The sequence below is a fragment of the Hyalella azteca genome, unplaced genomic scaffold (assembly GCF_000764305.2).
Source record: "Hyalella azteca isolate HAZT.00-mixed unplaced genomic scaffold, Hazt_2.0.2 contig468, whole genome shotgun sequence".
In the NCBI taxonomy this organism is placed as follows: Eukaryota; Metazoa; Arthropoda; class Malacostraca; order Amphipoda; family Hyalellidae; genus Hyalella; species Hyalella azteca.
In genome coordinates this window covers 171,334-243,422 of record NW_025930816.1, presented here as the reverse complement: position 1 = coordinate 243,422, position 72,089 = coordinate 171,334, and the positions used below count along the sequence as shown (strand labels likewise).

At 36.5% G+C, this 72,089-nt stretch overlaps 3 protein-coding genes across 6 annotated transcripts; all 3 read right to left on the bottom strand.

Annotated features, from left to right (window-relative positions):
• Positions 1 to 7,363: 7,363 nt before the first annotated feature.
• Positions 7,364 to 21,099, bottom strand: LOC108676541 (serine/threonine-protein kinase VRK1). 2 transcript variants are annotated; one of them, XM_018164627.2, is made up of 10 exons: positions 20,710 to 21,099; positions 19,829 to 20,181; positions 19,339 to 19,567; positions 18,759 to 18,938; positions 17,239 to 17,423; positions 14,775 to 14,878; positions 13,626 to 13,904; positions 12,814 to 12,968; positions 11,317 to 11,529; positions 7,364 to 8,240 (listed from the first exon to the last, which is right to left on the bottom strand). In XM_018164627.2, the coding sequence occupies exons 1-10, from the start codon at positions 20,867 to 20,869 to the stop codon at positions 7,966 to 7,968; spliced, it is 2,133 nt and encodes a 710-aa protein (XP_018020116.1). In that variant the 5' UTR covers positions 20,870 to 21,099; the 3' UTR covers positions 7,364 to 7,965. The 2 variants fall into 2 exon arrangements, with proteins under 2 accessions (XP_018020116.1, XP_047736019.1); XM_047880063.1 differs by lacking the exon at positions 7,364 to 8,240 and adding an exon at positions 9,001 to 10,067.
• A 13,180-nt stretch (positions 21,100 to 34,279) lies between these two features.
• LOC108676542 lies at positions 34,280 to 58,019 on the bottom strand. Of its 2 annotated transcripts, none has more exons than XM_018164630.2 (9): positions 57,910 to 58,019; positions 45,785 to 45,879; positions 43,562 to 45,085; positions 43,120 to 43,174; positions 42,243 to 42,408; positions 41,450 to 41,617; positions 39,994 to 40,139; positions 38,284 to 38,436; positions 34,280 to 35,625 (listed from the first exon to the last, which is right to left on the bottom strand). In XM_018164630.2, exons 1-9 carry the CDS (start codon positions 57,919 to 57,921, stop codon positions 35,464 to 35,466), a joined length of 2,481 nt encoding a protein of 826 aa, XP_018020119.1. In that variant the 5' UTR covers positions 57,922 to 58,019; the 3' UTR covers positions 34,280 to 35,463. The 2 variants fall into 2 exon arrangements, with proteins under 2 accessions (XP_018020119.1, XP_018020117.1); XM_018164628.2 differs by lacking the exon at positions 57,910 to 58,019 and adding an exon at positions 46,423 to 46,683.
• Positions 58,020 to 59,132: 1,113 nt separating this feature from the next.
• LOC108676543 (60S ribosomal protein L21) lies at positions 59,133 to 70,912 on the bottom strand. 2 transcript variants are annotated; one of them, XM_047880056.1, is made up of 4 exons: positions 70,836 to 70,912; positions 61,386 to 61,535; positions 60,783 to 60,916; positions 59,133 to 59,392 (listed from the first exon to the last, which is right to left on the bottom strand). In XM_047880056.1, exons 2-4 carry the CDS (start codon positions 61,512 to 61,514, stop codon positions 59,170 to 59,172), a joined length of 486 nt encoding a protein of 161 aa, XP_047736012.1. In that variant the 5' UTR covers positions 61,515 to 61,535; positions 70,836 to 70,912; the 3' UTR covers positions 59,133 to 59,169. The 2 variants fall into 2 exon arrangements, with proteins under 2 accessions (XP_047736012.1, XP_047736014.1); XM_047880058.1 differs by lacking the exon at positions 70,836 to 70,912 and adding an exon at positions 70,549 to 70,574.
• Positions 70,913 to 72,089: the final 1,177 nt, after the last annotated feature.

Sequence of the window (72,089 nt, the reverse complement as noted above, 5' to 3'; positions counted from 1 at the left end):
CTTTAAACGTCAGTTTCCCAAAAGCCTCGATACAAATATAATTTTTTGCCGAAAACATTTCATCCACGTGCAAAATTTGATCACTTGCAACAATAGTGGCATAGCAGTAATATCTATACTTATCTTCTTAGCCTACAGTGCTGACCTTATAATAAACTAAATTTTTTGTTATGAACACGCGCATGTGTTAGAAGTAATATGTAGGTATTAGGTTATGTAACTTGCTTTATGGTCATTCAGGACCTATCACTTCGACTCGACATCGAGGAACGACTGCCAGCAGCTATCCACATCTCACTATGTCATAATAATCGTGATTCGCGTTCAATTCTTTTCCGTTGTTGGTCATTTTGGCTACACCAGTTATTTGTCACGAGTGCAAGTTCACAAAGGTGTGCAGCAAACTATTTTATTTTGTGCCTTCATTCAAATTTTAATGACGTCGTTTTACTAGTTTTCAACTTCGCGATTGGTCAAATTTGAACACCGCAAGCTTGCTAAATAGAAAATAAAAACAAAATTTCTCTACCGTATTTCGAATAACTTCGAACAAACGAAGCGTGCTAGTAAACTGCTGCTAGCTAATATGCCTAATCTTTTTTGAACACTACCACAATGCAATAAACTCACGTTCTAGTTATAATTTCTAAATGTTATGTATATTCTTTGAACAGATGATCAGGAAAGACATTAATGTTTCAATCATAATAGCGTATTACTTGTTGAATATACATGCAGTTCTGCTGATGCTAGAGAGTTCAAGCCGCTAGCAACCCATAGCCCCATCGTATTCATCAGGTATATTCCTTTCGGGAATAGGATAAAATAGCTAAAATAGCGCTTTTTATAATTGAATGCAAATTTTCTATAGTCCCTATAATCTCCCAGCTCGCTATTTTAGGCCAAAAAGATTTACACCTACATGCGATTTACAGATAAGACACACTAGAACCTATCCGCTAGGCTGGTATCAGAGGAACTTAGGTGTTCCTCGATCTTGATAGATCGAATTAAAATCTAGATACAGCAAATCGGTAATCGATTGCAATGCGTATTCACCAATACAGAAATGCTTAGTTAAATTCAAGATTACATGTCGATGCCTCCAATCGTTGCAAACATCAGTTTTCACTAGACATTTTAGTGAGAGCTGTGTAGTACCTATGTATCTGTAACATACAAAAAATGGATGAACTGCACAAAAATAGATAAGAAGAAAAATTAACTACAAGCTATAAAGTGCTAAATAAACTACAATTCATCGAATTTCAGTACGTAGTTTACACGAATGTCTGCTTTAAACCAAGAAGAGTTCTACCAGTGATCCAGCATCATACCGACCAATTTCGCTACTACCATGTATTCCAAAGCTGCTAGAACGCCTTATTAGTTCACGATTGACTTACTTCCTGGAGACCTCTGGGAGTCTGAGCTCCACTCAAAGCGGTTTCAGGCGCCGACTTTGTGCGCTAGATCAGGTTGCTAGACTGGAAATGAGCATCCGCCAAGCCTTAAGCAGGAGGCATCTATGTGCTGCAGTATTTTTTGACCTGTCTAACGCATACGACTGCGTATGGCATCTGGGGCTGTTGTACAAACTGCAGAAGATTGGCATTAGAGGACAGATGCTGTCCTGGATCAACACATATTTGAGTGCACGAACCTTTAAAGTCTTCTTTGAAGGTGCCTATTCTAACGAGCTCACCATTGTGTCAGGGGTACCTCAGGGATCGGTACTTTCTCCAACCCTTTTTTATATCATGATTTCAGACTTACCTCATGTACCAGAAGTTAAAATTTCAGAATATGCCGATGATTTAGCAGTATACTGTAGTGGTGCCCTAGTGACCCACGTCGAGGAAAAACTTCAATCCCAGGTAAGCCAACTCCATCAATGGATGCTTGAGTGGGGTTTCTCCGTTAATCCCGCCAAAACCAAGAGTATGGTTTTTACCAGGAAATCGATAACAAACCCCGTAATTAAGGTTGGGAATGAAGAAATAGAAATTGTCCCACGGCATAAGTTTCTTGGCATGGTACTGGATGCCCCGGGACTGATGTGGCGAGACCATCTACAGTACCTCAGAGATAAGTGCATCTCACGAGTCAATTTGATGCAGTCTATGTCAACGTATAGGTGGGGAGCAGACAGGGAATTGATGTTGAGATTCTACAGATCAGTGATCAGGGGCACAATGGAATATGGGTCGATGTTTTACTGCACTGCGCCTAACGCCCACTTGGAAAAGCTTAACATCATTCAGAACCGTTGCCTCCGCATAGCTATTGGAGCGCGGAAAACATCCCCTATAATGTCCTTGGAAGTTGAAAGCCATGTCCAGCCATTGAAATTGCACAGAATGCTGGTAAGTTTCAGATTCTTTTCACGAATTGCTGAATTACCTCAACATACTGCTGTTGCTAACGAACTCATATATGCTAATCATGCGACAGATGGTTTACCCTGGGCAGGGAACATACTTGTTCCTCCTTTGAGGTGCAGGATCTCACTGTACTCAAACCGGTTGGGAGTGAAGCTGCCCTCAGCCAATGCGGCGCCCCTGGTGTCCCCCATCCCTCCGTGGGTGGACCTAAATGATTTTATTTGTATGAACTTTCTCCCTGTGCCAGTCAAGGAAATAACTGAAAATATGGCGCAAGCAACGTTCAGGGACCTGCAAGCCACCCGCTATAATGGATTTTTGGAGGTGTTCACTGATGGCTCACGGCTGGAACATCCAGAGGTGTCAGCAGCCACATCAGTGGTGGTACGGTACCCTGAGTATGAAAGTATTTTTAACTGGAAGCTGCCAAACCAAACGTGTATTTTGGGATGTGAACTTTTTGCTATTCTCAAAGCCTTGCAATTCCTAATGAGCAATTTTAGACATATGGCAGGTGCAGTCATATATTCAGACTCTATGTCCAGCTTGTCCTTAATAGTTTAGTCTTAAAATGCCTCGTACCCTACGGAACACCTGATATATAGAAGCGATTTTAAATCTGCCGTCCGTAAGGCCAGTCTAGTCAAGAAAAATACAAGAATCGGCGACAGGCCTATCCAGGCCTATTTATTTAATGCCGAAGATACTATACTATACTACTATACTATATGTCGCTAAGAAATTAGATTTCGTCCCATACGCGTTTTTTGTGCTGGAGAGATCCCGGCTCTAACATAGTGAAAACTGGTTCAGTTATTCAATTAAGTTATCGCTCATAAAATATCGATCTGCAATAAAATTAAATACCATGTATATCAAATGTTTCGTTACTTTGGTGTGGATGTGCAGACTGTCTCCTACGCACAACTCGTCTATTTTTGACCTGTTTCCCCCTCTGAGGAAACGATATTAATAGAAAGATACTAAATTGATCTCGAAAGCTGAAAAATGCTTATCGTAAAGTTCAGTGCAACTGAGATACGTTTAGAAGTACCGGCTCGTCTATAATACCTTTTCAGAAAAGGTATGATTAGCATTTCCTAATGGAATGATGCTGTAAATTTTGTCTTTGTCTGCGTATATTATTAGTTAGTTGATCAATCCAAAACTTTATTCTACGCAGTTATAAAAAATTACACAAATAAAATTTTACCAGTGCCTCGGCATGAGCTACGTATATGGCCCGCAAATCGTTCCGATAACGAATTTTTTCAAATTTATAAAAGTTAAACATTATCAATCCATTCAGTTGTAGTATTAATCATCGTCATTCATCATTAATCGTCATCGGACGCTAGTAAGCAAATTAATATTCATCATCTGGTAAAAATGAGTAAAGTTTAGACATCTTGTCACACAGCGAGAGTGCGACATTTTTAATCACTGCATAACTCCACGACTTTCATAAATTTCGTCTGAACTCCGAATGACTGTTTCAATTAGTAAAGAAAATAATGAAAGTTTTCACAGAGAACATTTTCACGTCTTATTTGATGTTGATAGAGATAGTAGAACTAGAGAAATAATACAGAATCCTTTTAAATAAAGGATTATTTATCACATAATGCAGAATCTGCCTCGCGAAGAAATGCTTTTTATTTGATAAATTTGCGATAATTGAGACCTTCAGCCTCATTGTTGAAGTTTTTCCTGACTTAAAGGACGAGATAGATTAATAGCCGAAGCGCTCTACTAGGTAGCTCGATGAAATTAAAAAAAATGCATTTGTCGCCACAGAAACGTCACAGCAAGGTACTTCATACAAATGATTACATTCTTGTCCAAGTCGCACTTATGAGGGTTGAAGTTGAACGATTAAATTTCAAACAGCTTAGTCATTCTTTCAATTTCTTATTCAATTTTCATAAGATATCTATCGCTTCTTTGGAACGCCGATGACCTCATAAAGGTGGAGACTCTGGGGTCTTGTCAAACTCGATTAGGTAAATTTGCTGTTTATAATTTACAATTATAAACTAATGTGGAACCATCCGATATTACGTTGTATGAAACATGGTTTGTACTTGTCCCAACTTGAATGTAATCTCAAGTACTCGAATTTAATCTCAATCTAACAATTTAATCTCAAGTTTGACGCGTGATGAATTGTTAAGTTGATGACCCACAAAGAGTTCACTATGTAGAGAACTTCTAACTACACAGAAACTTTTTTTTCGGACCTCGAAACTTTTTTTTTAAGAATTTCATGTCTGAGTAAACTAGGATCAGGTTAGGGAAGGATCGAAAAAATTACATCGGTCAATTTATTTACGAAGAACTATATTACTAGTGAAGTAGCTTTATTTATACAGGAAGAGGTGGCTACATGCGACAACACCCAATATCAACGAATAGGTGTCAGTCGAACCCATCTAACGTAGTCAACATGACACGTTCCCACCGTGAAGCCTACCAATTAACAAGTGCAAACATAAAAATGGCATGAAAACACACAATAACAGCAATGAGACATAGAATTTAACTTAGCTCATCAGTCGCAGTAGGAACAGGAATACCTGAAGTCGCAGGACAAACACTTTCCTCATAAGCAGAAAGGTATAGACGAGTTGTAGGATATTTACAATTTACTGCCGCTTAATAAGAAGCAGACATGTTCTATGTATTAACAAACAAGTTAGGGTTTCCATTTTTTTACAGTTCTACGGTTAACATCACCAGCCGATAACCGTCCATTCCATTATTCTTCCACGGTTATCGGTAGGTGATGTTAAACAAGTAAACGAAACCTCTATACATTTAACAACAATAGCAGTGAGTGACAGTGAAATGTACATAAAATGTTGGCTAGTGGACAGGAAGATGTGCGCAACTTGGCCGTTACGACCAAATAAAAACCTGACTGGATACAGAGAAATTCAGACGCAGAGCTTCCGCTGCTACGACACTGTCATCTACGCCATGGAAATAACATGCGTGTTTCCGAGCGTCGACACATGTGCTTTTCAGTTCAATGTGGTTCGTCGAATTATGATCCTTGCATGTGATTTACCTTCTTCATTTAAGTAAGTTAGTAGGGAAATGTTTAGTAGCAAGCACAAATACTGACATTTGGTTGATAGTTTAGCTGCGCATGTCTCTAATTCTTGCTTATACATCTGATGACGCACACATTACAATATCAAAAACGTCGCGGGTAAAAACAGACATTCAATTAAATTAAATATTATTGATGAATCTCAGAGCTGGCAAAAATCACATTCCTTATGAAAGACAGTACAAATTTAGTAAATACCGTACAAGTTATGTTTTGAAATGATGACAAAGTTAAAAGTGAAAAAAAATTAGTTAACACAAGCAACGAACATAATTTTTATGTACATTGCATGAAAGGCTGGCGTAATCTATCTCTAACTTGTAAATATTCATAAAACCTCACGGTAAAAGTTCATCCACTGAGTGAGTAAAAAGACTCTCCTCATAAGCAGTCACAGCCTACATAATAATAACAGGTCAGGCTATTTCGAACAAGCCTCTTAGTCATACATTACAAATTAAAGTTAAATGAGACTACTAACAAAATTATTGTAGCTTTGGGGTCATCATTTTAATACTAGCGAAAATATTGAAACCAAATGATTCGTTCAAAGATTACTAATGATTCGGTCAATGATTAGTAATGCTTCGTCCAACGATTAGTAAGGCTAATGCGTGGGTAATGGAATACTGTTAATGATCGCAAGAAATAGAAGACTTCCAAGAACAATATACAATAGGATCGAGGAAGCACGTTGTTATGGTCGACAACGTCTAAAAGTGTCTACCTAATAATTTGAGTGATTACTAAAATGTACATAGTTTTTTTTTCAATTAATGGCACTCATCCAGCGATTAAGGTGAAAGGAATTTTAAAACCAATGTACAGTTAAACCAATGACGGTGTTCGGTACACGGTTTAAGCTGCATTTTCCGTATTTCATTTTTTTGATACCTTAAAAAATTTTCCGAAGTTGCCCAAGTTTCTGAAGAATTTCTCTTGTATCATCGTTAACACACTTCATTTACTAAGAGAATAGCGATCTATTAAAAAATACCTAATGAAATATCTTTCAGAAATATACATGAAGATAAAGCTGGAGGGACTTCCATCCCACGAATCTAGTTTAAACATTAACACTTCAATTCTTTCCGCACGAATTCACGAATATTTCATTCCTAAGCATATACTTGGCGAGTCATTTCGGGAGTTCCTTACATTGACTGGCGAGAATCGCACACTCGCATGCAAAACACGCCATGCTTGTATACATATGTACAAGTGGTACGTATGTACAAGTGGTACACATGTACAAGTGGTACATATGTACAAGTGGTACATATGAAAAAGTGGTACACATGAACAAGTGGTATTCAACGACCTTAAGCATTAAGAAAACCGTGACTTGAGTAACAAATGACAAACGTTACATAGAGAAGGAATGTTACAGGGCCTATAATTTCAAAAAAAGTTAAGAGATTGTAAGTTCATCAGCCAATTATTGACGGCCTTTCAAGCAAAATCCACCAATCATAGATAAGAAAATAGAACGTAAGTACCTACGTTCATTTAGCGAGTTTTGAAAGTATGGCCCCAGGTCATCACTGCATAAGAAACGACACGCTTGCTCAAGAAATACTGCACTCAACAACTGCTCTTTAGTTAACAAACCAATGCGCTATCATAAACACGATATTATCTAATTAGCATAGTTTAAAAACGAGTATTGTTGTTGTTTTCCATAACTGGTTTTAATATTCCTTCATTTCCGTCTGTGCCGAGCTAGAAAACTACTACTAAATCTAATGACTCAATGAGAACCACGGATGCTGCAATTCACGATTGATTTTCCGATTGCATCTCTTAAGAGACCTTACAATGAAAAACAATCAACAGATCACACGTCAATATCCTAATTGAAAGCAAAAAAAAAAAAAAGTTTCATGCAGAAGAAAACATTCAGTTTTTTACTTTAAGGTGAAATTCAAGAGTATGGGATTAACAATATATTCCCGTTCACATGGCTGGACACTTGGTTATTGATGTTTAATATAAACAAGAATCTAAAGTGTTTCCAGACTGATATCCAAAATTTAAGTTCACACAATACCAGTGACCGTTTCTTAGATCAGTTGTCAGAAATACATCGAAGAAATTGAAGCGAGTTTTTGGACCCATTCCCTGATAGGTAATAGGATAACAATAAATCGTGTCTTTCAAAAATAAAAAGGTTTATGATGTGCTATCTACTAAGACCGGTTAGTCCGAAAAGTATATAGCAACACGTTTACATACATTATAGGCTTCTTAAAGAGAATCGAATATGTTGACAGCATAATTCCAATTCCTCAGAATTGGGTTGGGAGCTGGAAGCTAACCTTACGTTGTCAGGATATCCTTTGCTTTTGCGAATTAAATAAACAGTTCTTTTTTCTTCTGTCCGCTTACAAATAACGGTCGACTTCAAAATTATCATGAAACGAGCTCGACGTATTGAACGTGAACTGCAAAACGCATTCGAGCTGACTAACGTGATCCTCGCTTGAATTTAGATTTAGCAGCACGCGCAGAGCAAACTCTCCTGTTTACTTTAACCGGAGAATGCTCAATGGAATATTCTTTGTAAGATTTATGACTATATTCAGAGAAAATTTCATCGATGAACTCATAGGGATCCAGTTTGGAATAGGAGAACTGGTGATGAGCTTGCTTTTGCGAATATTGCGTATTGCGTTTCTTTGTATTGCTGCGATTGTTGTCAGAAGATTCCACTGCCTTACGTCGACCGTTAGGGCGAGGACCTGAAATTAAGAAGAGCATGAAAATAACAGGTTAGGAGATCGGAGTAAATGCAATATAAGTCATGAAGTGGAATTAAAGTCTAGTAATTAATGACTCCCTTAATATATAACAGTTTAGCGGGAAAGCTTTGAGATTGAAAGCTCACAGGTGTTTATAGAAATTTAAAACCAGAAGCTAAATTATACCCTTGAGGAAAAAGCAGTCAATGACACAATTTGCACGCACCAGTGACAAACACCTCATGCAGTGGGGAGATTAAACAGAGAATGGGGGAACAAATTATAAGCAGATTAATACTCACTTAAGCTTGAATCCTAAAATTACAGTCGAAACGAGGATTTTTCCTGGATTCTTCAACAGCAAACTCGATGAAATCAGGAGCAAATTTTCCAAAGCAAGCGTTTCGGGAAAAATTTTCAAGTAGAGCAAAATGTTCTCTCCCATTATGAAGCTGTGCATTGGGAAATGCCTTCTTAACAAATTCCTACCACGAAACCCTGTATAGGAAAACGCTCTTTGTCAACCTGTACAAAACCAAACCCAAGACAGCAAGATCGTGAGATCAACCTAAGCTCACTCGCGTACCATCTAGTGCTGAAGCGTCACTACATAAAATCATGACGCAGATGTTGTGCATGATTCAAGTATGCTCGACAAGGGTTTCCAGCAATTTTTCCGGCTAATAAAACAGGTTTAATTCTAAGCTTAGAAAGGCATCCATTTGCATTTGAGGAATCGTTCAACTTGAAAACGTAAGCAAAAGTTTTAATTATTTATTCGTAAAATTTCTTCTCTTTTACATTAAATGCACAGACATCCTCAACTACTTTCGACGTCATTATCATAATTTCAATGTCGCAGTACAGGCTTCAGCTTCATGTGCTCGTCAGTGAAAAAATAGCGATATAAAATCCCTATTTCACATTAACAATAGTGGGATATCAATAAATAATTCACATAAATAACGTCATCATCTCACCAGTTGTATCGCTGGTCTACCCATCCCTAATTAACTGTAACCATAACCGCTCAGTTCAACTAGGTCGAACAAAGTTATTAAATCTTGTCCATTGATAAAAAGCCTCGAGACGAAATATGAATCACATAAGAACTTGACGCTTCTAGCGCTATAAAAGTCTTCCAACCCTGTGTCTACAGATACATTAACTACCGTCAGTGCTATTTTCGTCTTAATGCTTGGTAACTTAGTCACTCTCTGTAGGCAAAGGGTTTAGGTCCGCACTTAAAATAAAATATCAGTTTGGATGCTGCCAAATTTAAACAAACTTTGATTCTAGCACCGTAAACGCGCGGTGCTAGCGGTTCAACTTAAAATTTTGATAAATTTGAATCTCTGAAGTCAAATGTCTAAAAAAACATTGGTTAAGAATCAACCATTCCATTCACTTCTCTTTAAAAATATTAACGAGGGAAGATGAATTTAGAGATGAGATCTCGAGCAAAGATAGCTGATTTTCTCTTAGCCCTCTTAGATGTGGAATCAGCACAAGCCCGAGTGCCCCCAAAGGTTAAGTTTGGTTCCACTAAATCGTTTCGCACGCTCGATTTCCGTCCCAATCTCCGGCGCTTGCTAGACAAATCTGTCAAGGCAGGACTTGATTCAGAATCATTCAAGACCGATTGCCTATTTCTCTTTTTAGACTCTGTCTTTGAAACGCTACTTCTTCTCTCTGGTGTGTTATTGGCGGATTTCTTCGTAGAATTTATGAACTTTTTCTTCACAACTTCAATATTTTCAAGAACCTTTGAGCATACACGACGTTCAACACTTTGACTTTCTTCTTCGTTGTCAGTGCTGGATTTTGCTGTAGTGATAACGATGAAACAAATGAGTTAGTGAGAGAACAAAATGAAAAATATAATTAAATGAACAGGATTAGAATGCGTAAAAATCAAATTCTGGTTAATAGATCAGACGATGCAAACAAATAAAGAAAAATTGAAAAACTTTGCGAATGAAAAAAACACAAGCATAGCAGATAAACCGAGTTAGCAGATCTGAGCAGGTTTCAAGCATCAAGGAATGATGAAATCATGAGTAAAGCAGAGTACCAGAGTTGTCAGTGCGGGATTGGTGCTAAAAACAATAATTGTGAACTGTGATAAGTGAACAAAAAGAGAGTTACGGGCTAAAGTTTAGGGGGGAGTTAATTAAAATATATGAGACAACCGCCAAAAAATTATTTTGTGCGTGGAATTAGTGTTATAATGAACAGTGTGAACAAATGTCGAAGCTGTACATTTCCTCTGATTGAAATATTCACAAGATATGTTTTGTTCTGTTATTGGTTGGCTATGCATGCATCACGACAATAATCATGATTATTAGGCAGGGCAGCATAACAAACTATACGTTAGTAAGCTTGACTTCCTCGGGACCAACAAACCACACAGCAATCGTTGTCATATCATGACTTGCATCCACTATAAAACTTGTTATCGTAAATTCAGTACATCATCAAAACTGAGATTAGAGTAGTCTTGCTAAGAAAAATATTGATTTTATATATTTTTTAGTTCAGTTAAGTTCTTCCATTTCAGGAAAAACTTGACATTTCATTGGTAATTACCGGACAGAAAGTGGGCAAAATTAAGGGACTTTTATAAACAAGTAGCAATCTGATAACGACCAGTGCCTTCCTCTAATGAATGGTTAAGTGAGCATGTGAATTAAATGATTCCACTCATTGAATAACCGGAACTATGTTTCTAACATGAAATTAACCAATGAACAAATTAATAAAAATAAAATTAAGCAACAATGAAATAATGAAGAGAAGTAAAATGATTGTAAAACAAAAAACACATCAACAATAAAATCAATCAACTTCCACATCAACAAGAACTGAAATGAAACAAAAAATATAACTCAGTACTCACTGCATTGAGTGACAGAGAGCGCATTTTCTCGTCAACGAAAACGTGCAGTCACGAACGGACAGACAGACAGACGGACGGACATGGCGAGCATGATAGCGCCTTTTTTCATAAATGAGGAAATGCGATAAAAAGACCAAAATTAGCAACATCACGGTAAGATTGCAGGCAACCCACATTGTTTAAGAGAGTTGTTATTATGGTTGGTGACAGCAGAAGGTTTTGGCGTATCACAGCACGGCGGGGAAGCAAGGAAGCCGTCGTTGGAGTTCTCGAGATCGTCGACAGCGATGACGGGAGGCGAGGGCTCCTGTAACCGAGCCTGATACCTCCGGTCCCGGGCACTCACTTCTGACACGCACAGCACCGACACGTCCAGGTTGGCGGTGTCTGAAAATCAGCGTGTGTCATTTTGTGGTTCATGGAAAGAGAAACATTCGAGAGAAACGAGGAGGCATTTGTCAAGTCAGGAACATTATACAAGAACTGGATAACATTTTCGGTTGAAACGGTTCATCTGAACATCGGCGTATGTCATTTTGGGTTCACGGAAGGAGAAACATTCTAGAGAAACGAGGAGACATTTGTGAAATTAGGAATATTATACGAGAACTGGAGAACATTATCTGTTAAAACGATTCATTTGAAAGTCAGCGTGTGTCATTTTGGATGAAAGAAAATAGAGCCACATTTGTGAAATCGGAAACATTATACAAAAGCTAGATCACATTTTCAGTTAAAACAGTTTATTTATAAATCAGGGTGTGTCACTTTGGCTTCAGGGAAATAAGAGCTACGTTTGTGAAATCAGGAACATGATTAGAGAACTGGATAACATTTTCAATTACAACAGTTCATGTGTTTGTATGGCTTGTCATTTTGGCTTCATGGAATTGGAAACATCATTGAGAAGAGATGATTTAAATATGAAGAGTTGAATAAATATTTTATCCGGCATTAATTATATTGGGCAATAAAAATATATTCATCAGCTGTTTTAGAGGGTTAGAAAGTAAGTTTTGGTCAACAAAGATTAAGTCACGTTAATGAACTAACCATGGTTCCTTTAAGTTACTGGGCACTTAACCTTCTACCGCCGTATGTCACTCTGCAGGAACATAACTTTCTACTTGAATTATACGTAAACTATTGAGTGTAGCAACCTGAGGACGTTTGTACGCAACANAACTTGAATTAGACGTAAACTATAGAGTGCATCAACCTGAGGACGTTTGTACGCAACAGAGAACATTTTAACCCTCTACCGCCGTATGTCACTCTCCGGGAACATAACTTTCAACTTGAATTATATGTATACTATTGAGTGTAGCAACCTGAGGACGTTTGTAAGCAACAGAGAACATTTTATAGTTGTACGTGGCGGCAACCATCAGTGCAAGTCATTTTGCGCTCACTAGAACCTATCCTTTTTGGGAAGAAGGCTTGTGACAATATTGCTCCGGTTACTCATGTCAGGCGGTAGAGGGTTAAGATTGACATTGACAGGAATTTAAATCTAGTACATTGACAATTCCAACATCAAAATCAACGTAATTAGATTTAGATAAACGAGTCGAGCCTTGTGTGAATTACAGTACTTAAGTTATTACATAGATGCTGTGTACAAGTTACAATGAAGATATAGTGCATAATTCACAATAAAAATGTATTCACCGTTTAGAGACCGACGAGCTTCAATGTCGACGAGGCGTTCCCTGTGTTTGGCTGCTCGCTCGGCAGCTTCACGTTCCTCACGTCGCCGTATAATAGACTCCATTTCTGGCGTCAAGTCCGTGGGTGTGTCATCGAAAGTTGGAGTAGTTTTGCCTCTGTTGGAAAACAAATATAATTTTAAAACTATAATATATAAATATATATATAGCGGTTTCAGCGTTTATTAGGCCGTAGGTCTATCGCCGATTCTTATCATCGCAGAACATTCACAGCTTGTTGCGGGCTCGAACTTGCAACTCACTGCATCAAATTTTCATTGCTTAACCGCCCGGCCTCCTCGCCGATTCTGACCAGAAACTGGCGCACAGAGCTGGGATCGAACCCGCGCCTCTCTGCTCCAATCCTGATACTCTGAACTTCAACTACTGGACCAGTTTACATAGAAAGTACGAGACGCTAAGAGTAATATCGAAATCTCTCTAAAATTATTTATAGTGAGCATCAAAGTTTTGAGTATTTTTTTGCAAGGGTCAGTTAAAAATATCCCTTGCAAAAAAAGAAAAATACACAAAAATACATTTAATTCAATACATATCACGGAAACTGTCAACTATATACAGTCTGGTTCAAAAGGAAACAATAAAATCACCTAATAATCTCGAAAAAAAAAATTGCAAAAAATAGAACAATTTACGCAAAAATCCATTCAATTCCAAGCATCTCGTGAAAACTGCCATCTATATACAGTCTGGTTCAAAAGGAACCCATAAAATCATCTAATAACATCCAGAAATCCAATTAAAGTTACTTACAATTTATGCTTATGTCTTTTATTACACATGGGGGGCGAAAGACTCTTTTCTCGACGTTTAGCCATGAGCGCCAACATCTGAGGTGTTGGGTTATCCAGCGACGTGTCTTTCTTCAGAACCATTCTCTTGGGCCTCATTTGTTTCTGGCGCTCCAGCATCTTCTCGTTCTCTTTCTCAATGATTATATCCTCGGGGTCAGTGAAGTGCAGGGCTGGTAAAGCCACCGTGCTCAGGCTCAGGCCTAAGTACGACTTGCGAGGGCACAATCTTGTATTGATTCTGTAGAACAGACGCATAATTATTAGAGATATTATTATATTATTACAATCTTTTGTTGATTCTGTAGGACAAACGCACAATTATTACAGCTATTATTATATTATTACAATCTTGTATTGATTCTGTAGGACAAATATAAGGTAGGGTATTAGTGTTATTCACTGACATAATATCTTAGGCATAGTTTTGCTGAAATAGATACATAAAAACACAAGGTTTTTCAATTTCAGGAAGTACAGTCACCGGACTGTAATGTAAAATATGACGCTACTACAGGCTCAATAAAAGACGAAATGGGTAAAAAATCTCTAGACTGAGAGAACAAAAAAATGAGATGTTATTTGTGGTAATATGGCAAAAAAGTTAACATGACGTTTGACAGTCGCACAATAATAATAACTTACACATAATTTGTGAACTGTGGCGATTGACAAAGCTCCAAGTGAAAACACACCCCAAAAAATAAATGGGTAATATTTTCAAAGTATTACTTATTCACAGCACAAGCAGAGAGCAGACGTATAAACGATACGCGCTTGTGCCGAGCCAAACTGGGTCAGTATAAACCATAAAAGTTTATTGATATTATGACAATATTTAGCTCATTTCTCTTAAGTGTGCGTTGACTGCCCATACAGAAGTAAAAAAAAGCATCACTACTTGGACAATATTGAGCTCATTTCTCCCAGTGCGCGTTGACTGCCCATACAGAGGCATTAAGTGCATCACTAATATAGACAATATTTCGCTTATTTATTTTAGTGCATCACTATATAAAGTGCATCACTATATAGACAATATTTAGCTCATATTATATTAAAAATATTAACTATTTTTAGCTCATTTAGACAATATTTAGCGTTGACTGACCTGTTAGTAGATGACTTGCACGGAGACCGAGGTGACGTGCGGACAATCTTGTTGGGGGAGAGCCCGATATTCTCTTCTTCGTCAGACCGCCGTCGCTTCACGCCCTTCAAGAAAATTTCCATGGGTTAACTTCCATTAGGAATAAGTTTACTGCAGGAATAAAAGCTCAAATATTGCATTTGAAGCTTTTTAACAGCACAAGTTCTTTTATTAATATTACGATGATAAAATTAATATCCAGTGAGTGAATCAAGTTTGGCTTTCCTTGGAAGACGTAAAGCTAAACGTGAATTTCAATCAAGCTTTCAAGGAATAATGATAAATGAGAATGATTTTAAATCTGATTGAAATTTAGCGAATGAAAAGAAAAATTCTGAACCAAATAAAAATGAAATGTTAAACCCATGAAAATTTTCCAGTTCCTAGCAAAATCGAGCTGATTCATGTATGTGTGACGAAATAATACCAATATTTCTGAATCATTTTATTGAAAGTACAATGTTAACGAAAACTGGGAACATTCAAATTCTAAGATCTTCAGGATGAGCTGAAATCAACGTCACACAGCAAAAACAAAATGTACTGAACTTAATAAAAGAAATAAAAACAAATTATAATGTGTACACCCAAATACACAACTAGAGCAACCATAGCGAGGTTGAAAGTCAATGAGGTAAAGAATGATGAATATTCGCTAATAAAATTTGTTTCCGTGCTTGTTGGTAGCTTCTGAATGAATAGAAACATTAGTGTTAACCGAGCCTCAAATTAATTCATTCCATAATACCGTTCAAGATAAATGATTATAACCCTCCCAGGCAATGAGAACAGATATTCATCGCTAATTAAAGAAGATATTATCCTGAATACGTGATTCAAAACAAAGATTTATCCCTTGTTTTCCATGCACTATTTTCGATATGATTTTTTCGGGTGTTGTTTGTTTGTAGCCTATTAAAATTATTAGAAGCACGAGTGGTTACCCAAAACACTAATAAATTCATTCCAAGACGAATGAAATCAACACCAGGCGGAAATCACAAATCGAACTTTGCAGAAAATTCGAAACTAAAACAACTTTTATTCTTCAGATCCTGCGCATTTGTTCCGTGACATCACTTTTGTCATAGTCCTGACCTGTTATATCTCTAATATGTTCATTCAACATATTCTTGCATAACTTACATGCCACATTTACATGTTCAATTTTGTATGACCATAAGGGTGATATTTTTCAAACGAGCGTGCATGAATTGTGAACAAATTGTAGCACGATGAATAAATGCATTTCAGTATGAATAAATTTCAATATTCAGCTAACTTATAAGAAAACTAAGCAGAAAAAAGACGCATGACATTGATTGACACTAAACAAGTATTTCTTAAACAATTAGAGTATCAAGTAGAAAAAAAAGCTACCTCGATAATATGGAGTCAACATGGAATGTTTACTCATTCGTTAGGTAATTCGCAGCAATGATTCCAATTAACTGATCAAGGCATAAGAAATGGATACTAGGAATGATCCATTAGGATTAGAAAGAAATAACAGGAAGAAAATGCGTCATGAAGATTCAACTAATCATTTAATGCTCATTAATCAGCAATTAGAATCTCATAGCAATAGAAATTTCATCTTTCTATAGTGATTAATCAGGTGCTTCAAGAACTTGACTAAATGAAGGTATTAGCTGCATGCATCTAATTTACGCTGAGTATACCTGCTGCAAGTAATAAAAGTTTCGATAATAATTAATTTTTCCTCAATATTATTTTTTAATAACGTACCTACGCACGTATTAAATACCCAATTCTCTAAGTTAAAGATCCACATACAAAAAAATTTTGAGGTTTGATTTGAAATTTCAAAAAAGTTTTACTTTTTGGCAGACGCTTTAGCTTGTTTCTTTGCGATGAGTTCAAGCATAGCAGGGGTAGGGTTATTGTAGATACTGGACACAATAGAGCTTTTCATGGTTGCTGATGAAGAGCTATCAACAGCAGACTTTTCGCCCTTGTTTTTGCGAACAGCAACAACTCTTTTCTTGGTCTTGGCTTTGATTGTCTTAGCTTCAGGAGAAGCGACGGTCGGCACAACGGGCTTCTTTGATCGAGGACGCGAGTTTGCCTTGCGGGCGTTGTTTTCTTTTTCAACTTCATCACTATTGAAAGACTCCAAATCTGAGATAGTGTCATCTTCCTCATTGCTTTTTACAACTAATGCAGCACCGCGGGATTTTTTAGCTCGGGTAGGCGTATGCTCGGCGCTCGCACTTCTCTTAACCGCGACAGTTTTCGGGGTGCGCACAGGCCCGCGTCTCCCTGATAAACCTGAGCTCTTAGGACTCAAAACGGGGGGAGTGATGGCTTTATCAGCCTCATCCTGGCTCTCAGCAAAGAGATCAGGGCTGCCAGGCTGATATTCTACTCGTTCATTCCGACGTGATCGAGGTGTTGTACTCACCTTGTTCACCCTCGATTTGGGTTTCTTCGAGACTGGCTTGGGAGTCGCAGCCATGAACACTAATTTGCCATCATCCTTGTAGCCGCGGTCTACTAAGCCAGCCCTGAGAATGTCGCGGCACTTCTCATAGTCAGGCAGCTCGTCGAACGTCAGACTTGCTACGTAGGACAGGTACTCAAACAAACCTGTGGAAAATAACATTTTTAATTTCAGCATATTAATATTTTGAAAAACTCAGCAGCACATTAAAACAATCAACGTTGGAGGATTTGTAAAACTCAGCAGCACTGAGTTCGGACACTGAAATTAAATTTTCTATATAAGGGAGCGTCTGTAATTAAAATCTTCTTAACCTGATAATAACCATAAACAAAAAGTGATACCCTTAGTTTGTGTGAACCCGTTTCAACAGATGCAGGTTAACAGTTTCTATGGCCTGGTAACAGCATAAATAACATCCCAGATATTTAAATCACAAAACCATAATCAGAAAAAAATAACGAGACGCCAGAGAAAAGAAATAATCATAAATTTTGAATTGAGTGAAGAAATTTCAATACGCTAGGGGAATACAAATGAATGACATTGCACATCCTAGAGAGGTTAAGAACAAAAAAAAAAAAAATCCACTGAATACAATGCCCCTGTAATCCTCAACAACATACGTACGTTTAGAAGAAGCATCAGGTTCTGGCGCTTGGAGGCAGTAGTGGCAGACAGTGGAATTTTAAAATACCGACAGCTACTTTTAACATTTCTTTTGGTCGTTTTTAAACCTCTACCGCCTGACACGAGTAACCGGAGCAATATTGTCACAAACCTACTTCCCAAAAAGGATAGGTTCTAGTGAGCGCAAAATGACTTGCACTGATGGTTACCGCCACGTACGACAACTTTAAAATGTTCTCTGTTGCGTACAAACGTCCTCAGGTTGCTACACTCAATGGTTTATGTTTAATTTAAATTGAAAGTCATGTTCTCAGAGAGTGACATACGGTGGTAGAGGGATAAAGGCACCACTGACCACGGAAGGATCACGAGTCTCTTAACACAAGGTCAGTAGCATGTAAATTAATCCTAATTTTTTTCCTAAAGTTTGTGCTGACGGCCACTATTGTCCTAGTGTACACACGAGCAGTCAACACCAACAAAACAGGTTTAGAAGAAGCGTGATGAGTTATCACCAACTGATGATGATGGAATAAATGCAATGAATAAATACCAACTGAATACTTTAGAAAAAGCATGAAGATTTATCACCAACTGGGCAGGTGGCCCAGTGGTTACAGTACAGAGTACCAAGATTGGAGCAGAGAGGCGCGGGTTCGATCCCAGCACTGTGCGCCAGTTTCTGGTCAGAATCGGCGAGGAGGCCGGACGGTTAAGCACAGCAGAATTGTAGCAGGCAAGTTTTGAGTTTGAGACCGCAAAAAGCTGTGAATGTTCTGCGATGTTAAGAATCAGAGACAGGCCTATGGCCCAATAAACGCGGAAACCACTATATTATATTATCAACTGACCAGGCGGCACACCATCAGGGAAGCACTTGTCCATAAGCTTGTCCACGTTGTCCATGTACCATCGTTTGCTCTTGGCCACATAGTCGCAGTCAGTGAGGTTGTCTTCCCAAGGCAGGCGTGAGCACAGCCACTGCGTCATGTTGTAGCCTAGAATTTCCAGGTCTCCTCTTCGCGAGTGCGCTGTCGAGATATTTTTTTAAGATTAAACTGCAAATGAAAGCATTACCATACACATTATAAACTTAAAAAAAAATTTAGATATTTTAAAATTATTTTTACAACTTTCCAAACTATCTTTCAGTGGATAACTCTGAAATCTATTAAAATAATGTTGGAGACTTTCTCAAAGGCAAAGAAATTTTTGGAAACATTTTACCAGAATGAAAATACTTGTGTAAATTGAGCTCAAACCAAAATAAATGATAACTGAACTAAATTCAATGAAATGACAAATCCTTGAATTCATAAATTAACATAATTCTCATTCTATTTTCAATCTTAACAATGGTTGTTTAAATGGTTGATAAATTCACACAATTCTCATCCTCATCTCAAAGATAAGCCATGGCTGGATACTCACCTCCAATATGGGCGTCTCGAGAAGTGAACTCAATGGTGCCATCATGCGCCTTCCTTGCATCATACTTGTACTCTTTGTGTTGACCATTGATGGCATAGCGACATGCGAGGCCATAGTCAACAAGAAACACTTGGTTTTCCGTTCCTCTTTGAAATCCAACCAGCAAATTGGAAGCTTTGATGTCAGCATGGATGTAGCCCTTGTCATGGATGTACTCAAGCACATCAAGCTACAACGAGAAACAATGAGACATTATTATAAAATTCTTAACTTTTTGATGGGATCATTTCCGAAATAATAAAAATATTATACCATTTCAATGAATAAGCAAGCACATAATGTTTAGACAAATAGAAATGTATAAATAATAGAAACATGCTTTCAATTGATAATTGAGTCTTATGAATACTTCAATCAGTATGATGTAAAAAATTTTTAGACAGACTATTCTGCTACAGGGAGAATAAAGTCTTGAGAATTACATACTTACAATTTCGAGTCCAATTTGGAAGACAGTCTTGAAAGAGAACTTCTTATTGAGCTTCTCCAAAATTTTCTGCAGATCAGAGCCAAACCTCTCCATGACCATGAAACGGTACTTCTGCGACTTGTATATGAAGGAGCCGGATCCAAGGTACTTGGGCATACCAAGCCGCTTGAGCTTCCTTTCCTTCTTCCAGGCATCAATGAGCTCAGGTTTAGCAATCCGCATGTAGCAATGCATCTCAGCAAACAGCGGCCCATTACTGTGAGGTTCAACCTTCACCACAAACTTGTCACCATCAGTCACAACACGGGATGAATCGTTTGATGCTAGGTATATCTCGCCAAACCCACCCTGGCCTGAAATTAAACCATAGTTAATGCAACTGAACAAATCATTTAAACTTAATGAAGACTTAGCAAGTTGATGAAATAAGTACATCATTAATATAGTTCAGGAACCACTTACTAGGCAGGGGTTCATGAATGAACACACAAAATTCTCCCATATGCCTACAAGTTGGTTTTTCTGAATTCATTTTCATAAAACTTTCAATCAACAACTTATATTACAAGTTGTTATGTTAAGAGTAAATTTTCACAGATTCTGCTCCTCACTAGAAAGTTGAAAAAATAATAAATCTATGGACCATTACAAACTTCAACATTTCATGGTGTCCAACTCCTAAGAACATTAGAATAATAATGACTCAAGATAGAGTAAGAACCTGATACAAAGATAGCAATGCTTATCATATAGAGACCCATCTCAGATATATTTAATAAATGATCAGATATATTTATTTAGAGACCCATCTCAGATATATTTATTTAGAGACCCATCTCAGATATATTTAGATAGTCTAACCAACAATTGAGACAACTCACCTATGCTCTTTCCAAGAACCCAGACATTTTTTGCAATGTCAGTGATAACCTGGCCTTCAGGTATTGGATCAGGGAGCTTGTATCCACTGGCAGCCACTCTCTTCTTAGGAGTCTCGTTGGATTTAGATGCGGCTCCTTTACTGACTTTTCGAGGCGCCATCGTGAACTTGCGTACTAAATTTAGTTGACCAATGATCTTCTTTAGATTAATTTCTCAAGTATCTAAAAAAATTAAATGAAATGACTTCTCTCATTCACATTTAACAATTTTTAGCTGCTGCAACTACTGAACTTAAGATACTGTACTGAAAAAATTATTCATGCATATTGACTAGGTTAGGCTGAATTCAGTCTGAAAATTAGATAAATTTTCAAATATATGGGCATTTTTCAAAGATTGAGAATTTGTGGAGAATACTAATTAATCTAGGACTTTTCTGACAAGCATTAATGTAAATGGGGAAAAAAACATTTTTAGCTAAAAACATGTCTAGAAAACTAACTTAGCATAGGTCAAAGGTCACACAGCAAATTATAAAATTATTTTTGATATATACAGTGGGGGGAAATAAATATTCGTACACTTGAAAAATCGTATTTTAATGTATGTAAGTACACAAACTGAACAGGAGAAGTGATTTATATTATGTATAGAGGTGCATTATATTCAAAAATAGCATCAATAGAAATTAAATCTCAATGCAACAAAAATTAATGCAACATGTTAACTTCTTTGGGTCAAAAAAGTATTCGTACAAAACAACTTTTGTATTTATTGTTTTGTACGAATACTTTTTTCACCCGAAAAGTGAACATGTTGCATTGTTTTTTGTTGCATTGAGATTTAATTTCTTTTGATAGTATTTTTGAATAGTACTATGTGTCTCTATACATAATTTAAATCACTTTTCCTGTTAAGTTTGTGTACTTACATACATTAAAATATGATTTTTCAAGTGTATGAATATTTATTTTCCCCCACTGTATATTTATATAAAATATTGATTTTGTAAATATTAGTACCAATATGAACATCCCATCATTTGAAATGCCACAAATAATTCTAAATTGATTCCCTCAAAGCGGTGGACAGAAATGTTCCTTACTCAGGCCACACTTAACAATACCTTTATCTTGCATATCAGAATTCAACACAAAACAGTGGGACTTCTGATGTGCATATGAATCCATTATAAATATGAGTGTTCACAATTGAAATGGTTGTCTTCTAAATCAATTTTTCCCCATTGGAAATGATATTAAATTAAGTCAGTCTCAACTGGCAGGCATCCTTTAAGGTCATCTTGGTCAAAAATCATTAATTTTGGCTTTTCCGTTTTCTTGACTCATTTTATAGCTGCTGAAAAGGCACGTCTAACGCAGTACACCTCATGTATGAGCTTGCTCTAGTTTTGGCATAAATCAATTTCAAAACAGTATATATAGTCAGATGGGGTAAGACAGGACCGAAATCACTAATAAGCCTGTAGCATCTATACCATGAATAACTAAAAGCCCTAAACCTATCACAAGGTGTAGTTATGCAATGGGCTTCTAAGCTACAACTCAGACGTTTTGCATCTAACATAGTTTTCTGTACAGATTTAAAAAAGTTAGCCGGTCCCATCTTACCCCATTGGGGTAAGATGGGACCAGGCTGGGGTAAGAAAGGACCAACAGGTAATTCTTATGTTACAAGGTTTTTAATAAAAGTACAAACTCGATATTCAATATTGTACATCTAGAAACACATTATTTGATTAAACAATCACTGGTTACTGTTTTATGTTGTGGGAAGTCAACTCTAATATCAGTCACATTGGGGTTTTTTCACGAGAAAACTTTGTTAAGCATAGTAATAGTGGGTTGGCTTTGGTTCATTGTAGAGCACTGTTAAATGCTTCATGTATATTCCATTAGTGTCATTATCTGAAAAATTTATCAAATTGGTAATAAAAATAAAGTGTCAGATGTCAGTAATAAAGTGTCAGTAATAAAAAGTGTCAGATGTCATGTGTTTTCTTGCTAACTGCATTTGTGGTGCACTTCTTCAAATATAGCTCATGCCCTCTCACAGAGTTGTGATCATAATTATTTTTCATGTTTCACACAGTGGTTCTTCCCCCAGCCAATCTTGCACATAGTTCTGCAGCTCACTAATGGGAATAGACATCCCTATTTTCTATATACTTTTGATGCAATTTAAAATAGTGCACTAAATTTCTCTAATTAAAAAAGCTAACAAGTTATTACGAAGTTTGAGCAATCGATAAAAATTTTGACCAAAATACTCCATATACTATACAATAATATATTCATTTAAAAACTATTTTTGATAAACTGTAGGGTAATAGAGGACCATTTGTGGGGTAAGACAGGACCATTTGTGGGGTAAGACAGAACCATTTGTGTGGTAAAACAGGATCATTTAGCGGTCCCGTCTTACCCCATGTCCGGTCCTTTTTTACCCCATTTTGGAATACATGTCAGGCAGTGATGGTAGCAGGTAGGAATGCCTAGTATGTCTAAAAAGTTGCCTATTACTTGAGGTTACCTGCCTACATNGCAGAAGAGGGTTGCCACAAACACAGAAATGACAGGCAATGATTGTACTAACATATTCTTTTGTCAAATTGAATTCAGTGCAATTAGAATGCACGCCATGGGCTGGTCCTTTCTTACCCCATGAAGGCTGCGATCCTGTCTTACCCCATTTGACTATATACAATGAACATTTTTTAACAATATATTCAAAGATTTATTTAAATTAAATCTGTATTTATAGATCAATATTCATGTTAATTGCAAAGTGTTTGCACTCATATGAAAGCTAAAAACAAGATGCATTCAACTAATAATACCATGGATGTCGATGCTATAATTTTTGTAAAAGGCAGTTTTGAAATTTTATAAAATGACCATTTTTCTAATATTTAAAAATTTTCATTAAAAAATATATTTATAGATCATTATTTGTGGTTTATTGCAAAGTGTTTGCACTTGTTTGAGAGCTTCAAACAATGAGCCTTTGATAAAGCAAATATCACTGATGTACACGTAATGTTTTTGCATTTGGCCGTTTTGAATTTATATACAATGAACATTTTATATACATATATATATATATATATTTATATATAAAAATATCACAAAAGTCACATAAATAACTTATTATTCACATTAAATTGACAAGAATAAGTCTAATGATGCCTGCTGGAACTCTAAGTGCAACTAATTGGCAATGGGAAAACTTGGGCTAAAATATCGAGCAATTTTTTTGGCATATCCTCCTTTTTAAACAAATTTTACTTATTTAGCTCCTCTGAACAAATAAAATTTCCATAATGTGCCATCTTAAAAATCTATTTCCTATGATTTTCAAGCTACAGCATTGAGAGGTATACTATTTGATTTGTTTGGGCAAAACCCAACAAATCAAATACCATTTGGGCAAAATCCAATAATGGACAAAAAATCCCCCCTACCCACAGAAATGAGTATTCTGAAAAAAGCTATGATGAATAGCTAGATATGGTCTTTATGCATCAAATGATATAGGTGTCTCGATGACAAAGAAAAAGAAAATACTAGGAGGAGATAGATTTCTACACTACCCCTCTTTTGCCATAATCTTTGAATTTCACATTTTCTTTAATTTTTTAGAAAAACTTACATGAACAAAAAGTATCAGATTTCTGTTTTACACATGTGTACCAAGTTGCAATGTGATCAATCTGTAAATAGAAAAGTTTTTTTTACCGAGACACTCCCTTTAAACAGATACTGTGATTTGAATATCCAGCTATACAAAAGTCCAGAATTAACATTTTCCCACATGTTACCAAAATCTCACAGCTCCATAGTGGCAAATTTCCAATACTGTACATTTTGAATCTTGTGGTCAAATCTGGCACTTTATTGAACAATTGGATATGGGCTAATTTATCTAGCCAGAATCTTGTAGTTACACAAATAATGGAAAAGCTCTATTTATGGCTCATAATGTAGAGGTTTTCCACACATGTACCAGTAAATGAACAGAAATGCAAGGCAGATGTTAATGATGGTAGGATACATCTTATTCACCCTACACACGGCATGTTAGATTTGGAGTCATGAAAATAGTCTGCATGAACTAATGAAGAAAATGAGCTCTGATAATATATCTTAGCCATATTGTTGAATCTCACTTGATCCAAAACAAAAGGCAGATTTTTCAACAAAATTATGGATGAAACGGAATGTTTCAGAATATATCTATCTTGCAAGCTGCATTAGGGCTTCTCCCATTTTTTGTAACCACAAAATTCCCATTGGATGAATTACCTCCCATCTAATTGTTAATAAAAGTGCACAATCAGACCACAAAATTTAAGATATAGTGAAAATTCATCACTTTGGAGTTGCAATATTTTTGTAGGAAGTAGGAAAATTCTAATCCTAGTTTCAAAAACAGACTTTTCAAAATTGTCTGCAAAAAATGTAAAGATTTCATCTATTTTCACTACAGAAAAAGAAGCACTCATGAAATTTTCCACATTGATAAGCATGGTGGAATTCTAGGAAGTAGACAGTCACACAGCTGCACCACAATGACTGGAGCGCTCCACACTCAAGGATGGGAGGGGGAGGTAGTATTCGGCAAGGCTGTGTAATGAGGAACTGGGGAACATGATTCTGGTGCTGAGGCATTCTCATCCACTTGCCCAGGGTGTGCATTCAAAATCTTAAATTCCAGGGCATGCGCTCCAACTCAAGGGCATGCGCTCCAATTCCAGGGTGTGTGCTCCAATTCCAGGGTGTGTGCTCCAATTCTCCAATTCCAGGGCATGCACTCCAATTCCTGGGCATGCACTCCAATTCCAGGGTGTGTGTGCTCCAATTCCAGGGCATGCACACCAATTCCATGGCATGCGCTCCAATTCCAGGGTGTGTGTGCTCCAATTCCAGGGCATGCACACCAATTCCAGGGCAGCAACACCAATTTCAGGGCGAGCCGGCCAATTCCAGGGCATGCGCACCAATTTCAGGACATGCGCATCAATTCCAGGGCATGTGCGCCAATTCCAGGGCATGCACACCAATTCCAGGGCATGCACACCAATTCCAGGGCATGCACACCAATTCCAGGGCATGCACACCAATTCCAGGGCATGCACACCAATTCCTGGGCATGCACGCCAATTCCAGGGCATGCGCACCAGTTCCAACGCGTGCGCACCAATTCCAGGGCGTGTGCTCCAAAATTCTCTAGGTACATGGTGATTAAGAATGCATCATCAAAGAATTAAGAATTAAATCAATATATAATACAAGACAATGCTATTAAATAATTGTTGATGTCTAATATCTGAGCTTCAGACAGAGGACTAATTTCTCTACATTACATTAAGGCTGGTAGTCAGAATGCAGCAAAGTCTGAGAGCAAGGTTTTTGCGACCATCGTACAAAATTCTTTATCCACCCAAAGATTGGCCAGTCGCTACCCTTTAGCTTGTACTCTTTTTAATATGATATCCTAGCCAGCCCCTTTCTTGCAGCAACTGGCCAAGGAATGGCAACTTTCAGGTGGCCAAGGAATGGCAACACTCAGCTATAACTAATTGGACTCCAGCCTCCAGGACTAGGCCAACCACGGGCCACATATTATTCCTTGCCCCTTCACCATGCCACTTGTCGTGAACTGACAGTTCAGTAATTTACAATGTCTCTTTCCCCTCATGCCTTCCACAACGTCTGCATTTGAGCAGTTAGGATGCAGGATTTTCCCTCCATGTATTAGCAGGCTCAATCATAAGTTCATAACTATTTTTTGGTGAATAATATCTGCAATGTTCAAGAAGTGCAAAGTTTAGTATACCATTCAATGAAGAATAAAAATTACAACCCATTGATAACTCGAAAAAAGGGTAAAATTTGCATACTTGTTAAGCAATAATATTCAAAGTTTCTTGAAATTTACTTTCAATATACCTAACTCTTTTAATACAAAGTTTACTGTTTTCCATATTTTTTGTTCCTGGTAACCATTTATAAATAAGCTAGGTAAGCATGGAAAAATCCATGTCGCCATCTCATTTACAAGTGGAGTCAAGTCTAGCCTAGTTTTTGAAGACACTCTAAATTTGTCCAATAGAAATAGTCTCATGGACAGAATTTAGCAAAAATTTATTACCCTAACTTTATCTTAGTAGCTAAATGTTTACATAAAAATTTATTTCATAAGAAAAATCATCAGGTTAGTATTACTTAGCTGAAAATTTTAAATTTTATACTATAAATGAAGAAGCTGCTATTGCAGCGCTGCAGTAGACAAACCAAATCCAGTCATCTTGATTACAAAAAAAAAAAAAAATCAACGTCTAAAGTCCACTCTCTTTCCTGAGTTGCATCTATTAAGCAAACGTCGAATAATATACATCTGCCTTAAGTAAAAATTGCTTTAATTTCAAATACTAAAGGAACACTAACATAATTTATAGTCTACAAATATTTAAACACTAAAAGTCACGGCTTTAAACCGTGCGCTTCCTACCCACTTCGTCGGTAGCCATACTAAACTGATGCACATTGCCGAATTTCAGACACATTTGGTGGGAAAACATTCCAAGATGAAAGCACTCTTGATTTATACAAATACTTTGATAGTGATTAGATTTGAAATTAAGTTCCATTACTGTAATTAATCTACATATTTTATGATAAACAATACACCGGTAAACATTTCAATATGTGAAACGAGGAGAAATGGATATGGCGAAGTAAAATTGTGTACACCATTCAAAAATTTAATTGACGGATAAATTTCAAGATGTCTCTGTTGATGGCAACATTAGTTTTATTCAAGCGCCAATTATATTGTACTCAAACCGAATGAATTATAACTAAGCATTTAGTGTTCAGCGACTTCACATAATTAAAATTATTTATAACATATTACAAATCAATCACCAAGATACAGAATAATATTCACCAACATCTAGATACATAATAGTCGAAATAGATTAATAATCACAGTAACATGCTTCAGCCACCGGACGAGAGACGGAAATTTGGCACCGCCGCAACATCGATTGCAAACAGTCTCTGGGCTGCGTTCACGTAGCGATAATTTTCAAGCACCGCAAATCGGTACAGCTTGAGAGAGTACGTATTGATACAGTGCTTGAAAACGCAGGTCTCTGACCTGATAAGCTATTTGACTTAAAAACGAAATAATTTATAGTGGGTGATATATTTTCATTCTCAAGTGATATAATTTACGAATAAATTCCTCGGTCAACAGCTTTGACCAAAACTTTCTCTGAACTTCTTCAACTTTGCTCTAGATTAAAATTTCTGTAAACTTAATTTACAACAATAATGCACTCAAATCCCGAATTTAAATTAGCGGATTAAGAAATGAACATCGGATGAATAACCAATCTATAAAGATTCACCAATTTAAAGAAGATAAACATAATTTTATCCAAGGTTACAACATAAACCATTAGGCAACTACACGTCTCTAAAACAATTATCACAAATGACAAACATGGAAAAAACTCGTTGAACATTTAATACCATAAAAAATACGAATAACGTAAAACCCATTTCTGTAATACTCGAGAGCAGATAATAATTCGGAAAGCTTGAAAAATCTCAATTTATACATAGTGCATACTTATGAAATGAGAATGCTTCTAGGAGGAATAATTTGGGGATAGAAAACTTCGCTAGGAAACTTGACTGCATATGTGTCCAGCCTATTAAAGATGTAGGGGAGAGTGAATTTAAATGTATATAATTTCCTATCACAATTCACAACGGCAACATCGAACAGAACCAGAGAATTAACGATTGCCTTCGTTAGGCCCAATCAAACCCTATAAAAGCCCCGTCAGCTGACCAAGAGAAACACATCAGCGGCAGCGATCAAGTAAGGTTCTTCAGTCGTTAGCACAATAGGAAACAGTCTACCTCCTAAGGAAAGAATTTACCAAGGCAGAGAGCAAGATTCAACCGGTAACAAATATTCTTAGTTTGAAGGGAGAAACGTGCACTTGGAAAGTATTTCCGTGAACTTGTGCAATTATTCTACATACTAACCATGGATAACAAGTCGAAGAAGAATAGTGCTCCTATCAGACCTTACGGGGAAGTAGGATTGTACGTTTTCGGTCCAATGCACACCTACACAGCGCCGAAATCTTCCACGCCAAACGGGAATTCGACAGCACACAAAACGTCAGCAAAGAGCAACAAAACCACAGCAGCAGCTGGGTCAAATTCAGCCAGTAGCTGCGGAGTTTCTTAGGTCTTTCTCGCCTACCGGCGTAGTAAGGTTTGCGAACTCAACGGCGCCAGCGTTTCTGATGACACAAGAAAGAAGACCACGCTTGACGTTCGTCTGCAACCTCTTCGCGGCGCAGCGGTGGAGGATTGACCATGTGAAATTCTGCGTGCATTATAATTGACGTATAATAAACCTATTATTAAAATGTTTTGTTTCAAATCACAAGTGTACAGAAACTACAAGATGAATGTGCCAGGATCGTAGTGCGACCAATTGTTACGTAGCGTTAAATATTACTATGCTGAAATAATAGCGAGGTCTTCATCGTAAAACTTGATAATTAAACCGTCAGCCTAATGCATTTAAACGAGTAAAAACATATGCGTGATTACGAAACGTTTTTCAGTTCATATAGACAGAGTTTCGACCAAAATAAAAGTTTCTCCGAACTATATTTGCAATATTGAAACAACTTTAAAGTTCAGTCTCATGAAATGGTGATAAAATAATACTAAAAATAATGATATGCGCAGCTCGATCTATAAGCCAAATGGCAAAAGAAACGGGAAAAAGAAATGAATTCAATAAGTGTGAAGGTAACGACTGGATGAATGCTGGGTTTCTTGGAAAATCATGAGATGGGTGTTACGTATACAAATACAAAATGTTACGTATACAAATACAAAATAGTCAATATGGGAGTTATCCAAGGTTTATTTTGCGATATTCTTAAAATGTGTAGGAAATCTAGGGTTCAGAAAACACAGGCGATAAACACGTTAATTTGGAACAGCAAACTATGGTATGGGATTGAATGGAGGAAAATCTTACATTCAGAAAATTATATGGAAATTTTACATAAATGTCGGGCCAGATAAATAAAATGGCAGAATAAGCGATCGGAATTTGATAAATAATATACCTAAATACATTTTTTATTCCCGCCAAAAGTAGATGATTCCAGTTGAAAGCCGTAAACATTGGCGCTGCGTTCACGAAAAAACACAAGTTGAGCATGACGACAAGATAAAGATTACGTGAACGAGTGATCACATTTCAAGGTCACAAGTGCCAATACGCACACAACGTACACAGAACGCGCATTTACACATATGACTGGATTGGGCTTAACATGAAACGTTGTCACATTCACATTGAGGTTAGGTCTGAAGGGAAATATTAATGGGTGGACAACATACAGACCGCCCAGGTTGCCCGATGAAGCTTACTGTAATTTTGGGAGCACCTTCATTACCTTCAATTGAAATAAGACCTGCTATATTGAAACAGGATCGCCAATTCACTCAGTTCTATAATTCTGAACCCTGTTAAGAATAATACTGATGCATGCTAATTAAAAAAATTTCAAATTTGTATCTTACATTTTATTGGGATCATCGGACTCCCATTTGGCTAGTCATAAAATGCGAATAAACTTTCAATTTGTCCCTCATATGAGTTATGTATATCTATTAGAAAAAACAATTTTTTGTTTCCTCCTCGTTTGGCGATGCCGCACTATTCTTCCATTAGGATTAAATAATAATTTAATATGATTATCCGATTATAATCATTCAGGTTATATGTGAATAGGATCAGGTACGGTATCGCAGATACGCGTATATATTTATGGCACCGGACTTCAAACACACATATTAAAAAAAATTAGCAAATAAATACAGCATAATAAGGTTGTATTTCAAAAGAGTAAGGGATCGAAAGTATTGAGAATTTGAGATCATACAATTTCTTTAACATTTGTTAAAATGTTTTAACTCTGTTTTAAAATATAAAAGCCATTATATAAAAATATAATGTTTTATATTAAAATATAATTATGATATAATATATAACTTAATAGCCCTCAATCCCTCACCAATGTTCGCAAATTATGCATAAATAATATTCTAAGCCCAAATTTAAATTGGATACAGAAAAACTGAATCGGGTATCATTACCTATATGAATACCGTATTGAAAATACGCGTCAAAACTGCCCTACAGGAAATTTAAATTTTACTTTAAATTGTATTAGACATTTCTACCTTAATTTAGGAATCACCAAGAAAGAACACCGTAAATGTATTTAAAACGTTAACAAAAACCAACTTGCGTTAGTCAAAACGAGCGTTTTAGAGGTGAGAACTTTAACAGCTCTCCAAAATCTACTGGACCTTAGGCTTAGGGATCAATAGCTGGAGAGGCCACTGCAATTACACCCCCCATAGGCAAGGTCCCCCCTCCCCGTGGAAGTTTCCGCTGCTCTTGAGGATTCATTTTAGAACTTGCCGCCTTAGCATCGCTCGGTACACACTTTGGTTCCACAAGATGGCGTCCAGTCAACCTGCATGTAAGGAACGAGACGACCTATCCCCGGCGACGAGACGGCTTGCTGAAGTGCCAAATCTTTCGCTTTCCCTTTGCTGGTTGACTTGTGTCAGATGGCGATGCCAAGCTGACTCTTTGGCCGTTACGGTAGGTATACGTTCAACGTTCCGTCTTTTGAAAGTCTTTTACCAACCAAACAGAAACGGCCCATTTCCTGGAACCTCGCCCAAAATTTCAAAGTAAGGTCCGATTAGTTCGACCTTTTTTATTCAAATATGGTTCTCGTATTTGCGGTTATATATAATTATATAAGCTTACTGCTACTCTTGATAATTTAACATTCTCATACAATAAAACAATGTAACTTTCATGCAAATGCATTTGTTTATGAAAGCAAGGTGCGGATTTAAGAGTTTGTTCAGGATGAAGTTTATCGCTTAATTTGTCGATTCAAAGTCTTCGTTAGCTGTAGTCAAAAATATGAAAAGCGAATACAAAACCTTTTTAACTCCAAATAATATCTTGCCAATTAATTTCTAATGACATCAAACACATTGCGAGCATAGCTTATATTAGTGAAATAATGACTTCTAATTGCGAACGAGACATGAGGTAAGGCTCGCAAGCCAGCTCGAGTTTACACTGCTTTCTTCTGCTAAACACAGGAAATTTTAGAATCAAATAATCAGATGAGATAGAAAGTTTATTATATGATAGTCAAAAATTGCACGAATTTACGCAAATATGCAATGGAACATTGAAAATATACTCGTTCCTTTCTAACTCGTTAATATTGCACCACGACGATTCAGCCAGAAAATTTTCACGAACGAACTTGTATGAATTTTGTCCACGTCCATGTAGAAATTTCAACAGGTGAACGGAACAATGCAAATCAGCTGATAGGGATAGAATTGAACAACCATGAGATAGAACATTTTTCATGAAATTGTTATAAACATAGTCGGGCAACTGAAAATTAAGCAAAATAGCCGAGAGACAAGGTTAACAATTCGCACGAAATCGTTCAAGCGACATGCCGGCTCTAATTTTATAAAGGCATCTATGCTGAGGCTCGCGCTGTTGCCACATCTCACAGTTTGGCGACAGGTTAGTCACACATTGATGAAATAAAAGAGTTTAAAATATGATTACCACACTTCTAGCCTATCTTATGACAAAGAAGAAAAAAATATTATTCATAAGAATACTAACGACATCCCCTTGCCGATCGAATACCAAGAATCATTTCCGATCAGTGATTTGGCACTAAACGCGTAGGTATCAACCCGTTCGCCGCGACAGTGATCTCAGATACACAGGGAATTCTGCTTGGATTCGGTTTCTAGCTTATAAATAGCTTTCAGTAGAAAAAATTGGATTCTAGTGCGATGGACAAGTAATACAACAAGCACCCTCGTAGATAAACAAGACAATTTGAAATTGGTAATCGGTTATGGGATTCTTGTTCATAAGATAATACAGGCAAACAAAGCCGGCCTGACGATTTCCCGCCGAATCAAATCTAATAGATCACGTCTTTTCGCTATTACTATCAATTGAAAAAATAAGCACGCATACACTATTCGTTTTTCTGACACATTTTATTAAACGGACGTTTCTATTTACACCTTTAAGCCTTGCAACTTGATTCCCGCCAAACTGCTGCGAAGACGCGACACACCACCTGAAATGTTCCAAGCACAAAGCTACGATGATGGCGCCTACTGCGTGAACGAAGAGTGTGGTTTTGATAATCGATGCTCTGCTTCACTAGCGACATCTATTTTTCTACTAATTTATTTCAGAAGATTATTGTTCTTGCTATTAGACAAAATTAGATAGTATTTATCAGGTGTTAGTATGGATAGTAATAATAGTATACTTATATATACTTTCATAAGTTGCATATTATTAAATATTATTGATTAAAAATATTGTATTTTCATTAAAAAATGAAAATACATGGGATTAGTTATTTTTATTACTTTTTCAATTCATTTTCTAACGAATAAGAGGACGAAATTCATGAAATAAGAGAGCTAACACTTCACGAGATTATTTTCGAGAGCAATAAAAATCTTTATGGAAACGATAGTTCACTCTATGGGCCAAACTAGTTTCGCACTCCGTCTTTGTTGTACGCTACCAATATCAACAAGCTAGTGAATCTGCTACACTCAAGTTATCGCTGCGTCCTGCATTTCTCCGTCATTTTACACCTAAAAGCCCGGAGTGCATCCGATGACGGTGCCGATACTGCGCCCGCTAGGTGGTTGGTTACATTCATAACATAGTGATGTCGGCGCTGAAGAGCAGGCCTGATGTGGCCTGTCGCCAAATTTTGCACCCTTCGTGACTTGTCCACAGGAGATCTTTACACAGGTCCTTCGACCGGATATTTCCCAACTGACGATGACTTGAAATAGCTACTGGACTTCCACCGGGTTCGATATGGTGCTAGGCATTCCAAGTCTGAACATATATTTTTCCTTCCACAACCACAGCGTTGAGAAGTAGCGAATGTTGAAGAAACGAATATTACTACACTGCATACAATTAAATTCTACTGGATATGCAGAGGTGGGCAGTAGCGCGCTACATGAAGCGGCCGCTACATTTTCAGTAGCGGTAGCGGCGCTACATTTAAGCAATTGTAGCGGTAGCGGCCGCGGCCGCTACATTTAAGCACTTGCAGCGGTAGCGGTAGCGGCGCTACATTTAAGCAATTGTAGCGGTAGCGGCCGCTACATTTCAAAGTAGCGCTGCCTAGCTCTGTGGATATGGTATCACTTGCAATATTAGGGAACATGCCGCATGCCTGCGTTTCCAAATATGCGAAGTGATGGGATTTTCGGAATACTCGAGACCATGGTCGAGACTTCCAAAAAATCCTACGGAACGAAATTTACTTTCTAGGAGAATAACATTCTTTTTAGATAATAAGTGAAAAAATATACAATCAGCCGATTATTTCATGATGAAAATGACAAAAATCAAACATTTTATTGGACACCAGTAAAATATCTGTACAATTTAATAACTAGATTCATGTACAAGTGAGCCTCCAAAAAGGGCCAGATGATGTTAACTATCGTGTAATGTAACTCTGGGTAGTACTCTTAATTGTTAACTGCTGACTAGATTGACGATGGTTTATCATACTGTAAATAATACAAGATAAAAAAACGCTATCGCAGAGAGTATTTGTCCAAGAAATCTAGTTACTTGCCATTTACAGAATCAGAACTTTCAGGCGAAAACCAGTTTCCAGTAATATTATCAGATCAATCAAGAACCCAGTTGTGAGGTCATGAAGTAGAATCTGACTCGAGTCGAATAAATAAATGAGCATGCCTTTCCTTCCATCTAACTGTGGTTTATCGGTTGCTGATAACATTCCGAGTATCGTGGTAGATAGTAAACGGTCGTAGAACGTGCGGCAGTTAGACATACGCGGTTTTTAGATTTATTCTGCTTTCGTTTTAAAATCCATCTTCAATGATTTCAGAGCGCTTAATAACATACTCAAATTCTCGACTAAAAATCCACAATACACACGTAATTTAATAAAAAAAAACACAATAATCGTCTACGAATTACAAAGCTTAAAAATATTTGTTACGTTTAGCTTTCTCTGGTGGGAGCCTGGCTTGAGGTAATAGTCTTATCAAAATAATCAAGTACAATAATTGGTTGAAGATCATAAATGGATATCCCAACCACAGGAGGTGGATGCCGTTAATTCAAAACAACTTTCCTCTCTCAGCACTTACGATTTTATCTATATTAATATATTTCCAAATTCAAATAGTATGGTAATTAATGAAATACCTATGTCATCTTCTAGATACGGAAGAATATTTGACTTTACTTTTGGGTTTGAAACTAAACCCAATAAGCCCATACTTTTGGGTTTGAAACTAAAATAGGTCGATTATCATTGATTAAATCAAACTTGCGATTTGAAAAACTATAGATTTTATCGAAATCTATTCATTTATCGAAACTTAAAAAGGCTGGCTAGAAATTTGAAACTAAAATAGGTTGATTATCATTGATTAAATCAAACTTGTGATTTGAAAGAACTATAGATTTTAGCGAAATCTATTCATGTTTCTGAAAAATAACAGGCTGACTAGAAATTAAATTCATGTTTCTGAAGAAATCTTAATTTTCTCAAGATATCCTCTACGATTTCGAGATTCATTTTGAAGAACTGAGTACGAAGGACGATCAGCTGACGTCTGGTCTGAAGCTCCACCCTGCACGTCACGATGACACGTCGCGACATGCTTCTTCACGTGATGCAGCTGCGAAAATTGCATTAATTTCATCAATAAATGAATAACATTATTCATTATAACATTGTAAATTAAGGTTTTTAAATGTACATGAGTAGAAAAAAAGGCATAGCTTCAAAAATTAAGGGTTTTCACTAATATTGTTAGAGATCACGAAAATGAAATGTGGTGCATCTGCGAAAATTGCATTATTTTCATCAACAAATCCCTTCAAACATTAAGATTTTTTAAGTGTGTATGAGAAGAAAACAGGGCATAGCTGCAGAAATTAATATTTTTCACCAATAATATTTTTTAGAGTACATGAAAATGAAATAAAAAACGAAAATTGCATTATTTTTATCAACAAATGAATACAAACATTAAGGTTTTTTTAGAGAACATGAGAAGAAGGCAAGGGATAGATGCAGAAATTAATGTTTTTTTAATATATCCTAATATTTTTTAATATATAGGTACCAATATCTTTTATAAATCACGAAAATGAAATAAGGTGCAGCTGAGAAAATTGAGTTAATTTCATTAACAAATGAATACAAACATTAAGGTTTTCAAGTGTACATGAGAAAAAAATTAGGCATAGCTGCAAAAATTAATGTTTTTCACTTATATTTTTTAGAGATCATGAAAATGAAATAAGATGCAGCTGAGAAAATTGAATTAGTTTGATAAAAAATTAATAGAAATAATATTTTTTATAGAGCACAAAGAGAAAATAAGGTGCAGCCGGAACAAATATATGACAGTAATAAGTAAATTTGTGAGGGTTATCATGTAAGAGATCTACGAAAATATAAGTTTCCAAGTGCAAACTTGAAACAATAGTTTTTTTTTTAAATTAGAACATATCAAGTTGCCTGACTTACATCCGACCGATTCGACCGTCTGAAAAGCTCGGGCATCAAGTCTTAACAATAAATGAATCGTTTTATTTATTTGATTTACTTATTAGACCAAAAATAAATTGGATTTAGAGCGAAGATAACACGTGGGATTTACTAAAGGTAAGAATTTAGGCTACCTGCTTCAGTGATGGGCCTAAGTTGTAAGTAAACAGAAAACTATAGAAACTCAGGACAGATCTGTTAAATAACAATTATCTATTTCAGGTAATGACTGGAAACAAAAAAAACAAAAATAGATTTTTCAACAAAAATAGATTTAAGAGGTAATGAAGCAGGCAAAATTCATGAACAAGTTAAACTAGAAATCATCAATTTCAGGTAATGACTGGAAGAAATATTTTCTTTAAAATATGCGTTTAAAAATTACTTTTTAAAGACACCACTTCTGAAGAATCCAGTATCTCTGATGTTACACATGTACAATAATTTCTAATTTTTGTTTTCAAACATGAAAAGATAGTAATGTTCAAATTTTTTTAATATATAAAAATTTTCAAAATTTTAAAATTTACTTATTCTGCCAACTCAATCATACATTGTCTCTGACTTTATGCAAGTTTGCAAAATTTTAGATCGATTAGATAGGTATAAATGTGTTAAATATGGATTATAAGATTTGTAGCAGACAAAATTATTTTTAAATTTGTCTTAATATTGAAAACAAATTTCAACTTTTAAAATTATTTATTCTGTCAATTGGCTCATGCATTGTTTCTAACTTTACGCAAGTGTACAAAATTTCATATCAATTGGACAGGTAGAAGTGTGTCAAATATCAATTATAAGATTTGTAGAAGACAAAATGATTTTAAAATTTTTCCTAATATTGAATTTTTTTTTTAATTTTAAAATTAATTATTCTGTCAATTGATTCATGTATTGTCTCCAACTTTAAGCAAGTGTGCTAAATTTCAGATCGATTGGAGAGGTAGAAGTGTGTTAAATATAGATTATAAGATTTGTGGCAGACAAACAAACAACAAGAAGTGAAGTTAAAGAGAAGTATTGTAGAAAAAAAATTAAAAGATAATGAATCAGAAAAATTAATGACCAAATCTGAATGTTCGAACGATAGTGAATGGTCCAGTAACTAGAAATTGATACAGCAACGAACAATTCAATGAAATGGCTCATATCAAATAAATTAGACGTTAAAAAGTTGCTTGAGCGTTATTAAAAAATATTGGTTCAAAACAGACTTAAATGAATTGCAGTAACAAAGTAGAGATGCATGCGAATAAAATGCGAGTGATTGTAACCAATATTTACGATCGACATCAAAAACAATAAGTTAATAAGTTAGCATTCATCCTGATAAACGAAATTCGAAATATAATGTCACTGACGTCATTTCAGCAGATATTAGTCTAAAATTACATGGATTTATTGCGAAGTGCTTTGAAGACCTGTGAGTATTATAACGATAATTTAAATGACGATATTTCATCGTATTTAAATCGGAAGATTTGTTGCTTAGTGCAAGCAGACCCGGGAGTTAATTTCCTCAGATATTGTTATAAGGATCTATTGTTCAGACCTGAGGATTAATTTCATCAGATATTACGTATTAAAAAGATTTATTTGAAAAAGGATTTATTTATTGTTAAAAGGATTTATATTATTATTTGAAAATTTTATTGCAAAGTGTTAAGCAGACCTAAGAGTTAATTTCATCAAATATCGTTAAAAGGATTTATTATTCAGACCTGTGGATTAATTTCATCACATTCTTAAAAGGATTTATTGCTAAGCGTCGTCAGACCTGAGAGTATCGGATGCCACAAGCGTTGCACTGGTAAGGTTTCTCGCCGGTGTGTTGACGAAGATGTCGCTTGTAGTTGCTCTCCTCCACGAACTGACGCTCGCAATACTGGCAGCTGAAACGCGACGATCCCGCGTGATAAAGGCGGTGCACCTGTAATACATTGTATACTTTTATTTGCATATTAATTGAAAAGGAAAAACGTGACGATCCCAAGTGATAAAGGCGGTGAACCTGTAATACATTGTATACTTTTATTTGCATATTAATTGAAAAGGAAAAACGTGACGATCCCGAGTGATAAAGGCGGTGAACCTGTAATAAATTGTTTAATTGTATTTTTTTATATTAATTACAGAGGAAAAAGGAAAAACGTACGAATTAAAGAAAAGAATTTCGAGTGATAAAGGCGGGGCCCCTGTAATAAATTGTTGATATATTTTTTTCATATTATTTGAAGAGGGAAAAGGGAAAACGTGCGAATTAAACATGAGAATCCCGAGTGATAAAGGCGGTGCATTTGTAATAAATTGTTTATATATTTTATTTTCATATTAATTCCTTTGTGCGAATTTAACGCTACGATCCCAAGTGATAAAGGTGGTTCACCTGTAATAAATTGATGATATATTTTATTTTCATATTAATTAAAGAGGAAAAATTAAAAACGTGATAATCCCGAGTGATGAAGCGGTGCACCTGTAATGATTTGTTTATATACTTTATTTTCATATTAATTAAATAAGAAAAAGGAAAAACGTGCGAATTAAACTTGACGATTAAGAGTGATTAAAACGGTGCTCATGCAAGCAACGTTGTTTATTAATTGCTCTAATCGTAGAAAATAAATAAAGTCAGACTTCCTTTATTAACTTCCAACTAAGCATGATGATTTAGAGTGAAAGGGATCCCAGTCAGCGTACTAGTATGGGAAAACGCACAATGTTACGTGATCATGTTAAATCCAGTCACTTGAACAATTTAGAATTATTTTAGGAAAATATAATTAAAATTATAATTCAGTACTCACTGCAGTGAGTGACAGATAGCACATTTTCTCGTCCGTCCGTCCGTGAAGTCACGGACAGACGGACATGACGAGCAAACTAACGCCTTTTTTCCATAAATGAGAAAATGTGCTAAATATGATTTCACTGTCGAGTAAATGGCTCTCATAGCCGAATTACTTGAAATTTAAGAATAACAATTTGAAAATGCACTAAAGAGCGACTGCAATTTTAAGAGAAACTTCACGGATAAAAACAAATTTAAGAAAACATCAAATCGTTAGAGGGTATTTTCTCACGATAATGTTGTTTTTTAGGGAATTTTTTGCGCTAAAAACAAATAATAGCATATGTACATATATAAATAATTCAAGGTAATTTCATTACATTAGGGTCGTATTCTTGTGCGAAATTTCTTGCAGCAGAAAATAATGTCAACAATACATTAATTCGTTCTAGGGTATTTTCGCACACACAAATCTATGATAAAATAAATACCAACACACATTAAATCATTAGAAGGTAATTTGTTTACATTGAGGTCATGCTTGCGTCCAAACGTCTTGCAGCAGAAAATAAATAATAACACACAGTAAATCATCTGAAAGTAATGTCTTTACATAGAGGTCATGTTTGCGTGCGAACGTCTTGCAGCAGAAATGAATAATAACACAAGTAAATCATCTGAAGGTAATTTGTTTACATTGAGGTCATGTTTGCGTGCAAACGTCTTGCAGCAGACGGTGCAGGCGTGAGGTTTGACGGCGACATGGGAGAGCTTGTGGCGCGTTAGATCAGACGACGCAACATATGTTGCGCTGCACTCATCACAGCTGAACAAACGCTCGCCTGCAACACAATATATCATGTTAAATATAAATATATTAGGTATATTTGTTCTATTTAATATCTTCAAGTTCCCTACAAAATATTATATTCAAAATAACTATATTATATTTTTTTCTATTTAATGTCTTCAAGTTCCCTACAAAATATTATTTTTAAAATGTAAGAAAAATAAAATAACTTTATTATAATTTTTATCTTCAGCGTCTTCATTTTCCCTACAAAATATTATATTTGAAATAAAACTAAATAAAATAGGTGTATAATATTTTATATTTAGTTACAGTATCTTTATGTTTCCTACAATACCTTATATTTAAAATAAAAACAAAATAGCTTTATTATATATCTTTTATCTTTAGTATCGTCATGTTCCCAAAAAATATATTTAGAATAAAACAAAATAAAATAACTATATAATATTTCTATCTTATATTTTTTTATTAAAAAAAAATATTATATTTGAAATAAAAACAAAATACATAACTATAATATATTTTTATCTTTAGTGTCTTTATGTTCCCTAAAAAATATTATAGTTAGAAATAAAATAAAATAACTTTTTTATTAGTATCTTTATGTTCCCTACAAAATATTACATATAAATAAGAATAAATAAGAATAAAAAATTGGATAATAAATATAAATTTAGGCGCAAATGAGTTACATACTGAATATGTGTTGCAACGGGTCTCAGTTTAATCAAAGTCTTAGTTTAGAAATTATGGATAACATGTTCATGGAAATTTCAGGAAAATCTTCAAAGAAATTACATAAATAAAGCACAGATATCGGAAACAAGTTGGACGCTCTGGCATATACCAATAAGTGCAGGTTTTTGAACAGATGTTTTCCTAACTAATAGTGATTGATACCAATAACAAATCTAAGTTGATAAACCTAACACTAAGTTAATATGCCTAACACTAAGTTACTATCCCAAACTAATAGCGAGTTAATATCCTCAACTAACTAATAGATGTTTCCCCACAGAAACTTCATAAAAATATAGGACAAGCTCAGGCAAATACCAATAACTGCGGGTTTTGAATAGAATCAATAGATGCATCCCTAACCGTCATGTATCTTGAGATGTCGAGACTGTGGGTTTTGGGTTTTTGTGTTTTCAGCGCATTTTCTCATTTATGGAAAAAAGGCGGTATTGAGCTCGTCATGTCCGTCCGTCCGTCTGTCTGTCCGTCCGTGACTTCACGTTTTCGTCGACGAGAAAATGCGCTCCGTCACTCACTGCAGTGAGTACTGAGTTATATTTTTTGAGATAACTGTGTGTTTTGAATAGATGCATCCCTAACCGTCGTGTATCTTGAGATGACGTTTGAGGGAATGCGCTGCATAGAAGCCAGTGCCGCAGCGCTCACACGTGTAGCGCCGCTCGCCGGTGTGGTACAACATGTGCTTGTCCAGCGTACATTTGCGGCTGAAGCTTTTCTTGCACACTGAGCATACGAACGACCTGATGCCTGCAAATGTTTAATTCAAATTATCACGATTTTTGTCAATATTTCATTGGCAATATGAACGACCGGATGCCTGCGAATGTTTAATTAGAATTATGACGATTTTTGTCAATATTTAATTGGCAATACAAACGACCGGAAGCCTGTCAATGTTCAATTTAAATTTTCATGATTCTTGCCAATAATTAATTGACAATACAAACGAATGGATGCCAGTGAATGATTAATTAAAATTATTACGATTTTTGTAGAATATTTCATTGGCAATACAAACAACCGGATGCCTGTGAATGTTCAATTTAAATTATCACGATTCTTGCCAATAATTAATTGACAATACAAATAACCGGATGCATACTAATGTTTAATTCAAATTATCACGATTTATGTCAATATTTAATTGGCATTCAAGTATTAGTGAAACTCGTCTGAGTAATATGGATACAAGAAACTAAGTTGTGCAATATTCAACAGCGAAACAAAATAAAGCATTTGATAAGATAAAAAAAAAAAAACTGTAGGCAATATTAACAGTGAAGTTTGATATTGTTAAAAACTAATATTACACGAATTTATGACGTGCACAATATAATTCACATACAACCACGATTAAAAACACAAGTCTCACCGGAGTGAAGTCTGAGATGAAGTGTAAGGTTTGATTTTGATGCAAATCTCTTCCCACACACAGCACACAAATTAGATGCTGGAACTGCCTTGGAGGTGCCGTGCCGATGCTTCTTGTGTATCTTCAAATTGTGAAGCGTTGAAAAGCTCAGGCCGCAATCACCGCACTGTAACAAAAAGGTTGACAATCAGCCTATACACACCAGAAAATTTAATTTTTAAATTGAACAGACATAAGAATTTGAATTGTTTTTTCAAATTGTAAAGCACTGAAAAGGAGCAAAAAGATTGAATGGAATGGATTCAATGGAAGTTATTTATTCATTCATTGTTCCATCATTTCATTTTTTCTCATAATTAAATTGAAAACAAGGAACTAGCACATACTTGGTCATTTTCATTTAAAAATTGTAGCTTAGTATTGTTTTCTAGTTAAATAAATAAAAACCCACAAGGATAACGGCATTTTCTATGACAATATTTGTATAGTATTGTTTAACCCTCTACCGCCGTATGTCACTCTCCGGGAACATAACTCTCAACTTAAATTATACGTAAACTATTGAGTGTAGCAGGCTAGCAGCCTGAGTACGTTTGTACGCAACAGAGAACATTTTAACCCTCTATCGCCATATGTCACTCTCCGGGGACATAACTTTCAACTTAAATTATACGTAAACTATTGAGAGTAGCAACCTGAGGACGTTTGTACACAACAGAGAACATTTTAAAGTTGTCGTACGTGGGGGCAACCATCAGTGCAAGTCATTTTGCGCTCACTAGAACGTATCCTTTTTGGGAAGTAGGCTGGTGACAATATTGCTGCGGTTACTCGTGTCAGGCGGTAGAGGGTTAATGATAATGTTTCCACCTTTCACCTCATGAGTCCCAGCTTTGCGGTGAGTGGCAGCTCGATGCGCCAGTAGCACTCGCCTGCATGTTAAGAAATTGGGGAAAACAAACACAGTTCATCAAGAGTCATACATTTGATGAAATCTCTAAGGTAAATAATGCAGGTTAAATTATTATTCATCAAATGTTTGAAATTTGCGTGGAATGTTTACTTTAAAAAATGTGTTTTGTGAATTTTACATAAAATTATCACATGAAAAACCATTTAGGGGAAGATTGATTTGTTTGCTTGAATTGAACAAAGAAACGAAAGTTTAACATAAAAAATTGATAATAAACAAAAAAATTTTTACTCTAATGCAAATTAAGTTAGTTTCATATTGATTATAAATATAACAATGACAGTCCATTAATTAAACAAAAGATAGACGAGAAGCTGGTGATCATAATTATATTGAGAACACAAACCTTGATGAGAACGTCGTGTCACAGTCCGTGCACTTGAACAATTTCTTCATCTTGGTTGAAACAACATTAACCTTGTCTTGAGTTTCAGGACAGATGGATTTGCTTTGGAGGTATGATGGATCATCAATTTCATTTTCTTCAACGCTGGATGAAGCTAAATTATCATGGTCATAGACTGGTGAGGTTGAAGTTTCATTGACTGCTGAAGTACCAGCAATGTCATGGCTTTGGATGCACACTTTTTCAGGCTTAGTTGAAGAAACATCATTTTCATTGGCAGTGCGAAGTTCCAAATCTTGTGATGGATATTTCTTGTGAAAGATCAAATCAATATAATTGTCAGGAGACTTAGGAAGATTGTTCAGATCATTTGATGAAGAAACGTGTGTCTCATTGGTATGAGAGGAAGCCACAGATTCTGAGTTTATTATAAAAAACCTTCTGGAACCACCAGAGGAAGTGTGTAGGTGGGCCGAGGGACTAGAGAACACTTCAGATGTAGAAAAATTATCCAGAGCTGTTGAGGCATTAAGTTCATTCTTAAAAGCAAAGGAAATATAGTTGGGCATATTTTTAGAAGAAATTTCAGGAGGCAGAGTGGCATTAGATGACAAAAAATTAATTGGTGCTTTAATAACAGGGCGAGCATTATTCATTATGCCAGCTCCAAGTTTAAATGATGTTTTGATCTTTGAGTTAGTGTTTTTGCTCTCCTTCACAACACTGTACATTTCCGGTGTATTAGATACACACAATGCTGAATTGGTTGATGAAACATTCTTGAAATTCAACACAGCTACTTCATTATCACTGAGCAGCTCTGCTGAGCTTACACCGTTGTTCACAAGGAGATTAGAAGGGATTGTGGGTAAATTGTTTAAATTGCCAATTTTCCTTGATGATGTGAAATTACTTTCAGTACTACAGTTTCTGAAGGCATCTTTGCACACAGTAGGAAAATAATGCACTTTGGTGGTGTAGATACCAGAAATATTAGAAGATTCTATTTCATCTTTTTCAGAGTCCTGACTAATGATGGCAGTGCTAGGGCAATCCACGTTATTTAATAAGGTCTTATTGTACAATGAGTTGTCAATGTTACTTATAGTTGAGGGAATAATAGAACAAGCTGAATAATTGGATTCTGTTTGAATTTGACCTTGAGAGATATAACAGTAATTTGAATTGTGGTTTGCCTCATTTTCATTCCTTAAAGTGCATATGGAAGAAGGTTCTTTGCGTAATGTGGATTTACCAAACAATCTACTTTGTGGAATGATTGAAGAGATATTTAAATCATTTGCCAAAACATTTGAAGGAACAGTGTCAAAAAGAAGCATGGCATCCAAGTTAGTGGCACTAAGTCTTTCACGGTTCAATATTATTCTGGGGTTGATGTCAATTATTTTAGTTATTGTTTTTCCAATTGAAATTGTAGCATCACTTGAACCTTCAACAGGGGTTGCTGCATGCACACACTTGACATCTGTAATCAGACTGTCATTGTTTCTATGAATATCTTGCCTGCACAGAAAATTACCAAAGTGTAAGTGCTCATGTAATTACATAATAATTGAACAAAAAACAATGTATATTACAACACTTCTCTTTAACTTTCACTTCTTGTTGATAGTTTGTCTGCTACAAATCTTACAATCGATATTTAACACACTTCTACCAATCCAATCAATCTGAAATTTTGCACACTTGCCATTGTCTCTGATTTTTATTCAGAGACAATGCACAAATGAATTGACCGAATAAATAATTTTATAAATTGATTTTGTTAATTTAAAAAAATTGTAAAATAATTTTTTTTTATATTAAAAAAAATGTTCATTGTACATTAGTAACATCAGAGACACAGGCCTCTTTGAAAAAAGTGTTGTCTTTAAAAAGTAATTTTTAAACACATATTATTTAAATTAAAAAGAAAGAAGTTTATACTCAAATGAATAATGTCATCGTTATGAGCGACATAGATAGGCTTTTACCTATGAATCATAATACAACTAAAATTAGGCTATAAAATAATAACATAAACAATAACTTAAAAATATAACTCAGTACTCACTGCAGTGACTGACAGAGAGCGCATTTTCTCGTCAACGAAAACGTGAAGTCACGGATGGACGGACAGATGGACATGGCAAGCACAATAGTGCATTTTTTCCATCAATGAGAAAATGCACTAAAAAGAGCATAATAAATATAATTTCTCACTTGAATGTTTCTGAAGAACATTCTATGTGTGATGGTCCTGCTGGTGCTGTCACACCTTCAACATCATGTGTGTTGATACATGCGTCACATTTCACCTGAGAAGGCAAATAAATATATTTCAGGACAATATGATAACCAATTCATATTTTTATTCAAATGATATCACTTATAAGAAAAAATTAGTGAACAGAGCAATTTCACAATAAATGAGTATATATAATCTCTCAAAAATTGCTTGATTAAATACTCAATTTAACTTGTGATGAAATATATAATAGAGTCAAAATGGATCAGATAGTGAAGAATTGAGGGTACATTTGATCAAGTCAATGGCAATGTCAGCATTTTCTGTCTCCTATGAATATAGATACTTATTTTCTTATTACGAATATTGCATACTGCAAGAACAATAGAATTTGTAAGTAATTTGTGCTGATTATTGTGATCAAGTCAAATTAAATTAAATACATTAATTAATTTAATTATTAAATGTAATGCTCATGATTACACTGAAGAAAAATTGGCATGAAAATCATCTCCTAGATACAACATAATATCTTAATCTGGAAAAGGCTTTTTTGGGCATTCTCAAAACAGCACAACTCTTTTCAGTAACAATTAAATGTGCTTTTCATTACCTTTTTTGATAATTCAATGATATGGTCTTCAAGATGTTTTTTTAACAACATCCAATGTGAAAATGTATTATTTACATTACAAAAATTACATGTTAAATCTAAATTCAACAAACATTTTGATCCAGAAATGGATTCTAATTCCAAGAAATTGTTTTCTCTGATGTTCATAACAAATCAACAGATTAAAATAAAACTTCTTAGCCAAAATATGATTTTGTATTTAGCATGAACTATGGAGTTGGTTGAACTGGAGCTTCTGAAAAAGTATATAAAAAACACAGATGAAAACATGAAGTACCTATAGATAAATCAAACCAGTCTAATGTTAGTCTCATCTGCCAAAAATCATATAATGACAATATTTACAAGGTATTAAGAAAACATGCTTTGCCATTTTTTTACCCCAAAAGGCAGCTCTAATATTGCTAGAAAACTTCGAAAAAACACACACACAACAAATGCTCAAAGGCAAAGTGCTCACTGCAGTGAGTGACAGCGCAAGCGTTTTCTTGTCTGTCCGTCCGTGAAATCACGGACAGACATACATGAGGAGCACAATAGCACCTTTTTTCCATAAATGAGAAAATGCGTTAAAAAGAGGCATACTGTTCAGTGGATTTTAAAACCAGCAATTACAAGTATGTCTTACGGGTCAACTAATTATAGCTACTTAAAACTGTCAGACTAATCTACATGTGCCAATGGTTCAGTATGATAGATACTACCATTGTCATACTTCAGCAGCAAAGTATGGGATAACATTATCAATGAACTGAAAAGCAAATGCAATTAGCAATTTCATTAATTTTCAAGTCTGGGTCTTTGACACTGGAATAAGTGGAAATTATTAAGCTTTTACTTATCAGTAATAGGTGGTCTAGTGTCTCAACAAATAACCAAGCTATTAACTATTGATCCTTTTAAAAAAATAAACATGAGTTAAATACAAGTGTATATAAAAGTAATAAATTAGAATTAGATGACAGAATAAATTGTTTAAACACAGGTGTTTAATGACCAGAGAATTAATTAATTTAAATTTTTGTGGTCAAACAATTTTTCAGATGATGTTAGTTGATAAAAATGTAGGTTTATGGAAGGAATTTTAATTGATTAATAATGTTTTTGAATGTAAAAGCACTCATTTTAAGTAATAAATCATTGAAGCTGAAATTTTTGTGCAAATAAGTACATGATACACGTAAATATGATGCAACATGAAAATTTGGAACCATGAAAATAATTTAAGAACAATCTCAAAAATCAGAAAATGCAGTAGTAGTTCTGATATGGATAGCTGGAGACCAATCAGTAGAGATAAGGGCTAAAGCTATCGTCCGTCGTACAATGTCAGGCCGCAGCATGATGACGACGCTCGTGGGCTCCTCTAGCATTGTGGGCGCCAGAAACATATTAGTTGAAATTAAAAATGAGGTAACTGCATTTAAAATTATATCCTGGGTGACATCAGTAAAAGGGCCTCCCCCAAGCAGGTTCTTTGAATTGACTGGAACATTAAGCACAGCTAATGTGTTAGAAAGATTAGTAGGGGCAGGGGCATGGATAGGACAATTCAGCAGCAGGTGATGAATGGTTTCTGGTGTCTCCACAGCCAGTACAATTTTTATTTGAAGGCCCATAGCCAATTGCCCACTTTCTCCTTGATTAAGCTAATGCAGAGGCCCTTCTTGAATTTCTGATATTTTTCAGCCAGGAACTTTTCCATTTTGACCATAATCTTAAAATTGAACTGTCTTGCCAGTTTCTCGTTCAAGATGGCAGTTAAGGTGTCCATAGATTGAGGCCTGTAAATAATGTAAGAAGTAAATGCATGCATCAAAGTGAATGTGCACAAAGAGATTTAAAATGTTTTTACACAAATTTGGATTCTGTTTTGAACAAAAAAAGTGAGCTGTTAACTGTGATCAAAAACGAGTGCATTGACATTATTTGTATTACAGAAACACTCTCTAAAAATCTCGGGGGGAAAATTGTACCTGTTGAATTTCAGTTGCCAGGTTTTAATTGTTTTCATAACTTAAATGAAGAGCAGTGCAGTAGAGGTGTAGCTTTGTGGGTTAGAACCTCTTATGGGGCTCAGCAAGTTAAATTATCTGCAGAACGTCAATCAGCTAGAGAATCAGTGTGGTGCGAACTTTCTCTCAAAGGCAAAGATAGCCTCCTCATGGGCGCCATGTATAGATCACCAAACAGTTCCTCTGATAATGATAAAGTACTAAACAGTCTTTTACCAAGCATGACTTTCCGTAGCTCCCACATGTTGATCGTTAGTGATTTTAATCATCCAGAACTAGACTGGACAGAAGGATCCTCTCCAAAGGATGGAATCACCAAGCATCCTTGTTTATGGAGTATGTGAGAGACTCCTTGCTAGTCCAGCATGTTACCAAGATAACCCATTATAGGAGTAAACAGACTCCCAATATTCTAGCCCAGGTGTGTTTACTAGTGATGAATCAATGTTAGATGAGCTTCTTCACGAGGCTCCATTGGGCAAAAGCCATCACCAATCATTGTGTTTTAGTCTGAAGTGCTGTACAGAGAAGACACCTTGGAAGCGTGATCATTTGAATTTAGCAAAAGGCGACTATGATAAACTCCGTGAAGCAGTGAATGCAGTGAATATTTTGAACTGCATTAAGGACATGGATGTGGCTGAGTCATGGTCATTTCTTAAGGACACGGTTATGTCTGCAGTTGATGAGTGTGTACCTAAAATTAAGTTTGGTGGAGCCAAAAAAAAAAAACACAGTGGATGAATACCTAGTACAGTTCTAGCTAAGCTGAAAAAAAAGAAGGAAGCCTACCAGCATTATTTACAGACTCATAGCGATGGTGATTATAACCTATACGCAAGAGCTCAAAATCAAGTTAAAGAAAGCTGTTGCACCGCAGTAAAAACCATCGAAAAAAATATTGCTAAAAATGCAAAAAAGAACCAGAAAGCCTTCTTTTTGTACGCTAGCTCAAAGTGCAAGATGAAGAACGGTATTTCTGATTTGAAAGTAGATAAACGAAAGATATTCTCTGATGAGGGCAAGGCTAAAGTTCTTAATCAGTTTTTCAGTAGCGTATTCACTGAAGAGGACTTGAACAGTATTCCAGCAATGGAGGAGCGCCCAGTCAGCTCTAAATTAACAAGTTTTGAAATACAAGAAGAATAGGTTCTCAAGCGCCTTATCGCTGTAAATCCAAACAAGTCATGTGGACCAGACGGCTTCCACCACAGATTACTCAAAGAGTTAGCAACTTTCCTAGCCGGCCCTTTGACATCATTTTTTTAAAAAACTTTGAACAAAGGGATCTTGCTGGCTGACTGGAAAGAAGCTCAAGTAACACCATTATTCAAGAAAGGTGACAAAAGCTGCCCGGGCAACTATCGCCCTGTCAGTTTGAAAAGTGTTGTTTGCAAGGTAATGGAATCTGTTGTGAGGGATTGATTGATAGATCATTTGACTGCTAATAATCTCCTATCAGACTGTCAACATGGCTTTATTGCCAGGAGATCCTGCACCACTAACCTCTTGTCTACTCTGAACAAATGGACCAGCCTGCTGGACGAAAGTGAGCCAGTAGATGCAGTGTACCTCGATTTTGCCAAGGCATTTGACAGTGTCCCACATGAGTGGCTGCTGCTGAAATTGCAGTCTTTGGGAATTGACAGCAATGTACTCAAATGGATCAGAGATTTTCTAGTAGGGAGACGCCAATGTGTCAGTATTAATGGTTCCGTATCAGACTGGGCTCCAGTGCGCAGTGGCATGCCAAAAGGAAGCATTTTCGGGCCTGTTTTATTCATTGCATTTATAAACGTTCTGCCAGAAGCTGTGTCTAGCGAGTGCTCGATGTATGCTGACGACACAAAATTTTGTAATACAGTGAATAATATGTCATAAAAGTACAGTTACAAGGTGATCTTGACAGGCTGGTTGACTGGGCTGATAAGTGGCAGCTGCATTTTAACACTGACAAATGTAAAGTAATCCACCTTGGCAAGAACAATGAACAGCAAGATTACAGTATGAGAAGACACGGTTGCAACGACAGAGTGATGATGTCAAAGTCGACAATGGAAAAAGATTTAGGAGTTAATATCGACTACGTGTTGAAATCCTCTAAGCATATTAAAGGTCAAGTTAATAAAGCCAATAAATGACTTGGACTGATCAGACACTCTTAAGAGTTCCTAGATACAGAAGCGATGAAGCAGTTGTTTGTTGCTGTCGTACGCCCAAACCAGGAGTTTGAAACGTCGTGTGGTCACCGAAGCTTGAAAAGGACAAAAATTTAATAGAGAGTGTTCAAAAACCTGCAACAAGGATAATTCCGGGCTTGAAAGGCAAGTCCTATGAGGATAGATTAAAGATTATGAAGCTTCCAAGCCTCAGTTATCGACGTCTGCATGGGGAACTCATTGAAGCATACAAGTATACCTACTCATGACTTATAAAAGGATTACTAGAATTTGAAACAAGAACCAACACCAGGGGCCACAGCTATAAACTAAAAAAACTGCGTTGTAACACATCCATGCAACAACATTTCTTATGAATTTCAACAACATTTCTTATTTCGCTCCAAGTATGAACGCCTTCAAGAAAAGACTGGACAAAGCTATGCAGGATCATATGTTCAGTCTTAAAATGCCTAGCAAATTACGGACGAGGCAATAAGTTCAGCAGCTATCTCAATCAATCGTCAGTTATGGAAAGATCGGGTTGCAAAGGCCAGATCCCTTGTGAATCAAGTCACAAAAAATTCAAGAATTGGCAACAGGCCATGGACCTATTTCTTCAGTGCCAACACTTCTATTCTATTCTATTAAGGTGCAGTACTGCAGGGAATGTGCTTCTGCTGCTACCTGGTCTGCCACCATGTTGCTCCCAATGCCCTTCTGCCCAGGGATGTAGTGCAGGAATATTTCATTATTAAAAGCTGTCTGGTCTTCTATTTTTGATCAGTAAAATGGATGAATGGAAGTCAGTAAGGGTAACAAGTATTTCAGCAAGAGAAAGATTCTTTAGTGACCAGTCAAGAGCCCCGTTTATTGCAAACAGCTCCAACTCTACTTCCTCTAACTCAGGACGTAGTCTTCAGTTGAGCAGAATAGAATAGAATATAAGTGTCGGCATTGAAGAAAATAGGCCCATGGCCTGTTGCAGATTCTTGAATTTTTTGTGACTTGATTCACAAGGGATCTGGCCTTTGGAACCCGATCTTTCCATAACTGACAAATTTATTGAGTAAAATGCCTCTGAAAGGAGGTGGAATGCTGCAGATGTTGAAGGAACTGGTTGAAGGATACGTGATCCACATGTGTAAGCAGCAGTGTGATAGGAATACTTGACAGCACCAGGGCTTGATAAATTTGTTGCGCAGCCTGTGAGGTGGTCGATGATACTGAAGAAAGGGAGAAGTCTGTTAGCAGATGTTTGTTGGTGTGTAACCATGCAGGCTTTGGAGACATCACAGGAGATGTGAGTAACCTTGAAATGGTGATCAATAGGGAGAAGATGGATTTAGCATTGGGTACAAAAGAAGTAGGGTAAGGCGTTCCATATTGAGCAGCCTGTGGGTGGTTGTTGTGGAACAATTCTATGACAGGCAACAAAGGCAGCTGAATAAGTTGCAGGTAATATTTAAAAATTATTTCACTCATATGAATGGCCAATGGGAGAAGGTTTGCTTCTATTTTCATTGATTACACAGGGGTAGTTTTTCTAAAGCCTAAGGCTATTCTGATGCAGGTGCTTAGGATGAATATCAGTTAGGCAAGGATAGTGGGGCTGCAGAGGAAGAGAGCAGCAGCATAATCCAGCCAACTTCTGATCATTACTTTATACTGTTTCAAAATGAGTGCTTGGTTAGATCCCCAATGTCTGCTGGAACTGCTCATCCAAGGGGATGTATGTGAGATTGAGAGAGTTCATATGAGGTTCCCATTGCAACTGTGGAGCGTCAAGAACTAGACTCCTGCCTCTCGAAATGAACCAGGACAGACGAAATGAGATGAGAAAATTCCGGGAAAAAATAGCGGGACAGAGGGTAAAATTTGTCCCGGAATAAACGTATGAACCGAGACAAGACTTCGGTCCCGGACTTTAAAGCTTGTGTCCCGGTAAATTATGAACCGGGACGAGACAGACAGATTTGAAACGAGACATAACGAGACGAGACAAGATTTGTCTTAATTATTCAAGACAAAAACAAATTTTTCGATTATGATAAGAATCATTTCGAAAACATGGGTTGAAGAATGACAAGTTAGCCCTTTATTACCAATAGACAGTTTCCAGTTAAATTGAGTTAATTGCAGATTTAGCAAAATTTGTCTGACTAACTGACATTGCAGTTAATTGTGGTCCGACAAACATCGCAAACCTGTCGATGTAAGGCTGAGTAGTATTGAGTAAAAAATGTTGCTCTCAAGTCTTAAGTAAGGCTTCTGTTACGTATATTCGTGTGTTGAAGGATTGAATACACGATTTTTCGTTTTCCTTTTCTTTGTAAAATTGGTTTTTGTAAACAAACAATATACAAAGGTAAAAATGGTTACATAAAATTAGTATTGCACATAAGGTATGATCAAGGAGTAAAATAATTTATTTTGAACATATATGTAATGATGTATAACACGATAAAAGTCAAATATACACGTTACACGGATCTTCAGAATTAAAACGCACGTACCAAACATTTCCTTCTTTACAGTTTAGAGCCAACACCGCAACTGAAACTCTAGATGCCTTTAAGGGGACCGACCTAGCTAAAATTGTCAATTTTGGCGTTTTTTGGTTTTTGTGCTCATCTGAAAGCTGGAATTCTGCTCTTTCCAATGGTACCACTGCCATCTCTCTACGTGAATATTTACGTTCATGACGTCTCTTTAAAGGGAATCCCCTTTTTAGCCGTTTTCTATGAATTTCACGTTTTCTATCAATTTTTTCGAAAAATACATAAGAGCAAAATGTTTTTATTTTTACCTTTTACGTATGTATGTGAAGTTTCATGACAATCGGATAATAACTGTAGAAGTTTTCGTTTTGCTAGGTCGGTCCCCTTAAGACCGAACTAAAGTAAAATGTCAGTGACACGTATGCATCAGGCGTACGAAATATACACAATAGAAGTGCATTTGAGAACCCAGAATTCAACAGCTTTGATGGCACTTTATGGTAAACGTACGAGTACGAGTCGAGTTCACTACGCGTTCGGAACGAGTTCAGGCGCCATGGAGGGCATAGGGAGTAGGGACGCAGTGTCTAGATTAGTAGGCCAATTAGTAGACAGTGTAGTGGAGTCCTGGTAAGATATTCCTAATAATATTAAAGCTAGTTTTAGATTATCTCTACCTTTAGTAAAATTTTGTGCTACTCCTCCAGGAAATCTTCACAATTGCGCAGTTTCCAGAATTGTTATTAAATGCTTGTTTAACGTTATTTAGAAAGGATACACATGGATATTTCGAGTTCTTTTTTGAAGATCAAACTATTATATTTTTTCCAACTTAAATTTTGTTGTATCTTAAAATGTTGTTGATATTTCTTTCCAAACTTTTTGTTTAAGGAGATTGATTAAGGCAAGGTCGATGAATCTGATTCTGTGATTGAGCTGGAGGCCAATCAAAGTCTGTCCAGTCATCTGATGTCACCAGCTACAGATAGTATGGCCTCCTCCAAACCATAGAACACAATTTTTGGAAAAAACGTGTTTTTCCATTTTTTTTGCCTGTCAATATTAAGTACCATATTAAACCACAACAATTATTCGCAGCAAAAATCATTTCAATTGCCAAGCTCCAATCAGAATAGTAAAAGGATACGTCTCAAGTTATTATATAAATGCAGAGGTGGGCAGTAGTGCGCTACATGTAGCAGCCGCTACATTTTCAGTGGCGGTAGCGTCGCTACATTTAAGCAATTGTAGCGGTAGCGCCCGCTACATTTCTAAGTAGCGATACGAGGTTTTGCCGGTGCAGCGCTACCGCTACATTTATAGATAAAGATTTTAGATTTTACTTAATAGTATTAAATATTATTTAAAAACCAGCATAATACATACCAGTAATACAAATTACAGAATAAAACTGTACGAAAGATTTCGGTGTAATGTTGTCAACCTCAGCCTATTACTAGTGTCAACATGTTAGTTGTTAGTCCAGAGGTGGGCAGTAGCATGCTACATGTAGCGGCGCTACATTTAAGCAATTGTAGTGGTAGCCCCGCTACATTTAGAGCATGTAGCCGTAGCGGCCGCTACATTTCAAAGTAGCGCTGTCCAGCTCTGTATAATTGCATGATGGTAAGACAAAGTTTACACCACATCAATAATTGATTCGTCTCGTTAAATGGCTATAAATTCCAGGAAATTTTAAGCTACCTATTTTAACCGGGATGTCTCGTCTTGTCTTGGTATCATCCCGGAATTGCTATGGAGGGCCACTGTGCAGAGTGGATGAATATTGCAAGATCGTTGGCGATGCTTCAGAAGCAAAATTTATGCCTTCAGATCTTGCCAACACATTTAGATTGAAATTCTTGCATTTAATATATTTGTCAGTCTTCGGCAACTATTTAAAAAAAAGTAAGGTTTCCGATATGTTGATGGATCAGGATGCAGTGAAGCTTGCCCGGAAATCAGTTACGATGAGTTCCCGCCAAAAAAATGTAAACATCAAGCTTACGATTACGTAGTTGCGGTCACATTGCATTAATCACATGTTCAGTTGACACTTGCTGTACAATCGGACTGTTTTTAGGGTAAAATTAGTTATTTGGAGTAACACGTGCATGCAACCTTGTAAATAAGTTCGTGGCTTGTAAATAGTTTTTCATTACTCAGCGTAAATGGCTTTTAATTAAAAATTACCCGGCGACGCTTAGGGGCTTAAAAACCCATATATTGGTGATGCTGCATCCACCCTCTGCACCCTGGACGGAGGGCTGAAAATAGTCCCGGTTTTTATTGCGAACCAGGACAGAACCTGTTGTCTTGTCTCGTCTCATCTCGGATAAAAAAAAAAAACAAATGCAGGAGTCTATCAAGAACAACCCATAGATTTAGAGGCAAACCCAGCTTTGAGCCCAACCAATTAACTGTTAGAGTTGCAATTTAATTATACTAGTGGCATTGTTCATGTCTGGACTACTGGTGAAGAAGGTGATGTCATCTGCACAGTCAGCAGTTGACACACCTGGCAGGCTGGCAATGAAAGGAGATCTCTTATCATGACATTGAATAGAAGTTGATAGAAAATGGCCCCTTGAGAAACCGCAGACTGAATTGTTTTCATTTATGAAGTCTCACCCTCGAACAGCACCTAAAAGCATTGATAATTTAAATAGGCATGCATCCTTTGCAGCATTGTCCCATGCAAACCACATTGACTAAGTTTGTTCAACAGTCCTGTGAGCCAGACTTCATCAAAGGCTGGAGTGAACTCAGTGAAGTTGCAAAAGGCCATCAAGAGAATGGATTTGGTCATCAGAGCAGCTGAAATAATAGCAGACTCCAGTCTGGCGTCCTGGTCTTTTGCAGCAATATGGCGTCGGAAACCTCCCCGAGTTGAGCAGTAGGAGTTTGTTTGCTCCAGGAAGAAACCCAGACATTTATTTATTGACTCAATAAGTTTTCCCGTGCATGATGACAAGAATATGGGTCTGAAGGATGAAACAGAGGTTAGTGTTTTATTAGCTTTAGGTAAAGGCACTATTAGGGAAATATTCCAGGCTGCTGGGACTGCCCACAGAGTGAGGCTTCAAGGAAGCAATGGTTGAAGTCTGCTAGCAGCCTAGCTTGATATTCTGTCATCAAGTGGAATAGATATTCATTGTGAACCTGGTCTGAGCGGGACTGAGCCTGGTGAAGTTTTTTTCAAGGTGTTCAAGACCTTTGTTTAACTCGTAGAGCCTGATTGGCTCTAATGCTATCATTACTCACTACTCAGTATGACAAGCAAAAGATAAGGAGATGAGCTGGAGGATGTTCAATTTGTTCATAGTGAGTTGCAGGAGCCTCTACTTTGGAGTTTGGATAAGTGGCCAGAGAGGACAGAATTGTTGACAATAAAGGGTAGCAATTTGTGGCTAAATGGAGTTTGAAGGCTTTTATTTATTTTCCACAATAGTTTTTTTAGGGGAGTGGCAGAGTGCGAGTGTCTGAGCCTCTGAGGTAACAGTGTTGCAAAAGTTTATTCATGACCATGAGTGATGAGTCCAGTTTGGCTCTTTTCACCTCCCATTTGACTCTTGGCCTCTTGCTTCAGCTTGTTGGTAGGCAATGGGAACAGAGGGAGCTCAGGGAGATAGGCAAGAGAGGTGGGCTTTCTTAGCTGCTCTATTGGTAGTCATGGCTTTGGAACATTACAGTACAATACCAATAGGAGTGGCCGAGTGGGACTGCAGGACCAGGAGTGTGTGGGTAACTCTGGCTAACAGTAAATCTGCTTTGCACAACACAGCCACTGCTTCACAAGTTCACAGAGCCAGAGCACAACTGGCAAAAGTGCAACAGGCCCTACCACAACACTGCAACAGAGGCGCAGCCTCGCAGGTTAAGTTAGTTAGGTTACATTAGGAGTAGCCTGTTGCACTTGCAGACTGCTCACTGCAGTAGGGCCTGTTCTGCTCTGGCGAGTCTGGCCTATATGCACTCTGGCCTGTGAGGCTGTGTGTGACCCTGTGTCCTGTGACTGAACGGCTCTGTTGTGGTGGGCCTGTGGGGCGGGCGTGGAGGATTCGTGTCAAAAGCCGTGAAGATGCCCGGCTGCATTATGCTCAGGAAGGTATATAAATCGCACTGTGGACTAGGGCTATGCTGACCTCTAGCTATCCATAATCCACCCAACCCACATGCCTCCAATTTCCAAAGACAAAGTTCCTCAGTGGATGAAGTAGGTAGGCCTATCTCACTCGGAGTAAACATATAGAGCTCCACAGTCCACAGAAGTTGGCTATCAAATTAATTATTGTTGCTTTCAATGTTAAATTTTTGCTATTGTGAAAATCTATTTTGACTCAAAAGAGCTGCTTAGTGCTGACAACTGACGGTATTATGGTAAACTAGCACTCTAAGAAAATGTAGAGCGCACAAATAAATTGCTGGGATAAAAAAATGATCCAACATAAATTAGACTCAAGTCACTCAAGTTGGGTGGATAGCTAGTAAGCTAGAGGTCAGCATAGTGACTCAACAAACTCCAAAAATGCAAAATAATGAAATCTCACAGCCTCACAGATATCATCATTCATCAATGATGATACTTGTGAAGTTGTGATGATTCATCATCAATTCATCATGGACCTTCGTCACCTTCCTATGTCAGAACATTGAGAACAAGCAGAATTAAATGCTCTGTAGTAACTGGTACCTATTTGAAATTGGACCTACAAAAACAATTAAACAAGCATTGCTCAATTAAACATTGAGCAATTCATTGGCCGGCCCAGTGGCTGACGGAGTACGTACCAGGATGAGCATTGCAGACTTGCAGTAGAGACGTGCGGGTTCGATCTCATCTCTGTGCGACAGTATCGGCGACAGGCATATGGCCTAATAACGCTGAAACCGATATATTATTATTATTGTAATCTGGAATATTTTATAATTGGAATATTTTTTTATGGAATAACGCCAACTGCAGGTTCAATTAGTAAGTGACCTGTTCATATAGGGCAGGCTATCCTACAACTGAACAGTCTGCATAAAATTAAGGACATGATTAATTAATAACAATGCGCCCTTCAAAGAATATTCACAAATTTCCACGTCGCTTGCTTTGTTTTTTATTAAAATGTTAAACCAAAATTTTTGAGCAAGTGCTCCGATCATCACTCACTCAATTCTGAACAGTTGTACATGGGTCATGGAATATGAGCAGTTGAGCACATAGCGTTTTTATTGAAACAACTCTCAGAAGATTAAATTATACAAAGATAGGTCAATCTGGGATACGTTATATGATTTTTTTATAAAAAAATGCCCAACCTAACTTGAAAGTTTCGTCATTACGAGCTTCAATAACCAAGAACCGCAAGAATATCCCATAATACCTGACAGGAGCAACCAAGGCTATTACTACCTACGCTTAAAACTTCATGCAGATAGTCAGAAATGATGTTTACGAGCAGTAACAAATTGAGTTTGTCAGCTTTCGCCTGTCGAGTTCGGTAAAACGTCCAACAGTCGTCCACTGTGCGAATTCAGGACGAAATCTTGATATAACTTTTTTTTTAAGTTATTTCTTTTTACCTCATGAAAATTTGTACTTTCCTGTACATATAACGAAAAATCTTTGCAAACGTATCGAAGAAACTAAGAAATAAAAGTTACTTTTCAGGTTAGAATTCCTTTATATTTTGTTTTTTGATTACTTAACTCATTACGGCAGAATTAACGGGATGACATCTTATTTCCATATAACAACATTAATGCCAAAACTACACTTCTCGAACAAATGTTGAAAATCTAGTGCTTTCCTTCATTGCTTAGTCCTAATCCAAATCTTTAACTACTTCCAGCGTAAAATAATGTGCGATAATATTATGTAATAGGTACAAAGCGGAAAGCAGGCTTCAAGAGCATCATGTTTGGTAAATAAAATAAAAATTCTACATAATTTATGAAACACACAGCACTCTTCCTAATACATCACACATTTGCTAATACGAGGACTGAATAAAACAACGTTATTCCACTGGTAATCCACCGTGTACTTCAGTCGGTACATCACACGACGAACTGGTAAGGGATAGGAGTTAGGAAGGTGGGCGGCTTGCGTGTGATGTTGACGTAGTGGGCGGGCTTGGGCCCAGCGGGGCGACGCTTCAGGCAGGGCACGGGCTTGCCGGCCTTCTGGCAGGCGCGGCGGGTGGCATCGTTGTACTTGACACGAGCGATGTGGTCGTCACGGCACTTGCTGGGCGACACGTGCTCGATGCGCACGTTGATCCTGACGATTGAGAATAAACATGATAAATATAGCGTGAAAACATCAGGGAGTTTGGATTTATCATTACGTTGATCCTGACGACAGGAACAAACATGGTAAATATGGCGTGCAAACATCAGGCAAGCTTGGATTAATCATTACTTGATCCTGACGGCCGGGAACAAACACTGTAAATATAGCGTGCAAACATCAGGGAAATTTAACTATAATATTGCTCCAACCGACGGATCCTTGTTGTTCTTGTAGGCCAGCCCCTTTATCTCTGCTGCCTATAGCCTATAGGGGTACAAACACGGTAAATATAGTGACCGGGAACAAACACAGTAAATATAGCGTGCAAACATCAGGCAAGTTTGGGTTTATCATTAACTTTAATGTTGCTCCAATCGACGGATCGTTATTCTTCTTGTGGGCTAGCAACTTTATCTCTGCTGCCTATAGTTATGAACTTAGGAATTATATTAATATAGTATAGATATAAGAAATCGAGAATCAACTACGATTGGTTGTCTATATAAGCTTAAGTTGCTAAGGAGATACATTAGAAATATACCTCAAGAAGAAGACTTAAGAACATTGAGAAAGAAGTTCATCAAGACTCGCTACATCTGGTTCATTGTGGACGACTACTCGGCAATATTTTAAATCCCTGATGTCCACTAACATTCATTATTTGGCTTCATCGATACGACCATTTAGACAAGATATCCAACAAAACAGGACACTTTTTGATTGACGCATTAATTATGTAAAAATTAAACAAATAAAAGTTCGAAAAAAACAAAGTATGGTTATAACTCTAGTGGCCAGGGAGATTAAACAAACAACATTTTAACGAGTTATCTCCAAAATAAAAGCGTCGAGAGAAAAATTTAGTGGAATCACGAAACGTCACAACCGCTCTCACAATATACAGAGAAACCAACACATTAGGGCAATTGCTGCACCTTCACGACTGATAAGAATACGATATGTTAAGAAACGTTAATTAGAACAAAGAGGTGGGAAGTGTAAGGGCTAAGAAATAAAAAACTATACGATATGTTAAGGAACATCAATTAGAACAAAGAGGTGGGAAGAGTAAGGGCTAAGAAAAAAAACTATACGATATGTTAAGTAACATTAATTAGAACAAAGAGGTGGGAAGTGTAAGGGCTAAGAAATAAAAAAAAACTATGATATGTTAAGGAACATTAATTAGAACAAAGAGGTGGGAAGTGTAAGGGCTAAGAAAAAAAAAACTATACGATATGTTAAGTAACATTAATTAGAACAAAGAGGAGGGAAGTGTAAGGGCTAAGAAATAAACAACTATATGATATGTTGAGGAACATTAATTAGAACAAAGAGGTGGGAGGTTTAAGGGCTAAGAAATAAATACCACACAGACCTCTTAGCGAAGATGCGTCCTCTAACCCTCTTGTTGACGACGACACCGAGAGCGTGCGGTGTGACGTTGAAGATGCGGCCAGTCTTGCCGTGGTAAGACTTGTGTGGCATGCCTTTTTGGAAAGCACCGTTACCCTGAAAAATTGCATTGTTATTAATTCTGCATAGCATGTATTTTCTTAAATAGCATATGTAGCTACGTGACTGGATTCAAAATATTTTAAAGCAGTTAGCCTGGTTACAAGAATTTCGTCAGAGGTAGATGTGTAAAGAATTAACTACTTGATCCCCACAGGATAAAGAACAACTGTAAAATGCCGATTTCAAATCTGTGTATGAACTTATCCTCAAATTATGTCCAAATCTGTAAGAATTGTGAAAATGAGTGAATTCATTACTACATAATAAGACAAGTTTCAACATCAACATCAGTCAACGGAAAGATTATCCACCTCTGATTGAGTTAAGCATTATTCTTCTCAAAAAATTTGGTGCAAATTGATCTGTCTCAGAGAAATTGCCACTAAACAGCATTCAAACCTTACACTGAACTTTCATGTGAGTCGAGACTGGCCACAATAATGAAGACATGAATAAAACCTGCCTTAATGTCCACAAGTTGACCCATCTTGTAGCATCTGAGGTAGGTGGTGAGATGTTCAACTCCATTCTTCTTGAAGCCTCGGGAGAACATGTCCCGAGTACCTCGCCTGGTTCCCTTTGGGTTGGTCATTGTGCTGGGTCTAGATTACCTCTGCAATGAACAAAGATTCATTAATGAAAAGAAATATTACAACAGAACACTTGTTCAGAAGGGAATTAAACACTCGTTAATGCAGTAATTTAGAGATAATGAGTAGATCAGTTAAATCAAAATCAATGCTTACCTACTTGACCAACACAACACTCCATGCAAATTTATTTAATGCCATGATACACAAAGTTGAGTAATGTATGTTATGTTAATGATCATCATTCATTACATGGCCTTGCATTAATTAAGCTATGCTTAATGATTAAGAAATCAGGAGAGTAGTGCATCAAAGAGCACAATCGGGGGAAAAAGTTGGAAAAGTTTTTTCACAAAAATTAGAGTTCCTAGTTCCTACAGATGGCACATGACACATCTGAATGGAACCACAGAAATTTGCAATTATTTTTCATCAGCACAAAGAATTTATTAATTTTTACATCATGTTGTATTGAGGGACACCCAAGCTCAGTAATGAAAGAATTATGTTTACAAACTACCAGCCATTGAAGAGCAATGACTTGACTGAGTGCACATTTACATCTATCAAACACTTGAATCATGTTATGCTTTTCTATACAGAACACAGCCACTAAAATAAGCAGCACATTGGTAATTGTCAATAATGGTGATTTAAATTCCAAGTCAAAGAAAATGATTTCATTGATCAAGGGCCAGTTCATGTTCTACTGATAGCCAATAGCCACTAATTTAGGCTGTTAAACCACTATTTAGGTTAATCTAAAATGAAGATAAATTCAGTCAATTTGCATCATATATACACACCCACCTGACTAAGGACCTTAAAATAAAGAAAATAAACATTACACTGTAATCAAATATATATATTCCTAAATAATGTGGTCAAAACAAGTCACAGAAAATAAATTCATAGCTAGAAATAGTTGGGCAGAATGAAGAAGAGCTTCTTATGACCACTAGAAGAGATGTTAGAGCCTAATACCGGGGTATATGTTACTGATGTAGCCATCCCAGGCCACTGGAGTGCCACCGCAGACAATGGCTACCATCAACTAGGGTGACTTTGGTCACACCTACAACAGAAACAAATGGCAGCAAAACAAAATAATAAACATTGGCCAAAGTCACCCCAGTCACTATGGCCAACATTTATTATTTTGTTTGCTGCCATTTGTTTCTGTTGTAGGTGTGGCCGACATCACCCCAGTTTAACGTACACCTAATGTTTAATGTCTTGGTGACATTAATATGTTGCATAGACATAATAGTGCATTGTGCAATAGATTATGGCAAGGCATAGGATTCTTCTCAAATTAGTTCTTTCTCATCAAAGAAAACATGGCAAAATTGGTGAGTCCAGATTATTTGATAAAAAGTTAACATATTTCACATCAATGTAAACATTTTACTTATTTTAATTATATTGAGTATAGAAATAGTTTCACATTTCTCATGTCTGTTTTGGGGTTTATGTTAAGCAGATAGGAACAGCAACTCTGACTTCTTGATTCTCAATCATCTTTCCCCTTTTGATTCATGCACACTAACTTGAACTAAAATCTTTTTACAAGTTCATGAGTTTGAAGTTCTTTTTACTAGTCTTGAAGAGTTCAATCAAGCCTTTTCTCTCCAAATAATATTCTAAGTTATTCTCAATATGTATATCCCCTCATAGAAGCTTGTAATAGCAACATAAAGTTTAAGAGATGCCTTGTATTGTTTAAAAATTTCCAGGACATGCATTTTGAAAAATGGGTTAACACTGTTTCAATTCATACTGAACTGAAGAAGTTCAATATTCCATGAAGTGACACATTTGCAGACCAGGATATCTTAAATCAAATCATAATAAATGACTTTGGAGCCTAAAGATTTCATACCTACCAAAATGGTGATATTAGAAGCACCATTTCAGGAAAAAATATAACTCAGGTACTCACTGCAATGAGTGACAGGCGCATTTTCTTGTCCATCCGTGGCATGAAGTCACAGACGGACATGACAAGCACAATAGAGAATTTTTTCCATAAATGAGAAAATGTGCTAAAAAATAGAATTTTTCTACTTTTGACCAAGTGCCCTAATTTATGGAAGGAATTTATGATCAAATGATTATGATTCCATCCTTTCTAGTTCACAGTCCAAAATAGTTCAATGGCAAAGTACAGGGTGTGTACCAATATTAAGAAAAAAAATTCAAGGACTTTTCCAGGACTCTCCATGATCATCAGTATAATTTTCCAGGAGTTGTATACGACAGGTTTAGCATGCCTGAAAGAGTAACCGTGCATATTATATCATCTCCTAAAGTTGATAACTAGCAAACGTGTAAATGCATAGAGCGGGCAGACAGAGGATCGAAAATGACACAAATCTGGAAATGCCCATCAAATTTCAGACATCAAAACATCTTTTGTTACAAAGCTGGTTAGTTCGGCATTGGGGTTGGCTTTGGCAGTGGCTACAGGCCTCCTCTCCATCTCTACATTCACAGTGGCAGTAGACACTACAGTGCTGATGCGTGTTGACTTTTTCGACGGACTATTTCCTGATACACTTTTGGAGCAAGAAACTGCAGTTGAATTGCTGTCAGCAGGCCACAAATCAGAAACGCGTAACTGCGCTTTGCTCTTCAGTTTTCACTTCACTGTGTTGCTAAGCTAACTTGTGTTTGCTGCTTTGGCGTGGCTTTTCAAAGCTGCTTCCCCCATATTTGACACATCGAAGTCTTTCAAGCACAATGTACATATCGCCATACCTTCATGCTTGGGCTGGCGAGCAAGCCAGTCACGATAAGCTTCTATTTTTAACAAGTCATGAAATTTATACTTTCCACGCATGGCGATGTAGAAATTGCATGCTTAAGATGGAACGCTGCCACTGCACATCAAATAGTTTCGCATGCAACTGAGTCCGCTGACCGAGCTAATGTGATTGGTTCTCCAATTGCATGACTGACGGTCACGTGATTGGAGAACCAATCAGAAGGCAGGAAGCAAGAGACTGTGGCAGTCTCTTGTTTCATGCGGGCCAATTAGAACGCAGGAAACAAGAGACTGCAGCAACAGTTTAACGCTAATCGAGTAGGGTTAGCAATGAAACGCCCTTAGTTTCTAACAACCACCATAAAAAATAACCACGAATCTCACAGCCTTGTCTGTCAAGATACTCTTCAACTGCTATCTATTCTTGGTGTTGGATCAATAATATTTTAGCTGGAATTTCAGGGAGGTACTTGAGCTTCCCGCTCCACTAATGCGTTTCATTTCATGCAGTTCTGTCAATGGCAGGCAACGAAGTCATAGACGATGAGATAAAAAACTATAGGAACAAAGAAACTTTGATAGAAACTAGAAATGAGGATGCAGGTGCACAAGTGCTGAAGCTGCACATGCACCAGCGATATTTCAGGCACACGCACACGTGAATGACTTACAGTCTCCTCCCCATGGGTAACATAGACAACTCACACAAGTTCAAGCGGTCAGAGTTGTACACGGAGATGGCTCTGCTTGAGGCCAGAAATTTGTTCCTTTCATTCGCATAATTTTTGAAAATGGATTCGAGTTCACAATTGTGCGTTTGATGACTGCATTTGATAGGAAACAATCTATATTAATGCCTGGTAAAATAATCGCAGCGTATGTAAAATAGAAGACAAATAATACTTAACAAAATTAAGGGCAGATATCATTTGAACTCGAGGTTGTAGCATGACACGACAACCCGTGGCGATTAGGGTTAACACACGCAGCACAGAAAAAAAATTCCTTCTCTCATTCATTTGCAAATTCCAGTATTTTCCATAATCTGAAATGAAATTCCAGTACTTTCCAGGCCTGGAAAATGAAAAAAATCAAATTCCAGGACTTTCCAGATTTTCCAGGATTGGTACGCACCCTGAAAGTAGGTATGAAATATAATTACTTACAGAGCCGCAACTATAAAATACCAAACATTTCTTGAGCCATTAAATTTTCACTACACAAATTACCTTCAAACTGGCAAATAGGGCAGCAACCATCCAGTAATGAGACAAATAGCCCAAGCTTGTGGTCAATTTCACTTGTTTCTATGACCCTTGCAGCCTTGCCTAATATCTTTAATGAAAGTTAAGAACACTTCTTTTTAATAGAGTACCGTAAAATGGGGTAACTTTGACCACTTTTTTATTTTGAAACAATGCCATTTTTTTACTAGACAAGTTAAACTTAAATTGAAATGTGCAAAATACAGGTCTATACTCTAGCTTTACTCACCATAAATTGCTGGCTCCTGCCTCTCATAGTTTTGATGTAATTTAAAAAAAAGTGATGGTCTTTGTTACCCCAGCTCTTGGGGTTTCTTTGACCGGGTGGTAAAATCAATTTTATTTTTGGTAAAATAACTCCAAATTTAACTTAATTTCCAAGCCGGTCAATGTTACCCCGTCACGGCTGCCATCAGGTGGTCATAGTTCTCCCATTGGGGGGTGGCACCCCCCATTTGCAAACTATGACACTTTCCTAAAATTTGCCTTTTGCATATGTAACTAGAAGAGTTCTACTACAATGCATCAAAACCTGGAGATATTTTACCAAAAAATAAAAAAAATTGGAGGGGGTACTCCGACAGGCTTTAAATAATAGCTCTTTTACGTGGGTCACATTATTAATTTTTTAACCTATTAGATATTCAAACTTTTTAAATCTTTCTATTGTGTTGCGTAGCCTCAGTATTAGGCCTTTGATGGCCATTGGCAAAAATTCTCTATGTCAAATCGTTTTTGAGTTTTAGTGGTTTTTGTTAAAAAAACGAATAGTGGTCAAAGTTACCCCACCGGTCAAAGTAACCCCATTTTACGGTACATGCTCCAGTAAATGTTCTGCCAAAATATGGTTTTTATGCCTAAAAGATTGATGGCAATATACCGGATGTGTCACTGCATGCATTTCTGGCTTGTAGCTGTAGAAATCAAAGCAATTATAATGCACGTACAGCGGTGCTGATTATTAGGCATCAGCTAGATGCATCCAGAACAATCGGTTCTGCAAGCAGTTTAGCGTGACATTTATTACCAAATTATAATTTATTTAACAAGTATATATGACAATAGATACTTTGAAATATCTGAATGTTAACAGCATTAAAATTAATGCAAAACACAAATATTAAATATTTTTTTAGGCATTTATTAATTTAAAACCTGACTTCAATAGTATTTTCATTCTAAATATTTCTCAAACTTCTTGTTATGTTATAGGTAGGTGTAACTGTTGTTGTTGTTGGCTGGAGCTGTCTTTTGTTTATTTAGTATGCAGTTGTGTTTCGTAAGAGGTGGTGCTAGTATGCTCTGTGCTGTGGACCAGTCTGTAAAGGAGCAGGATCAGTCTAAAATCTCCGAATACCAGCTTCTATATTAACTATAGAATTGCACCACTGGAATTGGGAATGATCGTCTGAAGAAAAAAGTTTTGCTGCTGATAAGTTAGCAAAGATCTTTAGATATTTGCACACTTTTTGCTTTCTGGTCCAATGGTTTTAAAACTAAACATTATTACATTAGAGCTATAAATATGAACAAATTCTATTTGCTAAACTTCTAACTTGTAACATTGGGAAAAAAATTTCTGGAATTGCAGATTAAGGTGGGCATTTTTTTTTTTGAATGAATTGGGAATGGCCAGAGGAACAAGTAAAATTAGCCAGATTCACAAGCAAAGCATTTCTGCTTAATTCATGTCTCATCAGGCATTGAAAATATCTTATTTGGCGAGCCACCGTCAGCCACGCCCCGCGCAACTGAATATTTTGAGCTGTGGTTTTATGGATTTGCCAGCTATGATTCCATTTCTTCAAGCCGTGAATTCCATATCTTGGCCATGAAAAGCCATTTACAAGCCGCAAACTTATTTACAAAGTCCATGCACCGAGGATGTGTTAACCCAAATCTCTAATTTTACCCTAAAAACAGGCAAACAGCAAAACTAACATTTGTCTTCACTTAGTGGCCACAGCTATGTGATTGTCAAGCCTTACAGTCAAGGAAATATTTTGGGTTGACTTGTTGTTATTACATTCTGCAGGATATTTTGGAGGGAGTGTTGGAGTACTGCAGATTGCGCCATCATAGCGGAAGTTGGAAATATATGAAACAAAATGTTTGCAAAGAAAAAAAACTCATTTTTTTCAATCAAAAAAAATACATGGCAATAGAGCTACAAGATTTCACATGTACTGAAGTTATATGATATTAGAGCTGCAATCTTTCAGATAAAAGTCAAACTTTTCCAGCCCTGTAGTCTCATGGGTGCTGGGTAGCTTCCATCCAACTTTCCTTTTTGGTTATATCTTGAGTTGTTTGGGGGGTTACCCTTTCTCCCCTTTACCAAATTAGGGTAAACAAGGTATATTCCGACACTTTAACACGTTGACTACGTTAGCCGATTTGGCGGTTTCGCCTCACAGACGTTGCCAAATGTCGCTAATAACAATAGTCACGCGGTAGCTACCGCAGCGAGAGGAGGTGAGTAGCTCTACGTATGTAACGATGAACATATAGATACATTTAAAAACGTGGTACAAATACGGTGCAACTTAACCTATTATTTCTTAACTCGTTTTACATTACCTTGACTGTTTTCTATGTTGTAGAGAATGTAATGGGAATCAACAATGATAAGAAATGGTTAAAAATATAATTTATAAAAAATTAGTAAAATATTGGAGTTGGGCCATATAAATACCAACACGTACATGAACAATGTACCACGTGGTACATATATGTACCAATACGTAGTCAACGTGTCAAGGATGTAGCAAAAAATGAATGACTATAATAAATACACCATACGTGCAACTTGAGTTCTGTTTGCTTTACGTCACTCAAAACACCGCACTACAAGCCAGCAACAATGAAATGTCACAAAATGTTGCCATATTTATTTAAAAGCCTTTAGAATGCAAACCTACCAAATCCATATATTCCAACACTGTGTGTGACTAAATTTGGCATTTTGTGAGACTAATTCTGGCCGCGCTTCAAACTCTACTAATTCGTAGTGCCAACACTCTTGTGTTCGAATTCCGATCGCTGTGTGAGCTGTATTGGAATACGACAATCCTTGGAATTAGAACACTATTGAATATTGAACACTATTTAATTAGGCTTTTAATAAGGAGCTATTAAGCTTTCAATTAGGAAAATTTTAATTTTTGGTAGAGCAAGGTCAACTATCAACTTTGACACATTTTTCGATGTTCTCACTGGGTGACGCACACTGTCTCTCTTTGGATCTCAAGATTTTCCCACCAGATGGCCCAGACCTAGTGTGTTGGCAATAGTATGGTGCGCAAAAGTATGATGTCACTATTTAAACCATCAACAAATGCATGGAACTAAGAAAAAGCTTAATATAAAGGAAAAAAGTCTAGAAGTGCCGGAATTACCCACATACCGCGTTTACCCCACGGGAGACCCCTATATTTAGAGCTGAGACAACTGCCAACTGCTATCCTATCTGGTCTTATTTTTTTCATTCTTAATATTAGACATAACTGTCATCAGAAATTCCCAACATTGTCTCTACAATCTACATACTTTTTACACAATGCGCGAGTCTCTTGAAGGTATTCATATTTTATTAATGTTTGTTGTTAGTCTATACAATTAACCTTCAAAGTGGCAAAAAATGAGAACTGATAATTTAAAAAGAAGTGCAGTGCCTGTATATTTGTTTTCATTGGGTTTGCACCGCACAAACCCATTTCTCCAGCCGGGAGGATGTCGGGAACGTAACATATTCCTGACATTGACATTTGGGTTTGTACTATTTGCCAAAGTCAGTCCTTCGTTAGAAGGAACGAATCTCAAGCCATGTAGATTGTTGCCTTCCACTATTCAAGTTTTCTAATTAATTTCCAACCAATGATGAATAATTATTCATAACATTGCCGACTCTTAGAACCTGAGTTAACACATGAGAAATCTAGTTAATGTGATGCAGATATTTGTTTGTGTGTGATAGCATTGCCACGCATTCATCTTTAAACAACTTTAGGAGCATGGCGCAGGCTGGCGCACGGTGCACTTTTTACCCGCATACTACGGCACACGGCACAAATTGATGCAATGATAATATAAATTCCCGTGCACCTGGCACATCTTCCTGAGTCCTGACCGTGGCGGACTTGGCACCAGTTGGCGGCAGCGGTATATCTTATTGATCATACCTAGTGACAAACCACGGATTTTTTAGAATTATTTCATTTTTAATTTCCTCCTTTACTTACAATTTAAACCAATTTCTTATGTATGATAATGCAGGTATCAAGGATAGGTAGGTACCTACTTTATTGGACCATAAGTAGACCAGTAAAGTATCCTGGAAACCAGCATCATCATACATAAGAAATTGGTTTAAATCTTGGGTAAACGAGGAAATTAAAAATGAACTTAATCTAAGAAATCTCTAGTTTGTCACTATGCTTGATAATCATTGAGAGGTGAGATTGTGAGAAACAGGAAATTTACAAGGCTTCATTAAAAAAATGATAAGCATTAGTTTGCAGCAATAATATTTTTCATTAGGTTTGTGAGTCCAAATTATCAATAACAGAAAATTCTAAGATTTTTACCTTTTGACTGATACATAAGTCTACAATAGTCAAATAGGTAGCCTAGTAGTTCCCGATCTTCAAATAATAGGTACCTACCTACTTTTAACTTTAGATTAGCTAGCCTTATACCTAGTACCTACCTAGTTGAGTAGGTAGGCCTAAGTTGACTAGCTATAAGAATTCAATTAATCATGCAAGAATTCAATTTGATATTTTAACACAGTGTAACTCAAGAATTGAATTCCAGAAAGAGAAATTCCTTTCACGTTTCACCCTCACTTTATCACTCAACACCCGTCACCCAGGCTTCAGTGACACATAGGTACAGTCTTTACTCTTTAGCTGAGTCTTACAGATACAGCAATAGGCTAGGTAGTTAATTTTAGGTCATCTGATGGCCGGTGTAAAGGAATCATTGGAAATATGTCTACTTTACATTTTGTGTGAATAGTGACGGGCAAGTGGGTGGTGTACTCGTCACTCGTGGTAGCCCTCTAGCCTCTAGGCTCTACGTCAACACATCTTACTTTATTTGAAACGGTCAACCAATACTTTCAATGACGATGTCGTGATTGAAACCGCTCCAAGTAGGTATTTGAAATTGTATATTGGCAGTACCAATTACAAGTGATTCACAAAAGTTTTACAAATTACCATTATAAATCCTTCAACAAAAACCAACAGTCATAGTAATTAAGCGGTTTAAATTATTAAAATACTTACATATAAGTAAACAAAATCGCACCGAAACTCGGACTCAACCTACTCAAGAACAACAACAGATGTTGCCAGAAGTTAGAGCAGGGTAAAAATTGAAGAAGTTGAGTATCCAGAATTGAAGTGAAAATTGATAATATATAATAGCAAGCGTTATACCACTAGCGTTATTAAAATAACAAACATTTTCTACGACTTACTAAATCCAATTCTGCCATTAGATTTCTGTCGCAAAATTATCGAAATGAAAAAATTATGAAGATGACTGATATTATTGAGTATCATAATAGGTCTTTGTACCAAGTATATAAATAATATTGATTTGATTGAAGACCAGAGCGTACTTTTTATTAACAATTTTCTTATTGTTTTTTTTTTCAATAAGCCGAACGAAATTTCTAGCAGGTGCTTGGAGATCAAAAAGCAAGCATGCTAGAATTTTCGTTCGGCTTATTGAAAAAAAAAAACAATAAGAAAATTGTTAATAAAAAGTACGCTCTGGTCCTCAATCAAACCTGTATAAATGAAGAACTTCTGCCTAACTACACAAATAATATTGAGTATATTAATAGGTCTTTAATGCGTATTAAAAAAAGATGTCTTTGTAAAGAATGAAGGGAATTAAAAAAATTTTCACAGAAAATTTACATATCGTTGCTATTTGTAGAAACATTTACTTTATAATTGCGATATTTAAAAAAAAGTAGGACTTATAAGTAGTCAATTAGTGGAAATCTTCAATCGGTCAATGATTGGAATCAATGAGACATTGCACGCTGTTAGGTACGTGAAGTGTGGATGCTGTAATGGGGTTTTTCTATTAATTATAATTTTTGTTTACTTATTCCGTAGTTCGTGATTTTCATCCAATTTTTACTGACTGAAAGTTGGTGAATTTGAGGACTTTCGAATCCCATTTTTAACAGTAGATGGCCTCAGATTATTTTTTGACGGCCACTAATTGTATATTAGATATTTATAGCAGAAGAAATGTCTAGGAGAAGGGATATAATAAAGAAATGGCGTACTGTGATATTAAAAAAATTCAAATTTCAGCTTGCATGACCGCGCTCAGATTAGAAATCGCATTCGTCCTATAATTAACTTGCAAACTCTATATTGTTCGAGGAGAGTTGTACGTGGTTCTAATAGTGATAGGTCCTTGTAGGGTATCTATTGTTATGACCAGCATATCGGAATGAAAGTTATGGTGTAACTCGTATGGAATATGGCTCTTGATAGGGATGGCAACACCGGCGT

Excerpts from the sequence above, each read along its gene's own strand:
- LOC108676542 (XM_018164628.2), bottom strand. The coding sequence starts at position 46,590 with ATGAACATCAGAGAAAACAATTTCTTGGAATTAGAATCCATTTCTGGA. Across the intron at positions 45,086-45,784 it reads TGTTCTTCAGAAACATTCAA|GCAAGATATTCATAGAAACA; the intron begins GTGAGAAATTAT and ends TTTTCTGTGCAG. Across the intron at positions 43,175-43,561 it reads GACACGACGTTCTCATCAAG|GCGAGTGCTACTGGCGCATC; the intron begins GTTTGTGTTCTC and ends CTTAACATGCAG.
- LOC108676543 (XM_047880056.1), bottom strand. The coding sequence starts at position 61,514 with ATGACCAACCCAAAGGGAACCAGGCGAGGTACTCGGGACATGTTCTCC. Across the intron at positions 60,917-61,385 it reads GTCAACTTGTGGACATTAAG|GGTAACGGTGCTTTCCAAAA; the intron begins GCAGGTTTTATT and ends GCAATTTTTCAG. Across the intron at positions 59,393-60,782 it reads GGACGCATCTTCGCTAAGAG|GATCAACGTGCGCATCGAGC; the intron begins GTCTGTGTGGTA and ends CTCAATCGTCAG.
- LOC108676541 (XM_047880063.1), bottom strand. The coding sequence starts at position 20,869 with ATGGCGCCTCGAAAAGTCAGTAAAGGAGCCGCATCTAAATCCAACGAG. Across the intron at positions 19,568-19,828 it reads TCCAAATTGGACTCGAAATT|CTTGATGTGCTTGAGTACAT; the intron begins GTAAGTATGTAA and ends TTCTCGTTGTAG. Across the intron at positions 17,424-18,758 it reads CCCTGATGGTGTGCCGCCTG|GTTTGTTTGAGTACCTGTCC; the intron begins GTCAGTTGATAA and ends TATTTTCCACAG.